Here is a 72,089-nt window from a genome sequence, read left to right as displayed (position 1 = left end):
TTTAGTTTGAGGGAACAAATTGAAAAAGTAGAATCAGTTATTGAATAGTTTTAAAGATCTTCAAATTATTTAATTACATCCTTTACTGAATTTATTTCTCTTTTTATTCTCCATTAAGAACAGAGTGGTTATTCCCAAAGCGCCATGTAGAAACAAGACTGCCATCTGCTCTAGCCACAAAGCCCTAGTTTGGATGGGTCCCTTGGGCTCCAGGACTCACGAGAGCCCAGGACAGCAGACATGATGCCCAGAAATCTGTCCATGTGCTCTCGAAATGCTCATTTGCATTTGGGGTTTTGCACAAGTATGTGAATTCAGACTTGTGAATAGCTATGGAAAAAATTAGTATTGATCAAAAATATTTTTATTTATTTTCAGGTAGACCAGGATTTGAAGAGTTCATGTGGGTTCTTGGTCATCTGTTTTTGCACTTTGCAACACATGATCACAGGCTGGATGTGCTGGTGTGACTTTCCTTCACTCTTCTTCAAAAGGATACATTTGCTTTCAGGAAGGGACATCCCTGAATATGCCTCATGTATAACACTTCTTTCTGATTATGAGCACTGTACAAGCAGTACCTGAAAGTCACTCATATCATGAGCTTGAATCCGACTGAAGGGAAACCTTTATTAATGCACAAAACAGAATTCTTTCAAATCCTAGACGAAAGACTATTTTGGGGTGTATTTTTGCAATGGATTTCAACTGTCGCTTTTCCTTTATTCCTATTATTTGCTTTTTTTCTCCTGTTTCAAAGTGTTAATCTGATGCATTGAGAAAATTTCCTTAAAATTTTTTTTGAGATACTCAGTATGAACTCACTGTAGGGAGTTCAAGGGAAAATCTCTAGGAGTCCTTGCAAGTTGCACAAGATGTGAAGAGCACTTTTGTGCCTGGCATAATATTAAATTTTGACTTTCAGAACATGAATAGAAACATAAAATTACAAATATGATAAGACCTAATACTGTTAAACTTCGATAGCTCAGTTGGTAAAGAATCCACCTGCAATGCAGGAGACCCCAGTTCAATTCCTGGGTCAGGAAGATCCACTGGAAAAGGAATAGGCTACTTACTCTAGCATTCTTGGGCTTCCCTGTGGCTCAGCTGGTAAAGAATCTGCCTGCAATGTGGGAGACCTGAGTTCAAACCCTGGATTGGGAAGATCCCCTGGAGAAGGGAACGGCTACCCACTGGCCTGGCTATTCTGGCCTGGAGAATTCCATGGAGAGTCGGACACAACCAAGTGACTTTTCACTTAACTTAATTTCTTTGTGTCAGATCTTGATTTAGATTCTTCAGATATATTAACTCATTTCCTCTTCACACCAACAACATGAGGTCATTACTTATTATCTCTGTGCTACAGATGAGATGTCTGAGACTAAGAGAAGTACAGCAAATTGCCCAAGGTCACACAGATAGGTAAGTAAAGAGGGCTATAAAAAAAATAATAAACAGAAACCTCTGTAAAATAGAGTTGAGAGACCAGAAGAGGGAGCTCCCACACGCTGTGAGGATAGCAGAGCCCAAGAGGAAGAAGAAAGACTTTTCTCTCCCGGCAACAACTCAGTGAATGAACAGCCATGGATTCTGTTTACTATATATAGCCCTCCCGACTTCTTTTTCCCCACTATAAAAACAGCTCTTTCCCTTACCCTGTGGGTACTTGGCTTGTGTCTTGCCATGCTTGCAGACCCTGAACTGCAATTCTCTGCTGATCTTGAATAAGCCCATCTTTGCTGGAAAAATATGTGACACTCTATTTCTTTCAGGTCAACAGGGCCAAGGTCTAAGCATAACAGGGACAAATGAACTCCCTAATGACCAATTAAAGAGTAAAAAGGGCTAACATTTGTTGAATTCTTATTTTGTGCTAGGCCACATTCTAAGCACTTTTTATGAATTATGACTTTTATTCTTTACAATTCTGTGAGATAGGCATGACTATTACCGCCCTCCCCTATTTTTTACAGAGAAGAAAGTTGAGCAAAGGGAGCATAAATAACTCATTTAGAGTCAAAAAGTAGTAAATGATGGGGCCAGGATTAGAAATGACTCCAGAACCCAGGTTTTTATTATTTGAATGAATATTTTTTTTTGAAACAGAACAAATTACAACACAGTAGATTCCCCCTAAGAAAATTTTCATATGAATCACACACATAAAAACATTAATTGTAGAAAATGTCTGACACCATTTTTAAGAAACAATAAAATGTGTTGTCTGTGGTCTCCATTATGAAATTCTCCAGTTGACACCTGGATTTTCCTGAGTTAGAATATTAAGGTACATCATTTCTTCTATAGCTTGTGTCTTTAAAATAAAGTTAATTCAGAAGGATTGAAGGCAAAAGGAGAAGAGGGTGGCAGAGGATGAGATGGTTGGATAGCATCACCAATTCAATAGATATGAACTTGGGCAAACTCCAGGAGATAGTGAAGGCCTGGTGTACTGCAGTCCATGAAGTTTCAAAGAGTCAGACACGATTCAGTGACTGAAAAATTCACATTATGGTTTGGTCTCTGGGGAAAACTGATTTTCACAATTTGAAAACCATCATCAAAAAAAGGAAAATCATCAGAAGGATAACTTCTAGATATTAAAAAAAGAAAATTCCTCCCTCTCAAAACAAAAATTCCTCAGCTCTAATCTTGCCTAAAGAATCCGGAACCAGAAATAAATGGAAACAGTTAAATGAAGAGAGACATGGCAAACATCGTAAAAACAACTCTGTATTGTCATGGACAACTCTGAGAGGGCACTCTCTGCCGCCCAACAGCTGTGTGATGTTCAGCAAAACCTGCCTCTCTGGATTTATGAGGTATAAAAAATGGCCATCATAATATCTGAAAATGATGAGACCAGTCCTGAAATGACCGTGTCAACACTTAGAAAGTGCTGTGGAAGGCAAATAAAAATGATTAAATTTTATGTGACAGAAGGAGCCGGCATGCAAAGCACCAACAGCTGTTTCCACAGAGAAGCATTTATCATAAATGGGCCATAGAGGGTGGCCAGGCAGGTGAGTGAAAGGCAGCCTTCTTGCCTTGGTGACAGCAGAAGAGAGGAGGGACGATTGTACTCTCACCGGAAGTCATGCTGGCTCTTTCCATGGATATCAGATCTTACAACTGCCTTCATTCCTGTCCCACCAGGCTGCAGCATCTCGCCCAGTTCCCCAAGGTCCTATATGGATGCTAATTACTCCTATCAGTGAGCTCCTACTGTGTTAAGAACAATTCTAATCATTCTCTATCTATCCCCTATTTAAACCTTAAGAACTCCACAAGTAGGTACTGTTACCAACTTCACTGTACACATGAAGAAACCAAGACAGGGAGGAATTAATAACTTAAGGTAAAACAGGTAAAATGAAAGAGTCTAGAATTCAAAGACAATCTAACGCCAGATTCCACCCTCTTAACATTCCATGCTAGGGGACAGAAAACAATAGCCTGCTGGCCAGATCAGCCCACAGCCTGTTATTTTAGTGGCCATGAGCTAAAAATAGTTTTTATGTTTTTAAATGTTTGGGGAAAAAAATCAAAAGTATAATGTTTTGTGACACATGAAATTCACATGTGAGTCACATGAGATTTCTTGTGATTATTCGTAAGCAAAATTTGATTGGAACACAGCCATGCATATTCACTTATATATTGCCTATGACTTTCATGCTATGACAGCACAAGTGAGTAGTTACAACAGAGGTTGCATAGCCTACAAAGCCAAAAACATCTATGTGATACGGAGCAAGGGGTTGGGGAGGAATCTCCAAATCTGCCATACCCAAGTGACAACCTGCTGTCCAAGCAAATCTTCCATGCCACCTACTGCCGTCTGTTTCATTCTCCAATCTTGCTCCTGTGTGTGAAGTTGACACAGGACCACATTTTTGACCTACCACCAATAGGTTCACTTATTCTGTCGTGAAAAAATGGTTAGAAACATAAGCATGGCACAATCAGCAAAGCTTGATGGGGGCATGGAACTAGAAACAAAATCAAGTTTCCAAAGCATAGTTACTGTGACTTTAAAACTGTTTGAACCAATGTTTAAGTGGGCTTCCCTATAGCTCCGCTGGCAAAGAATTTGCCTACAGTGCAGGACACCTGGGTTTGATCCCTGGGTTGGGAAGGTCCCTTGGAGAAGGAAATGGCGAACCACTCCAGTATTCTTGCCAGGGAAATCCCATGGACAGAGGAGCTGCAGTCCATGGGATCACAAAGAGTTGGGCACAACTGAGAGACTAACTCAAGTGGGAAGGGAAAGAAGCGTTTTTAAATATTTAAAATTAATTGTATGGCCCCCATCACTAGTGCAAAAAGAAAAAGAAAAAAAGATGGTCCCTTCTGCGGATCCAGTCACTCAGCTGCCTTTACTGTGGCTCAGTGGTTCTCGCCTGAGAATGAGAAAATGCAAGTGAGTCACTCGCTGCAAGCACTTGTGTGCATGAACTAGCAATCAAGGAGAAAAGGCAGATGTAATTGGGAAAGCAGTGCTTCAGCTTCTGGTTCACCAGATTTCAAATATTTTAATAAATAAATTAAAATCCATGTTTAATTTAAACATTAGTTTGATAAAAATTGCACCTGAATACTTCATGCCTGGCTTTTATCTCTCATAATCACTATAGCAACAGGACAGGAGCAGGATTTGGCATTTCCTTAACCACAGTGAAGGAGGTAACCTATAAAAGAGGTGAACTTTCAACAAAAGATCCCTAACATATACATTATTAGATCAGCAGAGCTCTGGTTTTCTCTTGTATTAATATGCATGCCACAAGAAGAGAAAGCAAAGAAAGTAAATATAATGATTATCACCAAAGAGGGGATATTACCCTCTACTCTCAAGGGGATTTATCTGCATGTGTATAGTGGGTTTACAGGTCCCCAAGAGCTTGAATCTTTGACATCATGTGGGTTTTTCTGCTCTGTTCCCTTATGCAGCTCTTAGCCTCTGCAGTCTCCGCTAACAAATGGCCTTGTGTGTGATGTACAAGAACCTAGACATGTTCCACGCTGAGGTAAGCCAGATAGAGGCAGCCTTGTAGGCTGCCAGTAAATGCAGTTTTACTGATGGGATAAAATATCAGGGGCACAAGCAGAGAGTCTCACTTCCCAGCCTGAGTCCAGAGGACAGCTTTATCTAACTGCAGAGAGAAAAGCTACTTTTTCCATTTTGGTTCCCTCCAGATGTCACGATAGGAGAGACGCTGTAATAAGACTCTGGGCTACCTGAACCTTAAACATCGTTTCTTTTGATTCTCAAGAAGAGTCTAAAATACCCTCAAAATCAAACATTTAAAATCAGAACATGTCAATTATTCCCACACCTTCATTTTACAGATGAGGAAACAGGCTCAGAGAATTGAAATAAACTGTCCAGGATCATCCAGCTGATTTATGAGACACTCCAGGCTTTCCTGGTGGCTCAGATGGTAAAGCGTCTGGCTACAGTGTGGGAGACCCGGGTTCATTCCCTGGGTTGGGAAGATCCCCTGCAGAAGGAAAGGGCAACCCACTCCAGTATTCTTGCCTGGAAAATCCCAATGGATGGAAGAGCCTGGTAGGCAACAGTCCATGGGGTCGCAAAGAGTCGGACACAACTGAGCGGGCTTTCTTTTCTTCTTTCTTTCCAGGCTTTCCTTTCCATTACGCACACACCTTGCCTCTGCTCCCCTGAGCATGAAACTAATTATTTTTAAAAATGACACTGGATCACTACATATTAAGCTGAACCTGGTTTGCCAGAAGCTAATGTTGCTTGTTGAAACAAGTTTTTAAAACCGTCTGTCTATGATGGGGAGAAAATAACTCCAGGGCTTGTTCTGCCCTGGAGAGGAGGCAAACACTTGCCCTAATCTAACTGAGACAAAACCAAGGAAAGTTGCTGCCTGTAGCATCTCCCACAGAAGGCAAAATATCAGTCAATTCAGGTTCTATCTTTGAGGTACATTAAGCCCCTAGGTAAGCCGATTCAGCCAGAATTTTTTAGGGATAGGCATAATATTGTAGAAATTTTCTTTTTCCAGCTGCATTAGTACTCAATTACACATACGCAATACAGCCTAGGAGAATACAACTATTTTGGCAAGGTTCAGCATGTCTTCAATTGTTAGGATGTTGTAGAAAAGAAAAAATAGAATGCTGATTCCCAAAGACATTCTTATTACTAGGAAACGTGGTAGCGAGTAAGGTAGAACAATCCATAGTTCTGTATACATGCTCCACCCTCCCACCCCTTCACTTTATTAGACACGTTCTTGCCTCAGCTGAAACCCTCTCTCTTCTTCCTGCTCTTGAGATTCAGGTCCAGGACTGACTCCTCCATGAACTTTCTTCATCTTCCAGGCCAAGCTGATGGCCACTTTTGTGTACAGCTGAGAAGCTCACTGTGTTTTTTCACATTTCTGTTGTTGAACTTACAAGGTCATATTGTAACTCGTAATTTGTTTTTGCTTGTCTCACCCATTGGACTATAAACCACTTGAGAACATGGGACCCTGTTTTCTTTATCTTTGCTCCCCACAATGCTTAGAATAAGGAGGTGCACAGTAAAGATTTAATTTCTGTGTTTTGTGCATATGATACTAACTGATTTTTTTGTAATCTGCACATCTTATTTTCTCTCCCTAAACGCTTGCCCTTGAAGACTGACATCTTACTCTTTTGCATACACTTACCTTCCTCTTTCATTCTTAAATTGACTAAATCATTTGGCTAAAACTCAGAAGTAACCTGAACATTAACACTGGCTGTGATTGCCAAGAGGCTGGAAGATCTACAAAGCTAGTGCCTTTGCCCAGGGATGCTAGGATGCTGGAGTTGCACATCTCTTCATCAGAGTGTCTTTCAAACTCTTGGCCCAGACTCACAGTAAGATGTGAATTTTACATTATCACCATGTACCTCATACCTTCTAGAGTCAAGCACAGCATGTGTGTGTAATAGAGTAGTGTCCACCATGGGACGACCTCAGAGAGAAACGTGGCACCTCCTGCTGTCCACTGACAACTTTCTATGTTTGGTACCTTCCCTGTATCCCAGCTTGTTGGTCAGGGGCCATTTATCCAATAGTTTATAGCTTTTTTTTTTTTTTCTCCTGGATCTGAATCCTGTTGAATTTCTCCTTGGTCTTATGAATTTATGCCATACCATTTTACATAGAATTAGTCACTTCTAACACTGTCCACCTTTTAAAATGCGTGCATAGCTCAATTATAGCAGCTGACGCACTGATGCTGGAAAAGACTGAAGGCAAAAAGAGAAGCGGGCAGCAGAGGATGAGATGGTTAGATAGCATCATCAACTCAATGGACATGAGTTTGAGCAAACTCCGGGAGATGGTGAAGGGCAGGGAAGCCTAGCATGCTACCGTCCGTGAGGTCACAAAGAGTCACACACGACTTAGTGACTCAACAGCAACAACAAACACACTGCATTATCGCTGGCAGTTTGCATGAGTCACCCCTACTAGCTGGGAGCTCCTCTGTGCTTTTCACATTCACATTTCTGTCCCTAGTGTCTGGCAGAGAGCCTGTCAAATAACTGGCACTCAGTAAGGGAACATTTAACAAGTGTGAACGGATGAACAGGTGAATGGACAAATGCACCTCTTCAGTGAAGGTGAGAAATCCCTCTGTAATGTTGCCTTTTAATTCATTCACCACACTTCTTTCCTGCCATCTTCTTTGAAAAGGATTTCCCAGAAGACTGGAAAGTTTAAGAAAAAATATAATAAAATACTTCAGAAAAGTCTCACCTTAGAGGAAATTGCTATGATGACTTCACAAACTGAAAATTTGTTCCACATTAATGCCTCTCTTAAAAAAAAAAAATCAGTTCCAGTATTGAGGTGGCCTTTGAGTCTCTAAGATGCTGTACTTTTGATTTTTGGCAGATCTCACTTATCTCCTTCACACAAACCCTTATTTCCTATCTCCATCACTCCCAACAAGCCCCACCACTTCTCCAGAGGTTGGGGCCACCTGTGGAAGTGTCAGGAAACATTTCCGCAGGGAGATGTTGTCCCTTCTGCACATCACTGGTCTCAGATGATTACATCAGTAACAACAAGTAGCTAGCTGCCACTGCAACCTAGTAATTAAGCGGCTAGATTTTATTCTTAACTACTTACTGTCTTCCTTTCTTGAGAAAAAATTATTATATATACAGTTTCAGTATTCCATGCCCTCCTTTGCATCTTAGCATACTGTGTAAAGCCAACAATCCTAACAACTAAAACAAATCATTTTTTTCAAGGTTCTTTATCACAGTCATTATAATTTCAAAAGCATCGGTAAGAATTTTGATTCTATAAATTCTCTCATTTGTTATAGACATAATTATGGTGATTGAGCAAATGCTTGCATTTTGTTAATTCATTAATAAAATTACAGAGTCATGAAAGCATTTAATATCGTATTTCACATTTACTCAGTTTTAGAAGAATAAAAGTAATACGGTACTAGGAGCCTCCATGGAAATATATCTTAGCCACTAAAAGACCCCATTTGATACAGTAAGACATATTTTATAACTTAGGAATTTTAAAGGTGGTGTGTCATGTTCTAGCAAATTTAATGAAACCAGTTTTATTTTCCATGAGCACACCGTGTTTATAGAATAATAAATATACTAACTTTCTAATACATGCCACGTACTGGACTGAGTGCTTGATATCTATTATGTCATTTATTCATCATATCTGTTGTATGAATTATATTTTAAGTCAATCATTTGGGAAAATTAATTCACTCATTTATATGCCAAATTTGTATTGTTCATGAACTGCCTTTTCTGTATAGTCTGTATGTGTTCTCTGCTGCATACTGAGGGACACAAATGCATAAAGCAGAGTTCACCCTAAATGTATACAGTTACTTTCTTGAAGCTTTAAATTTTTTATGGGTAGCCATTATGCAGGTTTGTATGAAAATAAAACATGCAAATTCACATGCAAATGATGTTATCATTTTGGAAGATATTTTGGTAATTTCTTAGAAATGTACACATCTATTACATTTATGTCCCAACAGTTTCACTCTTGGAATTTGGTAATTCTTATCCAAGAAAAATGACAAAATGTTTTCACAGACCTTGTATTTGCATGCTATTTAGAGAAGTTTTGCTCATAATTGTCAAAACTTGAAAACAACTGAAATATCCACAGGTGATTGGATAAAATATGATATATTCATATAGCCATACAATGGAATACTATAGCAATAAAAGGGAACAAACTACTGATTCATGCTACAAAATGGGTAAGTATAAAAAACATTACACTGATTTATGTGTATATAAGAGTACATACTGTATAATTCCACTTACATAAAGCTCTTCGAAAGTTAAATATAGTCTAGAAATAGAGAGCCGAGCAACATTTACCTGAACTCAGAATTATTCAGAGGATACAGAATTGAATGGGAAGGAACATAGGGAACATTTTGTGGTGATGATGTTTTCCGTATCTCAATTATGGTGGTTGCTACGAAGTTTTATGTATTTGCTATAATTCATAAAACTCTATAGCTGAAGTGAATTATTTTATGTAAATTGCATCTCAATAAAATTGATTTTTTAAATGGTATATACATAGCTGGGAAGCAGTATTATATGTCTGTATCTGTTTGTCTGACATAATAAATAAGAGCAGAAGAGGAACTGAAAGTCAAATACAAAGTTGACAGACTTAGTTAGCAAAAAAAAGAAAGCATTTTATTGGTAAAGTCTTACACAACTATTTATATAAGGATATAGACTTGGACTTGAAATTCCTAGCAGCCAGAGTAAGCCATATTCAGTTTACAAAATGGAATTTTATAAAAACTTAATTGCAATAACTTTTTTATATTATATGAACTTTTAAATTTATTTTTATTGAAGTATAGTTGATTTACAAGCTTAGAAGTTTTGATTAAAATCCTTACTCTTCAATCTTTTGTGTAGGCCATGATGCTTTGGAAAATTTTAGTAACTGATGTTAACTCTTTCTGAATACGTTTCACTCAACCAGGTAACAAATGGTAGACTGCAGACAGTAAGAAGCTATGTGTATGTATGTGTTTCTACTTTTTTAAAAAGAATATTTTTAGGTTGACTTCTACTGTACTTCATTTTTAAAGCAGGAGGATTCTTCACCGCTGAGCCAAAAAGGTTCAGCAAAAAAAAAAAAAAATACACATTGTTACTGTGCAACTTACTTTTGCCTTTCAGATTCTGTGCCTTTTTCAATGAGCACAAACACAACTCATAATCCCATTTCATAAAGTACTTTTCTTTGTTGATCAAAAGTTAACAGTCTTCTCTAGCTAATATATAAATTTCAGCCAAAATAATTTTTGACATCTTCTCTATCAAGTTTGCCAAATGCCTTCTTCTACTCCAGGCTCTGTGATAAAGCTTATTCCTGAATAGGAGAAATTTTGAAGGATGCTTAGCTCAATATCCAGATGACTCAGCATCAAATCCTGAGTTGACCTTTTTTGCTACTTCCTGAACCCAGATCTTCTACCCCAATCCCAGTGACCAGGTCTTTACGTCTGGGTCTCAGCTCGATAGCCTGCACCTCACTCTGCTCTTCTAAACCAAGCAACCTGCACGGTTATAGTTTCTCTCAGGAACCAGTCTAAGCCAGTGTTGTGTTGCCAGCGTTTTCTGATGTCGTCACCCTTTCCACAGCTTGGCGGGTTACCTGCATCTAGTGTACTTCACCTCCCTGGCACTCCCGCAGCTTGGATGCCCATGTACCCCTACCCCCTCCTCTCCAGAGACCAGCAGTTTTTCGGTGTAGTTCAGTGGCTCTTAATCATCACCATACATACCAAAGTTTAGGCTTCACTTCCTGCCTAATTAAATAAGAATATCTGGGAAAGGGACCTGAGTATCTATATTTTTTAAAACTCTCCAGATGATTCTGAAATTCAACCAGGGATGAATAGACAGAAGCAAGGGAGGGTACAAAGTTTCATGGGGCTCCAAAAAGACAACAATCAGGATATAGATTTAATGCAATGGTTTTTTAAAACTCAAAATGAATGCAAAATAATCCAGAGTAAACAAAAGATCAAAATTTTATGTAAAGAATCCATACTTGGAGCCTGAGGTGAAAGGGACAGTTAATAATAATGATGATTCTGTCTCTATTTAAAATGTTGATATTTTATTCATCATAGACTTTTTGTATAAACTTTAATTTTAAAAATATTACATTAAAGTATTAGTGATATTAATTAGTGAGGTTGTTGGCAACCCCTTAAATTTTACCCTCCCCTCATGCTGGCCAGGGTCCTGCAAACCATGGACCTAGCTGGATGCTCGGTAGTATCTCTGAACCCAGGGCCACTTGACCACAGTGAACACAGATATTCTCTTTCCCAACAATCCTGCATCTGCTGAACCAAGCTCCAGGTATGACGGTAGAGATGAGAGAGAATGATAGATGCAGAGGAGTAGAACAAGTCAGTTGCTTTTGTCCAGAACCCCAGTCTCTTTCTCAGGCCCTCATCCAATTTGAGGAAATATACCAAAACTCAAAATAATTAAGAGAGAGCTAAGCTGACATGTACATTTTAAAAACTCTCTCCGGGTGATTCAAATTCATCATTGTTCCCACCTCCCACAGGAGAATCACTGACTAGGTTGTACTGTGCAGTATTACTCGTGGTACACAGACAAGCAGCATCACCATCACTTGGAGTTTATAGTAAATGCATGTGCTCAGGTTCCACCCTCAAGCTACTGAAACAGCAACTTGGGGCTGGTGTTACCCAGATTTTAACACACTGCCCTGGAGATCCAGATGCATGCTAACATTTAAGAAATGTTGATGGCAGAACTAATCATCTTTCTACTAATGGGTTCATGACAACCAAAGGACAGTCACCTGCTGCCTAGACAACTGAGATCACTGTCAGAGGCCAGCGTAGGATTTTCCTAAACTCCTCTTGTGTAGAATTCTTGTAGAATTCCCCTTGTGTAGAACGAAGCATGTGTGGAAGCATGTCAGCCACTGTGTCCCAGGGACAGAGACTTGGCCAAGCAGATGGTTTCCTGGGGTAGCCAGGAGAGGGAATGCCAGACACTGAGAGCAAGCTGTCTGGTTGGGAATGCCAAGGGTGGGAAGCGGAAGTGCTAAATCTTTCCTCAAGCTCAAGGGTCAAGTCTGTGTCCAAGCACAAAAAAAAAAAAAAAAATGGCCTAGCTTGGAGTCCAAGGACATTCTTATAAAGGAACCTGTAAGTGTGATGCTCATTTTTACTGATGCTAGCCAAGTGAGTGAGAAGGCCTGCCTGGCTAAAGCTCAGAGAAACAGGGTAAACTGAAAGTGGATGATGAGGAGTGTGTGCACCAATCTACATGCCCATGACTTACCCTTGTTTCAAAACAGATGCAACTGGACAATTTTCAAAGGAAGCGTTTTTCTCCAGTCAGAATTACTCAAAAGACATGAATGTCAGACCTGGTTAGAATTTCAGCTACTATAGGGAAAATCTCAACCCAACTGTGTAGTCTAGCTGTACACTATTTTGTGCTATTCTTTACACATGGGAACATTTATTAGATATTATCTAACTGAGGTTTACAAATAAAAAACCTCCATTATAAAATCACAGACACTTTGAGAATACAGTTTTGCAAAGGGCATGAATTAGACTGAAAACAGACAGGACTGTAATGGACGGCAAGTCTGGGATGGAAAAGGCAGAAGTCTGGCCTCTGCAGAGGAGAAAGAGGTAGTTATGAGGGAGGGAAGGACGAGCTGAGGATGGTCCAAGTCAGAGGAGGTGGGAGCCTCCTTAGTACAAAAGCTGCCTGTTGGTCATCAGTGGTTGTCTCATACCAGCTCATACACCTCACAGCCAAAGCAGAATTATAAGGTTACTTTCCCACACCACCTCCCACACACACAATCCTTGCCATCTTACACAGCTGGGCCTTATATATTCTATCTCCTCCAGTCAGAATATCTTCACTTAGCCCACCTTTTGACAAAAAGCTGTACTTCTCTTTCAGACTGTGCCCAGATGTTACTTGGCCTCAGAAGCCGGCTCTGGCCCCTCAGCCCGTTGCCCCCACCATCTGTGAATGCTTTCCCTTCACAACCTAAACCCTCTTGACAGATCTGTGCATATCTGTAACTGTTCATGAGTCAGCTTCTCCCAGTAGACCACAACATATCTGAAGGTAAAACAAAATGTTATCTACTAGGTGCCTGGAGCATCAGTCAGTCAGTTCAGTCACTCAATCATGTCTGACTCTGCGACCCCATGGACTGCAGCACGCCAGGCCTCCCTGTCCAACACCACCTCCTGGGGTTTACTCAAACTCATGTGCAGTGAGTTGGTGATGCCATCCAACCATCTCATCCTCTGTTGTCCCCTTCTCCTGGTGGTAGTAAGTGCTTAACAATTAAGCTCTAAAAAATGAATAGAGACAAAATGGAGACTCAGAATGGCGTCCTTGCATAGAAATGCTGAAGAATGTGATCAGATTTACCAGGAGATGGCGTTGCCAAGGCAGATAGCTTGTAGATGGACATCCTCTCCCTTTGCCTTTACTACCCACATATAAGACTTGAAGTGAAGTTTCACACTTTTAAGGAGGCCTAAAAGCTGACTAAAATCTTGGGGACAGGAAGAGGGGAAGAAGTGTTTTATAAAGTGTGACTTTTCAAGAGGTCTTTCAGATTGGAGGTGGTGGGGTTGGGATGGGGTAGGGAGACAGTGCTTTCACCTTAGAAGGCACTTTTTTATTCCAAAATGGAGAGGACTCCACCAGGAGCCAGGTGGTCAGAGTAATCTCTGTCCCCGAGGGCAAGGAGGGAATTAAAGAGGGCGCCCTTTTTCCAGTCTGCTAAATCAGCTGGTCCAACAAACTAGAATGTGGACAGAAATCCTATCCCGAGTAAAGGAAGACTACAGAGGCCAGGTGTGTGTGATACTGAGTGAAGCTGGCATGTGACAGAAAAGAGGGAGGAAATTAGGAAAGGACACATCCTATACCTCACAAACTGCTCGCACATCCATACTCATGGTTATTATTTCTAGCAGGAATATGGACTCTTGGTTGCCAGATCTTTCCATGTTTATGAGAGGTAGAAATCTAGATTTAGTATGCAATATCTCCATTTCTTTATAGTCCAACTCTCACATCCATACAGAAGAATTGATGCTTTTGAACTGTGGTATTGGAGAAGACTCTTGAGAGTCCCTTGGACTACAAGGAGATCCAATCAGTCCATCCTAAAGGAGATCAGTCCTGGGTGTCCACTGGAAGGATTGATGCTGAAGCTGAAACGCCATTACTTTAGCCACCGATGCGAACAGCTGACTCATTTGAAAAGACCCTGATGCTGGGAGGGATTGGGGGCAGGAGGAGAAGGGGATGACAGAGGAGGAGAAGGGGACGACAGAGGATGAGATGGTTGGATGGCATCACCGACTCAATGGACATAGGTTTGGGTGGACTCGGAGTTGGTAATGGACAGGGAGGCCTGGCGTGCTGCGGTTAATGGGGTTGCAAAGAGTTGGACAGGACTGAGCGACTGAACTGAACTGGTCTCCATTTCAATATTGAGAAATTGTCTAAATAGTCTACCTTTGAGCCTACATTGTACAGGCCAAACCATATCTTTCTGAAACCTGAATCTGGGTCATGTGTCACTAATTTGTAACTGGATGATTTGGAAGGAGAAGTTAGATACTCAAGGAGCCCTCAATGGTTCCCAGGGTGGAATTCATGCAGCGTCATTCAAGTTTCACCTTCATCCCATTGTTACCTAGCCCCGAACATGGTTCTGATACCTCCATGGTCCTGCCTACTCCAAACCTGTCCTTCCATTGACATCTTCTAGAAAAAAGAATATCTACACTTCTCAAAATAGAGAATCAACCTGTTCTATATATGGGGAATTAAGTTAAGGGCTGTTTTTCGTTGTCAGTATGAAATAAAAGTGGACAGACATTAACATTTGGTGCATTCAGTTGCTTCTGAGAGAAGAAAGACATATTTTCTGAGATTCCATTAAAAAGTATAAAGATTTGCCCATGGGCTACTTTCCACTAAAAAGTATAAAGTTCATTTCAGCTGCTCAGTTGTCTCCGAGTCTTTGCAACCCCATGGACTGCAGCACAACAGGCCTCCTTGTCCATCACCAACTCCCAGAGTTTGCTCAAACTCATGCCCACTGAGTCGATGATGCCATCCACCCACTCATGCTCTGTTGTCCCCTTCTCCTCCTGCCCTCAATCTTTCCCAGCATCGGGGTCTTTTCAAATGAATCAGTTCTTCGCATCAGGTGGCCAAAGTGTTGGAATTTCAGCTTCAACATCAGTCCTTCCAATGAATATTCAGGACAGATTTCCTTTAGGATGGACTGGTTGGATCTCTTTGCTGTCCAAGGGACTCTCAAGAGTCTTCTCCAACACCACAGTTCAAAAGCATCAATTCTTTGGTGCTCAGCTTTCTTTATGGTCCAGTTCTCACATCCATACATGACTACTGGAAAAACCATAGCTTTGACTAGACGGACTTTTGTTGGAAAAGTAATGTCTCTACTTTTTAATAAGCTGTCTAGGTTGGTCATAACTTTTCTTCCAAGGAGCAAGTGTCTTTTAATTTCACGGCTGCAGTCACCATCTGCAGTGATTTTGGAGCCCAAAAAAATAGTCTGTCACTGTTTCCACTGTTTTCCGGGCTACTTTAGAGAAATAAAAATCAAGCTGAAGTGCACTTTTCTAAAAAAGATGGCTTATATAGTTCTGTTTCAGAGGTGTGTTATTAGAGTGGCCCCAGTTCAGATTTCCACTAGGTATGTTTTCTACCTAGAAATAAATTGACACAGAACCTTGCTGGATGGTACATGTGACTGGTAGTCCAGAGGGTGGGTAAAGAGGGAAGAGGTATCCAGAGCAGTTAGAAAGAGTCTAGTAAGTGATGCAAAAACAGAGTTGAAAAACAAAGTTCACAGATCATATGTAGGTTTAAATCAATGTTCTTATCTCAAATGGGTTAAAAAAAATAGTCTGTATAAGCCTCAGAAGATTGCAGCTGAAATGGTTTAAAATCAATTTTAACTCATTTTCCATTCATATACCGTGAGAGAAGGGAGCCGACTTCACTGGTTCGCCGGAGAAATAGTCCTCAGGTTTCCATCATAGAGAAAAAAGTGTGCTCTCAGTCCAGACAGATATTTCAGTCTTCCGGGGCTGTGTCTGGACTGAGATGGGTTCGCTCTCCCTAAGTCCTATCCCACAGGGGATGGGACTTTACCCAGGTGCCTGAGTTTCTCTAGAACTTAGACCATAAACAACTGTAAGACCAGCTGCTTCAAACTCCCTGGCTGGTGCCGTCAGCCTTCCAGATTACAACTATATCGTTAGCACATTTATAAGAAAATCCTCAGAGGGGAGATCATGAATCAGTGAGGACTGACTGGCATTTGTGAGTGTGAGTGTGGGGCGTGTGTGCTAGAGGGGAGGGGGAGACAGAGAGCCGAGCGTGTTCTCATTAGGGGACGATCTATGATTTGCCAGGCGCTCTGCTGCTGCTCCTGCTGCTGCTCCTGCTGCTGCTGCTGCTGCTGCGGCTGTATGGTCTGTCATCAGTTGGAAAGGCTGTGAGGGTTTAGAGGAACCGCAGTTCTGAAGACGGAGCCCTGCTAAGTGGTCTCCCTGCCAAACAAAGTGGACGAGGCTTTCCGCAAGGTTGGAAACTCGCGCTTATTACCGCTCCATCTACCTGGAAGAAGGGGCCGCGCTACGGAGGAAAAGGTAAGAGGAGAAATTGTTCTCTGTTGGGTCTGCAGGGCAGGGGGCCTGGGGAGGCTTGCTATTTTGTAGCAGAGGGATCTCACTCTTTGAGAGCCAAGGAGGCAGATGCTAATTTTCTGTCAAGCTTTTTGGCTCCCTGCCACCAACCCCCAGCCTCCCAGCCAGTATCTTTTTCTTCTTTATTTTACTTTCCCCAAGCATCTGAGAGATTTCTTTGTATTTATGTTTCAGGTGGCTGATATTGTTTCTTTTTTTCCCCCCCTTTGAGGATTCTTTCAAAACAGGGAGCATTTTCTGTGTCTCTTTTCTTGAGCATTTTTGTCCATTAAGAAAAAAAAAACAGCCCCTCTTATTGTAAAGTGGTCACAATTGTTACTCTATCCTGTACTGCTGCTGCTAAGTCACTTCAGTTGTGTCCGACTCTGTGCGACCCCATAGACGGCAGCCCACCAGGCTCCTCCGTCCATGGGATTTTCCAGGCAAGAATGCTGGAGTGGGGTGCCATTGCCTTCTCCACTATCCTATACTAGATTGCAATAAAAGGAGTTTTCAGGAGTATGAATGAGCCCTATTACTGCAGAGAAATGGGAGGTGAAATGAGAGAACATGAGAATACCTGTAAGTGACTGTGACGCTGTGAATGAATATGGACTATAACTCTTCACAGGGGGAGAGAACCAGTGTGATAAAGGCAGGGTACCGGAAGGAAGATGTGTTGAGAAGTGTTCCAGAGAAACCTCAAGCCACTAAAGATGGAAAACGAGACAGGAAGTGAACTGAACCAAACGCAGCTTCAGCCGCGAGCTGTGGTGGCCCTCGAATACCAAGTGGTCACCATCTTACTTGTGCTCATTATCTGTGGTCTGGGCATCGTGGGCAACATCATGGTAGTTCTGGTGGTCATGAGGACCAAGCACATGAGGACTCCCACAAACTGCTACCTGGTGAGTCTAGCAGTAGCTGATCTCATGGTCCTGGTGGCCGCAGGCCTCCCCAACATAACGGACAGCATCTACGGTTCCTGGGTCTATGGCTACGTTGGATGCCTCTGCATTACTTACCTCCAGTACTTGGGCATTAATGCATCCTCTTGCTCAATCACAGCCTTTACCATTGAGCGGTACATAGCAATCTGTCACCCCATCAAAGCCCAGTTTCTCTGCACATTTTCCAGAGCCAAAAAGATAATCATCTTTGTCTGGGCTTTCACATCCATTTACTGTATGCTCTGGTTCTTCCTGCTGGATCTCAATATTAGCACCTATAAAGATGCTATTGTAGTCTCCTGTGGCTACAAGATCTCCAGGAATTACTACTCACCTATTTACCTGATGGACTTTGGTGTCTTTTATGTTGTGCCAATGATCCTAGCCACTGTCCTCTATGGATTCATAGCTAGGATCCTCTTCTTAAATCCCATTCCTTCCGATCCTAAAGAAAACTCTAACACATGGAAAAATGACTCGACCCATCAGAATAAGAATTTGAATTCAAAGACCTCTAATAGATATTTCAACAGCACAGTATCTTCAAGGAAGCAGGTAAGCAAATCTGAGCCTCCGAGTTCACAGAGGAAATGTGGGAGACAGTTCCTTGTGAGATAGGATCAACTTTGCCCTACTTAGCTGACGGCAAAACTAAAACACAATCATACAAATGTTTCACTGGTGTAAGCCTCTGCTTTACATATTAAATCCATCTCTAAAACAACTGAGGATCTAAAAATAGATGGGAAGGGTTGACAGCACACCAGCGGGTACCAGTTTGTGTGCTATTAAAATATAAGGGAATATAAACTGAAACCCTAGAATTCTACCTTTAAAATGGTGTGCCTCTCTGAGAAATGTTATCAATATATTTAGGCCATTTCTGGCTTCTGTAGGCAGCAGCTGGATATTTTGAAGAACTCTATCATCTGAAAAATATTTGACAAGGTAGTTTGAGAAAAGATGAGTCAAAACAATACTGAAACTGAGAGGGGTTCCTGGACTTTGTTTTGTTTTCTTCTTCAAGCTTAGTGGAGAAAGATTCTGTCACTTTCTCCTTCAGCTCCCTACAAAATGTCTTGGCGTGTAGAGGCTCCCAGTGCACTCTGCTTAGGAAGTGTTCTGATAAAAAGGCTAACACCAGGCTTATTTGTGACAAAGAATGATTGCATTTTTCACACGTCTTTTTCCTATTTAGCATAGCTATGTTTCAGATCACCTGAATGGTCAGGTGGTTAAGGTTGAACAGTGGTTTTATATGAGTGAAGTGTAACTGTGTTTCAGTAGGTGTAGTTTGTAAGACAGTTGCAGGAATACTTTATATCATGTGCACACTTACCTATGGTTACACACCTAAGTCATCTAGGAACTTGGCTTTCAGATCCTTTTCTTCCTTTGTTAAACAGGAAAAAGAACAGGTGATCAGCAAGACTTGCTCATTCAAATAGGTTGAATTTTCTTTCTCTCTCTCTCTTTTTTTTTTTTGATCCTGTAGGAATTTAGTTCTTCCTATGTACATAAACAGAAACTGAGTGTACTTTTTAAAGTATGCAGATGAATCATTCATACTATCACTTCCTAATCTCTGGATTTGCTGAAATATGAAGAATTGTATTGAATGTTGGGCACATAGTGAAGTAAGTTACTAATAAATAGTGATGTTTTAGGCATGCATGAAATGAATAATGAACTATCACTAAAAAGAAATATATACAACATTTTAAATGATATTATGACATTTGATTTATATAACATTTATTATTAAAGGTGCCTAGATGATAAAAGGGAAGACTTGAGAAACTGTTGCCAGCTCTTAGATTTCTGTTGCTTTGGATCTAGCAGTGCTACCTAATACAAGGCATATTTGGCCATCTATTACCCAAAACTTGATTAAGGGAAACTTAGAGAGATCTGTTGGCCATCTGCCAAGGCAAACATTAACAAATACAATAAGAGAGTAAAGAATATGTATGTACATCTCAATTAGAGACTAAACATGGGTTAATGTCTGTAGCAAAGAAGGTCAGGAAGTAAATTCATTCATTGGACTCATTTATATTCTTGTTATAAATTCTAAAAAATTGTTTGTCTGGTCTAATATCTTCCCTTTCAATTACAGTCATTAGTACCTATCAGCATTAATAATGTGCTTTAAATTGCTAATTGTGTTACATGTTCACACTCATATTTCAAAGCTGTTAACAGATAGGCTGTCCTCATAGAGGCTGAGTGGTAAAACAAAAAGCCAAAGGCTCCAAAAAACCCTGGGCTTTAAAATTTTAGGGTTCTAATAATCTTGGATGTATGACCCTGGGTAAGCAAACTCTCTGAGCCTCAGTTTCCTCATCTTTAAGCACGAGGATAAATAGCAACCAGGATTGGTGTGAGGGTTCAATGAAATACCTGATGAAGGACACCTAAAGTTGGTTCATCTGAGTATTTAATTAGCCTCATTCTGGGTCTGTTAATATGTTGGCAGCTGTAAGGGAAATAGATTTATTCTTTAAACTATACATGCACCATTTAAACACAGATCACTGGTTGAACAGGTGTGTATAGGATTTGGCAATTTCTCGAACTTTTAATAATTAGGGCATTTAGAATTGTGTTCAGAGCATTTAGGGTTGTCATGAGGATATGGCTGGAAAGAGAATGGTACGGATTTGGAGAGGGGACCAGGACAGGGTACTACTGGGGAATTTTAATAGTGTGTAGTGATTTGGTTCCCTGGTGGCTCAAATGGTAAAGAATCTGCCTATAATGCGGGAGTCCTGAGTTTAATCCCTGGATTGGGAAGATCCCCTGGAGGAGGGCACGGCAACCCACTCCAGTTCTTGCCTGGAGAATCCCCATGGACAGAGGAGCCTGGCAGTTTACAGTCCATAGGGCTACAAAGAGTCAGACATGACTGAGCAACTAAGCACGCTCAGCAGTGATTTGGTTGATTAAAATGAAGTCTTTGAAGGAACAGCAGAAAGTAAGATTGGATTGCTAGTGTATATGTGTATCTGCGAGAGAGAAAGAGAGAGAGAAGAATGAGAAGAAAGGGTTGTGGAGGATCCCAAATATCAGGCAAAGGAAGAACTTCGAACTTAGTGCAAGAGCAACCAAGAGTGTGAGTGGTGAGCAGGAAGCAGTGGTGAGGAAAGTGGTGTTTGGGGACAATAAATCTGACAGCTGGGGACGAGGCAGGGTTGGAGGCTGAGACTCTGCCTCTACTTTTGAAGAAGGACCACTCTTGAAGCTGTTGGTAGTAATTTAGGCATGAAGTATTGTAGCAAGATTCTCTATCAGGAGAATTTAAAGGTGTAAACCAGAGAGGAGTTTCAAAGAAAGAGGAGGTGAGATGTGAACGTGTCAGATACAAAGGATGAAGAGGGGACAATTCGGCGGTTCTGAGTCTGGAAGAACAGAGGCGTCTCCTGAAGAATGGAATGAGAGCCATGAAGGGCAGTCAGTTTTGCCCAAAATCAATGACCCTTTGGTCTGGCTTTTTCCTCTTCTGCAGTGGTTCTTTTCTTAAATCTTGACAAGATTCTAACCTCCACCTCCTCTAGCCCCAGGATTTGATTCTACTATTTTCTCTGCATGTTTTTTCTTTTGGGCAAGTTTAATTTACATTTTAATAAATATTCTGTCTGGACCAGGTCTTTCTAACCAAGTAATTAAAGTGTGTAGAGCTTAGGAGAACTACATTTTAGAGGAAATATAAAGAATATTTATATGTGAGGGACAAATGTGAGGTTTGTGTTTGCTGATTTGTTTACTTTTAACTTATATTTCGGATGCAGAAAACTCAGGCCAGAATCTTTCTTTCTGTTATTCAGATTCACCTAAATATTTGGTCATGTCAATAAAACAAATTAAATAATAGCTTGGAATTCTGTAGACAAAAGAATTATCTGGTTGACTAAATCTTTTGTTTTACAATTGGTTGTTTTGACGCTGGAGCCATAGTTTAAAGGATCACATTTGTTACATTTCAGCTCCATCCACACAATACCAAAAGATCTCTCTCTGTTCAGTCAACTCAAGTGTTCAACATTGTATAGATACAATGTCTTTATCATTGGCTGAAGAATTGATTGGATCTTTTGGCATTGTGGAGACACAGCAGTATCTTGCTAAAGGACAACACTGTGAATAAACACATTCAATTCAAATATTTGCTTTCCATAGGACACAGGGATATGTAGACTATTTTATAGATCAGGCTACCTGTTTCATTTTCAGTTGAGTCACTCTAATGTACTTTTTTTAAAAAACAGTATAGCTAGTGGGGAACTGTGTAACATAGTCTGAATAGAAACTCCAAGAGTTTGTGACAAATTTTTCGTTATGGGTTTTGTTTGACTGGACAAGTTTTAAAAAGGCCAAATGGTCTTTGTTTCTATAAATTTCTTAACAGCCTCCTACCTTCCCAAGAGGAGTGTTGGTAACCCAAGAGACAAAAGCAGTCTTCCTTTTAAAGAAATACATGCCCTTTATTTGTTGCTGTTGTTGCTATTATTATTGCTGATGATAGAAAAGCAATCATGTATTATGGAAAACAGAACACAGGGCATAAGAAAAAAAGCATCCTGTATCCTACCTCTCAAAACCATAGTATATTAGCATTTAGTAATATTTTTCTCATGTTTTTGCTTGATTTTCTTTTATATCATTATAGTCTATATAGCTGATATACTGCTGATTCCCTGATAGCTCAGTTGGTAAAAAATCTGCCTGCAATGCAGGAGACCTGGGTTCAATTTCTGGGCAGGGAAGACTCCCTGGAGAAGGGATAGGCTACCCACTCCAGTATTCTTGGGCTTCCCTTGTGGTTCAGCTGGTAAAGAATCCTCCTGTGGAAGTGGTGGTGGGTGGTTTAGTCGCTAAGTCGTGTCTGACTCTTGGCGATCCCATGGGCTGTAGCCCGCCAAGCTCCTCTGTCCATGGGATTCTCCAGGCAAGAATACTGGAGTGGGTTGCCATTTCCTTCTCCAGGAGATCTTCCCGACCCAGGGATCGAACCCAGGTCTCCTGCACTGCAGGCAGACTGAAGACCCGGGTTCAATCCCTGGATTGGGAAGAGCCCCTGAAGAAGAAAATGGCAACCCACGCCAATATTCTTGCCTGGAAAATCCCATGGATAGAGGAGCCTGGTAGGCTACAGTCCATGGGGTCGTGAAAAGCTGGGCACGACTGAGCAACTTCACTTCGCTTCACTTCGTAGATATATAACCTTACATGCTGCTTTTACACAAAATGTTGAAATTAATATTCCCAAGGATAGCACAGAGTAAAAGAAAATGGATAAGACTGTGAGTCAGTTTTTCTCAGCCTCAGTTTTCTCATTAATAAAATGAAACTAACAATGCCTCATGGAGTGACCTGAATCAAATGAGAGGCATCAGACAAAATCCATGGTTTTGTCTCTCCTCACCTGTACCACCAGCTGTCCTTCCCGCAGCCCTGTCCTTCTCAGTGACCTCCACACCCCCGGCAGCCCCCTGACTCCGACTCTGACTGAGCAATCTGAGTAGGATGTGCTCGTGGAAAATAATGAACTTGGATAGAAAAGGGGCTTAAATGTGTCTCTTCTCCCCTGCTTCCCTCCAACTCTTACCTTTTTAAAGAAGAAACCCTGAACAAGAAAAACAGAACACAAAGGAAAAGAGGCGTAATAGTGGCAATAGGGCTGACATTTGCAAACATGAAATCACTGAAGTTGTGTGGGTAGCCTCATCAATGATTAAGCTCCAAAGGCAAATTAATCATACCAAACTCTTCAGCATTAGGCCTAAATCAGAGGTTTCTCAAGTTTACTGGGCCTGTTTTCATACTATTCTCATAGGTCCATCTTTCATTTTTGATTGTCTTATTTGCTCTATTTGTCTGGGCCCAACTACATTCTTAATAATATAAAGATTTCTAAGATGGGAGGGTGCAATTTTTGCCACTTAGCACACAGATATCTAGTGTGCAATCTTATTTTTTAATTATTAAAGAAAAGTGTTCCATTTTCTAATTCACATCCTTTTTTTAAAATTTTATTTATTTATTTATTTATTTTTATTTTCCTTTGGGAAAACTCCATCTGCCATAAATTGCCTCAGTGAAAGTGCCCTACAGTTTCATGTTTTGTGCCCTTTGGTTAGATGAACACACATTGTTTATTCCCAATTGTATACTTGCAGCTTTGAGTTATAATTTCACTGGTAGAGAAAAATAAATTTGTCTATATGCCTACAAAAAAGAAAAACCTGCAGTCCTACAGAATTCTCAATTTGACCATATACCAAAAAGCCCCTTAAAATCAGCTAACCTTGAAAATAAAAAATTATATTTATTTATGCATTCTCTTGTGAATTCTTCAAGTTGCAGACAGTCCAAGTTCCAGACAGATGAAGGCTGGGCTGTAACCAAGTTCTTAGTCTCCTTTACTTTGGTTATGAGTTAGGGGAAGGTGAAAGGTGAAAAGTTAAAGCTAGGTCAACATTAAGCTGAATTTTATGGTAGATCATTTTATATTCAAAGAAAAGTGAAAACAGTGAAAGTGTTAGTCACTCAATCATGTCTGACTCTGAAACCCTATGTACTGTAGCCCACCAGGCTCCTCTGTCCATGGAATTCTCCAGGCAAGAATACTGGAGTGAGTTGCCATTCCCTTCTCCAGGGGGTCTTCCCCACCCAGGGATTGGACCTGGGTCTCCTGCATATCAGGCAGATTCTTTATCATCTGAGCCACCAGGGAAGTCCAGTATTGGGGAAGATTCAATATCCTCCGCAGTTTAATGAAATATTCATTCATAACCCCAAAAGCACCTAACACTCCTAGATATAGAGGCCACCAGGACATTTAAAAGCAAACTCTTCCCCTTCGAGGAGCTCACTATCGGCCGTGTGCACAAATAATCCTGAGTAGACTTCTAATGCTTTTCAATAGAGGACACAGCATCCATGAGGAGAAAAGCTGGGGAAGAGTGGAGGAAGGCTCGGTGGAGTACACGGAATTGATCTAGGCCTGTGAAGATGGGTGGGATGTCTCAAAGCAGCAATAAGGAGAACAGAGAAGAAAGGAAGAAAGTTCAACTGTGAGAGGAGTGAATAGGGAAAGACTGGGCACGTTCAGGGAGAGAATAGTCTAGTATCATTGAAGTGGGACAGTGGAAGTGCATTGTCTATGGAGGGAAGCCTGAACTGGACTGTGGTTGCTCTTTCCCAGCCCTGACCTTTGTCACTCCACCTACTTACATCCACACCCAAGGTTACAACTCCCGCCTATGAGAGCCCAGGACACAGCTCTTGCAAAGACATCTGACCCATACACCTAACTGGTTTTTGGACATCATGTAAGTACATCAAATCCAATATGACTAAATCTAAATCCATTCATTTCCTTCATAAATCCATATCACTTTTCTTCTTTCCTATTTTAGATTCCCAGACCACAAATCTAGGAGGCCTTATAGTGCTTTTCTGTCCTATCGACCCACCCCAAGTGATAACCAGATGCTAGTGATTCTAGCTCCTAAACGCTCATGTTTGACCTACTCCATCACATGACCATTGCCCTAGTTTGCCATTTCTCATCTGCCTCATTTCAGGACACACTTCACCAAGCCTCTCCCATTCCACCATCTCCTAGGTTATCCTACACTGCTCACCAGGAGGTTTCTCTAATACACAAATATGTTATCAAAATGCTTTTTGTAGTTCCCTGAAGCCTAGAGTTTAAACCTCTTAGCATAACAAACGTGATCTTGACTCCTTTATATGTTTTTAACTTCATCACTTATGGCTCACCTAATGTATACTTTATACCCCAGCAGTACTGAATTATTTGTAGTTCTCTGAACTTGCTACTTTCTCTCAGCTGGAAAACATTTCATATGGCAAGCTCCCAACTATCTTCCAAGTCTCAGATCAAATGGCAGCCCCCCCCATGCACCCCATCAAGCCTTCCCTGCATTTCTCAGGCAGATCTATATAACTGAAAGCCTAGCTATAATCATTATGTTAGGTATTCTACTTGTTTCCACAGTACTTTGTATTTACTTCTGGTTTAGTAATTCTCATGTATCATAATTGTTACCTGTTGGTTTTCCCATTGCCACTAACGTCTGTAAGGGTGGGGCCCTTATTCCCAGTGCCCTCAGCACTGAACTTCGTATGCAGCAGCTCCCCAAAGAATATATGGCAAGTCATGTGTTGCAGCCAGGGAATACAGGCTTTGCAAGAGTGGGTGGCTAGCATTTCTTCGCAAATCTACGTTCAGTGACCTCATACTGGTTGCTTAAAATTGGTCATGACTGGAGTACTAATATTGTAGAAATCAGCAAATATGACATTTCAGGGTCCCTCCCTTTTTTGTGGAGAGCCAATTGTTAAATATTGATCAATACACTTCTGTGTATGTGTGTGCATGCGTGTCATACATAATAAATGAATTGTAAAAGAGTGCATGACGTGCTCTGCATAGAAGTTAAATAAGCCGTGTGACAACATACAGCCTTGAGGTAATCCTTTTCCTATTTGGAACCAGTCTGTTGTTCCATGTCCAGTTCTAACTGTTGCTTCCTGACCTGCATATAAGTTTCTCAAGAGGCAGGTCAGGTGGTCTGGTATTCCCATCTCTTTCAGAATTTTCCACAATTGATTGTGATCCACACAGTCAAAGGCTTTGGCATAGTCAATAAAGCAGAAATAGATGTTTTTCTGGAACTGTCTTGCTTTTTCCATGATCCAGCGGATGTTGGCAATTTGATCTCTGGTTCCTCTGCCTTTTCTAAAACCAGCTTGAACATCTGTAAGTTCATGGTTCACGTATTGCTGAAGCCTGCCTTGGAGAATTTTGAACATTACTTTACTAGCGTGTGAGATGAGTGCAATTGTGCGGTAGTTTGAGCATTCTTTGGCATTGCCTTTCTTTGGGATTGGAATAAAAACGGACCTTTTCCAGTCCTGTGGCCACTGCTGAGTTTTCCAAATTTGCTGGCATATTGAGTGCAGCACTTTCACAGCATCATCTTTGAGGATTTGAAACAGCTCCACTGGAATTCCATCACCTCCACTAGCTTTGTTCATAGTGATGCTTTCCAAGGCCCACTTGACTTCACATTCCAGGATGTCTGGCTCTAGGTGAGTGATCACACCATCATGATTATCTTGGTCGTGAAGATCTTTTTTGTACAGTTCTTCTGTGTATTCTTGCCACCTCCTCTTAATATCTTCTGCTTCTGTTAGGTCCATACCATTTCTGCCCTTTATCGAGCCCATCTTTGCATGAAATGTTCCCCTGGTATCTCTAATTTTCTTGAAGAGATCTCTAGTCTTTCCCATTCTGTTGTTTTCGGACACGACTGAGTGACTGAAATGAACTGAACTGAACTGAGAAGAGTATATACATGCATAGTTGAGACTAAGTCAAGTCCAGCACTCTATTTTGCTCCCTGAAAAAGTATTGCTTGCCATTCCATATCCTTCTCTGGTTTTAATTAAAATTTATTTTCTTTTATTCCATTCCATATCCTTCTCTGGTTTTAATTAAAATTTATTTTCTTTTATTGACTGTCTTTGCATTATAAAATAGCAAAACTAGCAACCAGCTAGTATAATAGTGAGTTTGTTGCTAGATAAGAATTTGAGGACGATTTCCCCACTTTCAGACAGAACAGGCTGACTTAGAAACATGGCATACTCAAATCATAATTTACTTTTTATACAAAATCCTGTTGGCTTTCCAACGAGCCTTTCAGATATCCTTCCCAATAAGCGAACTACAGTGGACAGAATATGCAGAGATGCAGAGGGATGGCAACTTAGGGAAGGAAACAATGTGAGCACAAGTACTAAGATGAGAATAAATCTATCTGAGTGCTCCTCTATGACTAATTTTCCAAAAACAATTTGCACACATCATCTTATTCCAAAGAGAAATGCCCCCAATTTCCCCTGACTGGCTTTCAAAATCTGACCTTTTCATCTTTTTTCTTGCTTTGTTCAGCCATTATTTCTTTATTCAATGAACAATTACTGAGCACCAATCTCATGCCAGGCATTACTCTGGAGAACAAATAATAGTCACTGTCTTGTGGAACTTTCTGTATCACAATTCAAAAGCAGTTTGAGTGGTATTTTTGATTTTTCAGAGATATAACCAGGAGTGGATCATATAATACCTCTATTTTTAGTTTATTGAGAAACTTCCATACTGTTTTCCACTGTGGCTGTGCCAACATGCATTCCCACCAACAGTGCACAGGGGTTTCCTTTTCTTTCCATCCTTGCCAACATTTGTTATTTGTGGTCTTTTTGATGATAGCCATTCTGACAGGTGTGAAAAAATAAAAACACTAATTTGAAAATATGCACGTACCCTAATGTTCATAGAAGCATTATTTACAATTGCTAATATATGGAAGCAACCTAAGCATCTATCAGCAGTTGAATAGATAAAGAGGATATGGTACATCTATACAACGGACTACTGCTCAGCCATGAAAAAGAATGAAATTTTGCAGTTTGCAACAACATGGATAGACTTGGAGAATATTATGCTAAGTAGATAAGTCAGAGAAAGACAGATACTGTATGATACCACTTATATGTGGAATCTAAAAAATAAAACAAACTAGTGAATATAGCAAAAAAAGAAACAGATACAGAGAACAAACTAGCAGTTACCAGTGGTGGGGGGAAAGGAGGGGGGACAGTTAGGATCAGGGGATTAAGAGGCACAGACTACTGTGTATAAAATAATCTACAAAGCTATTGTATAGCACAGGAATATAGATGATACTTTATAATAATTGTTGTTGTTGTTCAGTCGCTTAGTTGTGTCCAACTCTATGTGACCCCATGGACTGCAGCACACCAGGCTTCCCTGTCCTTCACCATCTCCCAGAGTTTGCTCAAACTCATGTCCACTGAGTCGATGATTCCAACCAACCATCTCATCCTCTGTTGCCCCCTCCTCTTCTTGCCTTCAATCTTTCCCAGTGTCAGGGTATTTTCCAATGAGTCAGCTCTTCACATCAGATGGCCGAAGTACTAGAGCTTCAGCTTCAGCATCAATCCTCCCTGTGAATATTCAGGATTGATTTACTTTAGGATTGATTGGTTTGATCTCCGAGCTGTCCAAGGGACTCTCAAGAGTCTTCTCCAGGACCACAGTTCAAAAGTTCTTCAGTGCTCAGCCTTCTTTATGGTCCAACTTTCACATCTGTACATGACTACCGGAAAAACCATAGCTTTGATTTGCAGACCTTTGTTGGCAAAGTGATGTCTCTGTTACCTTTAAAATTGTGAATCACTATATGGTACTCCTGTAGCTTATATAATATTATACATCAACTATAACTTTTTAAAAAGTTGAACAAAACAGTAGGAAAATACAATGTTAGGCTGTACAATGTGCAGAAGAGACACAAGGAGTGGTGAACACCACACATGATGCTGGAGAACAGCACCCCCAACAGAGAAGAGTCACTGCACTTTGGAAAAACAAGTAGGCAGTCACCAGGCTGCCATGAAACCAGCAGGATTAGTCATTTACGTAGTCAAACAGAGTCCAGGGTAAGACTTTGGAAGGCCCTGTGTGTCATTGAAAATATCTAAATTTGGTTCTAAGGAACCAGGGAACCACTGAAGGACTCTGACAAGGACAGTGGCAAACTGGATTTGACTTTTGGAAACTTCACTCATGAAATTTTACAATGAATCCACCCCATAACCTGGGAAACAAAAATGACACTTTTGTAATCCAAGCAAGAAAGCAAAGACTTGCACTAAGATGTAAATAGTAGAGAAGGCTAAGATGGATGTATAAGAGCAAAATCAGTGGGATTTAACTACTAATTTATCAAATGACAAAGGGAGAAGTTCCTAAATCGAGTCCCAGATTTTCAGCTGGAAAGAGTGGACAGGCAGTGGTGTTAGGAGGCATGGCACAGAATACAAGAGGAAGAATGGCCTTTACCTATATTTATTCCTTCTTCAGAGCTGCAAGTGAGTCCACTAGATTCTCCCATGTATACCAAGCTCATTTAACTTTGCAACCTTGCTGGTGTAATTTTTCCCACCTGTAAAACCCTCCCCACTCTCAATACCTCCCACCTCTCTGAAAAGCTCAAGGTCCCAGTTCAGGCTGCAGTTAGAGCAAGGAATCCCATAGGTTGAACATCTACCCAAAGGCAGAGTCCAGCATGACCTCTGGAGTCAGAAAAATGTAAGTTCAATTCTACTTCCTGTCTCTCTAACTTTGGATAAGTTATTTTACTTCATAATACTTGTTTGTCCAAGGGTAACATGGGATACTAATGATACCCACTCATAGGGTTGCTGTGAGGAAATACCTAGTACATACTAAGCATTCCATAATTCTTATTTACTATACTTAAATTCTATGTCATAATTAGAATATTGTTTATCCCCACCTTATTCATGAAATAGCAAAAATTTTAGACTAGTAATTCATTCCTGAAGAAGACAAAGTTTAGAGGTTATAGTAGATGGATCTTCCAGGCTGACCTAACAGCATATTCATAAGATCAAATTAGTAAGTGTTTCTCAGTCTTCTGCTCTATGCCCAGAGAGAAATACAGTAAGCACATTAAGTTTATAGGTACTAATTCAATATATCATCACCAGAATCCTGAGTAGGAACTAACTGTAAAAGAGGATTTGGAGGCATAGGAATTCAAAGTGATGTGCCCATTGTGTCAAAGCCAAGATTTTAACCCAGCTCACCTGCTCCATTTCAACCATAGAGTAAGAGAAAAATCAAAGGAGAGATCAGTATGGGTTTCCTGGAGCTGGAGGTTTGGGCCACATTAAAGAGACTGAGCAGAAAGAGGTCATTCCAGATAAAGGAGGGAGATGAGAAGGTTCTGATGGTATTATCAATGGGAGAATAAGCCCAGAATTGTGTTATAAAGCATGCTCTGTCTGAGGAGTAGTAATGCAATTAGCTAGATGTGTGCCAAAAGTTTATGGGAAATAAATGTGGAGGACCTGCAGGCTGGGGCTGGCTCAGTGAGGCCAGAAAGCCAAGCACAGGGCCCCCACTGCCACCTGCCTTCCCAAGTTCCCCATCAGGCTGGTGAACAGCACCAAGGAAGTCACATTCCACAGGGTGCAGCTTTGGAGTTTCCCTTCCAATGGGCCCTCGTTAACTGCTGCCTATCCATGTCCCTGACAGCTCAGTTGGTAAGGAATCTGCCTGCAGTGCAGGAGACCCAGTTCAATTCCTGGATCTGGAAGATCCCCTGGAGAAGGGATGGGCTACCCACTCCGGTATTCGGTTCAGCTGGTAAAGACTCTGCCTGCAATGCGGGAGACCTGGGCTCTATCCCTGGGTTGGGAAGATCCCCTGGAGACGGGAAAGTTTACCCACTCCAGTATTCTGGCCTGGAGAATTCCATGAACAGTATAGTCCATGCGGTCGCAGAGCTGGACACAACAAAGCGACTTTCACTTTCATCCATGTACAGGGCCATCACCAATTCCCTTCTTCTGGGCCGTAAATGCCCTCCTCTTGCATAAATTTCCACAAGTCTGCTCTCCTCAAGTCATCACACCTGGAATTTTTTTCCTCTGAAATCCCCCCAGCACCCACCTTCTTCTCTAATGCTGTTTCCCTAATTCCAGCCTCATCATGTCCTCTCTGCACTGGAGACCAGGAGGCCAGTCCCTCTGCCTGGCCAAACCATTGCATAAGCTTCCTTCCTAACCACTCCCCTGCCTCTTGGTTGCCCTTTTGCAATTCAGCCCCCAGGGTGCTACTAGAATGAGCTGAAACACACACTAGGTATCATCACTATACCCTCATTCCCTATAGGTTTACATCCAAGGTGTTATCACAGCACACTGGGGCAGCTAAATTCTGCCGCCTGCTTACTTCCTCAAGCTCCTCCCCTTTCTGTCCCCAGGATACCCTTTCACAAGCAGTCTCCTTTATCTGGTCACACTCTCTCCTGCCCTCAAGCCGGTGTGCATACTCTCCCTGCAGAAAGCATTCCAAACAGGTGCAAGAACAGAGTGCTACAGACAAAGGGACAAGCACCAATCCCTGCCCCTGGAGGGAAGGAAAGCCTGCTCTGAAAGCTGATCTGTGAGAGGGTGAATTGGAAGTAACAGGTCTGATGAGGCCCTGCATGCACCAATTTGCTGGAGTCATTGTTCACATGCCTTTCCCACCAGATTGTGTGCTTTGATGAAAGAAATCTTAAAGGACAGATGTTAAAAAACATTGTCAGAAATATTTAGCTTACAATAAAGATATGGAAATTTTAGAGTTTAAGTATTTAGGATTTGGAAAAAGTTATACTCTAAGTGAGTAGTCAGGAACAGATATGTGCATTTACCAACCAGTAGAATAATAGAAAGAAAGTATGACTAGGATTGAATTTATTTGTATATTTGCCTAGTGGCTCAGACGGTAAAGTGTCTGCCTACAATGCAGGAGACCCAGGTTCAATCCCTGGGTTGGGCAGATCTCCTGGAGAAGGAAATGGCAACCTACTCCAGTATCCTTGCCTTGAAAATCCCATGGACGGAGGAACCTGGTAGGCTACACTCCATGGGTTCGCAGAGTCAGACATGACTGAGCAACTTCACTTTCTTTCTTTCTATTCTTTTTATTGAACTACAGTTAACATATTCATTTCAAGTGTACAACATAAGTGATTCCACATTTATATACATTGAGAATTGATCACCACTACAAGTCTAGTAACTTCTGTCACCATACAAAGTTATTATTGTAATTATCTCCATGACATTTATTTTTATAACTAGAAATTTATACTTCTTAATCCTCTTATTTCAGCCAACACCCTATCACCCTATCCCTTGCTAACCACCAGTTTGTTCTCTGTTATCTATGAGTCTGTTTTTATTTCATTTATTGTCTGGTTTTTTTAGATTTCACATTCAAAACAGTTCATTTTATCCCAATTCATAGGTATTGCAGTTTTTGCAAATTGAAATTTTGTGGCAACCCTGTGTTGTTGGATGATAGCATTTTTTAGCAATAAAGAATTAATTAAGGTATGTATATTGGTTTCTTTTAGACAAAATGCTTTTATGCATTTAATAGACCACAGTATAGTGTAAACATAACCTTTATATGCCCTGGGAAACCAAAACATACATGTAACTCACTTTATTGTGATATTCCCTTTATTGCCATGGTCTAGAACCAAGCTCACAATTACTCTGAGGTGTGCCTGTGTAAGTGAAATCATACAGTATTTGTCTCTCTGTCCCACTTACTTCACTTAGCATATATTTACCCTCTGGTCCATCCACATATTACAAATGGCAAGGTATCATTCTTTTTTAAGGCTGAGTAATAGTTAGTGGGGACAAGAGCCACTTTGGAGGGGCCAAATGGGACAGGTGGGTTGAGTGAGATGGGTCCCAGGGAACACCAGGATAAGGTACACAGCTTTAGCTCAGTTGATGGAGTGGGACAGACATTGTGTGTGCCAGCCCTGAGCCAGCTAGGTGAAAGAGAGTGAAAGAAATTTGGGACCCACCATTGCTTTCATCTCCAGAGAAAGTGCCAGCAGAACCCTGTGCCTCTGGCACCTGTCTTTATGTCAGTGATCTCCTCTGTGTATGGCCCAGGTTCTTTTCAAGCTGCTACCTGTGTGCTGGGACTCAGAGGGAATGGGTTTATGTGCAAGCCCTGCAAGAGAGAAATCTGTTTCCCCACAGCCCTCCAGCTCTCCTGGACATAAGCCCCTCTGGGTTTCAAAGTTAGATGTTATGGGGGGAATCATCTTCCCAGTGCAGGACCCCTGGGGCTGGGGAGTCCAAGGAAAAGCTCAGACCCATCTCTCCTCAGGGTTGGGGAGGGGGTTCTCCATGAACGTGATATCTCTCCCACTTCTGGATCACTGCCCTGAGGGTGGGGGTTCTGACTAGACCGCATCTCGGCCCCTCCTACCCATCTCAGCGTGGCCCTTTCCTTATGTCCTGAGCTGCAGAGAAGCTTTTCTGCTCGGCTTCAGGTTGTCTTCAGAGACGGTTGCTGTGTGTGTAGTTGTGGAGCATCCCTGGGAGGGGGTGAGCTCAGAATCTGCATACTCCACCACCTTGATTCTGACTCTGACTAGAGGTGAATGTTTTTAAAGGGAAGGACAGATGGACAAAATCCAAGTTCTGGAACAATGACTGCATTTAAGAGGCTAGAAGAGGGGTGGGTTCTTTGCTAGAGATTAAAAAAATACACAATTCCCCCCGCTTGGAACAGCTAGAGGGCCCAAGGCATATTTGTAGCAGGTGATTCCAGTTACAAGGGAAAGTAAAGAAAGACAAACGAGCCAGGGAGAGTGAGAAGTTTCAGTTAAATTAATCAGTGGATTTACCTAAATCTGGGAAGTCATGGCCTTGATGATAGAGTCAGACACAGCTCTCCAGAGCTGCATGGGAGGCACCTAAAAAGAACTTGAATAAACTAAAAATTAAATTAGCTCTGAAGATTAAACAAAGCTAAATACATGTGCTCATGGAATAGGATGAATAATGTAAAGCACCTGACATCCATATTTAGTTGCAATAAAAATAGATAATGTTATTTTGGAAAAGAAAATAGTACAACCTTTTATAAACAACACAGATGACTTTTAGCCAAAATCTATATCCCTTGGATAGATTGCCTGAGCATAATTATAAATTAGCTGCAAGTAAGTAAAGCATCCTATGCCTTTCCATTCTGTGCCTTTGTTGTTTGAGTTTTATGGGGATTTATGACTATGGGAGAATTCAGCATCCTTTCTGCAGGCAGCAGCTCTTAGCTGGGAAAACAAGGAGAGTGGTGGCACCACTGGGAGAGTGAGAAAGGAAAAAGGCAGAGTAAATGGAGAGCACCCCATAGATCTTTAAAGATCATTTCTAGAGTCAAGTGACTAAAGCCCCCATGTGCAGGACTGACATCCTGCCACGGTTCCTCTGGTGAGAGTTCAGCTCTGTGACTGATTCTGCCTGACAAACATTTGCAATACTATGCATGTAGAAAAATCTGAGGGAAGAGTAAGAGAAGAGTGCACGGAGGCAGTTTTGTTCTACGGGAAAAGATAGAAAGGGACTCGAATTCAGGATGAATTTACAGAAGAAATATTTAACTAGATATTATAAAGTGCTAGAATGGACCACCAGGAGTTTTTTACAAATCCATTAGGCATGTCTCTGAAGAAATTAAGAGCAATCGAGTCAATACTTTTGTATAAACCAACTGTGCAGTACACAGTGGAGATATTATCCTGGAATTAAGGATGGCTTTGTTCAATTTTTATAATCCCTTCAAGTTCATTATTATATGGAATGGGAAAACAGTGGGATTAAGGTTCAGTCCCTGGGTCAGGAAGATCCCCTGGAGAAGGAAATGGCAATCCACTCCGGTTTTCTTGCCTGGAAAATCCCACAGACAGAGGAACCTGGTGGACTACAGTCCATGGGGTCACAAGGAGTCAGACATGACTAAGTGACTAACCCAAGAACAGATTTGCATCTGCTCATTTATGATTCAGTTGAAAACCTACTGTATGTCAGGCACTGAGTTAGGCACTGGGATATAAAAAGGAACAGGAGTTCCCACTCACAAAAATATCATAGTCTAATAGGAAAACTATGAAAGTAAACCAATCACTAACGCCATAAAGGAACAAGTGTTACCATGAGGGAAAGCACAGATTAGTGTTACCTGATCCAGATAGTTCTGGGGAAAGGTGAGCATCAAAAAGGCTTTCTGGAAAAGAAAATTCCTAAACTGAATGGATGATGGAAATTAATGGAAGCTGTCTAGGTGAACAAGGGAAAGAAGGTGACTTATGCAAAGGTAACCATAGAGGTGAAGGCCAGGAGTCCAGAAAGAACAGGATTGGTCCAAAGAACTGAAGTAGCTCATTAAGGCAGAGCAACAAAAGTGAAGACAACCAGGAACGAAGTCTTAGCCTAGGATACTGAGAAGGTTTCCCTGGTGGCTCAGATTGTAAAGAATCTGCCTGCAATGCAGGACACCCAGGTTCTATCTCTGGGTCAGGAAGATCCTCTGGAGAAGGGAATGGCAACCCACTCCAGTATTCTTGCCTGGACAATTCCATGGACAGAGAAGCCTGGCAGGCTGCAGTCCATGGGATCGCAAAGAGCCAGACACAAGATTGAGTGGCTAACACTTTCACAGGATACTGAGAATTTGGACAGTATTCTAAAGGCTATGAAAAGTCACTGGAAGACTGCAAGGCAAGGTGTATTATAGTTAGATTTATGCTTGAGGATGATCACTGTTTTCAGTTGGCAAAAGATTAGACCAAAGTCAAAGACATTAGTTAGGAGAGTGCTGAATGATATGAGTGAGATAATCTGAGTAATAGTGCAATGGCCTAATACACTGAGGGAAATAGCAGTAAAAATAGAAAGAGATATATTTGAAATAGAATCCATAGACTTGATAGATCTAGGTATGTAGAAACGGGGAGAGAAATGACTCCAACACTTGAACCACTGAGTTAAAAAGTGGTATGACGGTTGAGAGTCTGCATTCTGGATCTCATGCCTATGTGACTGCCTGGGCCATGAAAACAATAAGCGTTATTATTAATCGAATAGTGTAATTTGTCTAAATGAAGACAATTAGTGGAGGAACATATTTCAAGGAGGGTGAGTGTATTAAATTCAGTTCTGCCTTCATTGTGTTTGAAGTGCCGATAGAATACACAGGCACAGTCAGAAACACAGAATTAGAGCTAGAATAAACATCTGACCCGAAGATATAGATTTGAGAACAAATCAGGTTTTTGAAGACTCTGGAGTAAGTGTAATTATAGGAGGAAATTTTGTGGAATTGAAAGGAAACCCTGGAGTAGCTTGAATTATAGGGCGACTAGGATGAACAGTCTATGAAATTAACAGAAGAAATTTCCAAAGAGGAAGAAGGAAGAAGAGGAGAAATAGAGTCACAGAAGCCAATAGTGGATGAATAAAAGAGGCAAAGATAAGAACTGAATAAACACCCAAAATAGGTGTTGGTAATCTTTGTGAGAAGCATTTCCACAAAAGCGTAGGGAAGAAGAATAAATCAGATCTCATGCAGTTGGTGAATGAATTGATGCGATGAAGAAAACTGGAAAGAGAGAATAAGCAGCTTTCCTAAGCTTGACTGCGACAGACAACAATAATGACGGTGAGGAACGAGACAGGGTATTTTTATAATTGTTTCACTTGTATTTTATTTCTTGAGATGAAGAAATCACAATGGGAAAGAGGTAGTTGAATGGGAGGATTTATGTGTAGATACACAAGCCAGACCAAGTATTGGTAGAGCCCAGTTTCTGAGGATGCAAGAAAGGAAACCATAGAGTGTAGGCAAAGCTCTCAGACAGGAAAGGGGGCATCCTTGTTTCCCTTGTCAGCGGGGTTTGTGTCTAATTCACTGACCCATTTACAGCACCTAGCACTATGTCTGGCACATAAAAGTATCCAATAGGTGTTCATTAAATAAACAAATGGATGAATGAATGAGTGAAGGAAGGAATGGATAAGATACAAAAAAAAAAAGAGAGAGAGAGAGAGATGAGGATGACTATGTTGCATTAGTTTTAAGTGCTGGGGCAGGAAGTGGTGAGTTCTTACAAGCTGGTCTCTGTTTTCTCAGTAATGGGATGGACAGTATCAACTGAGAATGAAGAAGCAATCCAGAAAGAGGGAACATGGGAAAGTTCCCACGAAGTTCATTGTGGAAAATGGGAAAGGCCAGTGGCAGGGAGAACGGGAACAGGATTCAGTCCCATTCTTGTTTATAAAAGGTGAACTAGAGCACTAGTAAGTTGTTCCTGCCATTTAGTCACTAAGTTGTGTCCAGCTCTTTTGAGACCCCATGGGCTGTAGCCCACCAGGCTCGTCTGTCCCTGGAATTTCCCAGGTAGAGTGGGTTGCCATTTCCTTCTCCAAGGGATCCACCTGACCCAGGGACCGAACCCGTGTCTGCTGCATTGGCAGGATGATTCTTTACCACTGAGCCACAGGGAAGCCCAATAGTAAATTACAGGTGGTTTGATTTCTTCATGACATCTGAATACTTGCAGTGGACCTCTTCTAAGACTTATTCCCAATAAACATCTCCAGCAAATTAGGAAAACCCATCCCTTTGTTTGGACAAGCAGAGGTCTTTACTCATGGTGTCCTGTTTAGAAGAGCCGTTTCTTTGTCCTCAAGGTTTGTTTCCTCTTCAGTTGCAGCAAGTGACACACCCACAACCAGAACAAGTCCACATCTAGCACTTCATTCCCTTTCACTGAGGCAAAGATCTTAAGACAAAGGGTCAGATCAGACCAAACGTGATGCGTTGCCGCAGGGCAGGGATTTTCACATTTACCAAAATTGCCATGGGAAGCTCTGCCTCCAGATTCATAGGAGCCAGGTGCCTCGCTAAACCCCTTCAACCGAAACGTTGTGACAGGATGAGTTCACGGGCAGTAACTCCTTCCTCACCTTTCCTTCATCAGCATCCTCAGCTGACGTTCCTAGTGTTCAGTCTGTTTTTCTCTCCCCTCAAACATCTTGGCTCTTTCCACTGTGGATACTTCCGAGTTGTTATTGAAGTATAGTTGATTTACAACACTGTGTTAGTATCAGGTGTGCAAAAAAGTGAATCAGTTAAACATATGCACATGCCCACCCTTTTTCTTGGATTATTTTCTTATAGAAATCATTAAAGAGGACAAAGTAGAGTTCCCTGTGCCACACAAAAGTTCTTATTAGTTATCTGTTTTATATATAGTAATGTCTATGGACTTCCCAGGTGAGGCTAGTGGTAAAGAATCTGCCTGCCAGTGCAGGAAACATAAGAAATGCAGGTTCCATCCCTGGGTCCAGAAGATCCCCTGGAGAAGGGAATGGCAACCCACCCCAGTATTCTTTCCTGGGAAATCCCATGGACAGAGGAGCCTGGCAGGCTACAGCCCACGGGGTCACAGAATTGAACACGGCTGAGTCCTTGGTGTGTATATGTCAATCACAATCTCCCAAATTCTAACTGCCCCCTACCCCCTGGTAACCATAAGTTTGTTTTTAACAAGTGTGACTTCTGTTTTGTAAATACGTTCATTTGTACCTTTTTTTTTTTTTAGATCCCATATATAAGCAATATCACATGGCATTTGTCCACTTTATCTTTGGAGGATTTTGGAAACATACTTAAAGGTGATTAGCCTTGGGACAAAACCAACACACTCCATTTTGCACATAGTCCTTGACTTTAACTTGGCTATTGACTTTATCTCAAAGAAAGAGGGTATAATGAGGTACAGACACCCTTAATAAACAGGGATCCACATGATCAAGGGTGCTTGACCCTTCTTGTTCAAATGCAAGTATACTGGGTTCTTGTGCCTCACTGAGACCCTTGAGATGCTAAAGGCAAAACCAGAGAGGCTTCACATAAGGACACTTTTTTCTATCAGTGCTACACTTCACACTTTAGCATCACGCAGAAAGTTTGTTTATTTCTCAGAGGAGCTCTCCCATCTCAAAAAGCCTGTGCCAGCCACTCAAAATCCAATGCAGACCCAAATTCAGACAGGTGAGAACTGCTGTTATTCACCACGGCTTTTAAGCTAATGAATAAAAGCTTCTGTTGCTGGCTCCTCCCCAACTCCACCCAAATCCTCAGAAAAATTAATTAAAAGAGGTTGTTAAATCACATCAGACTTATGGTACCCTTCTAAACATGCTTTAAAATAGATAATTATCCATGCATAAACCACAAATAGAAAAAGCACTCTGGAAATTTTTTTAAAATCATGAAGACTAAGGCATACACAAAGAGAAAAATCTCACAATCCTATTAAACTCATTCAAAAGAGAGACATTTCTAGGCTGAGATGGTATGAATTATCTTCTCAAATAATTTTTAATGGCCATTAAGAAACTCTTGGTGGCCCTTTAAGTTTTGCAAATGTAGACTCACTTGCAGATGCTGCTACTATCTTTTTTTAAAGAGTTACAGAGTAAAGCTATTAGGATTCTATTCAATACAGCCACCTTCCTGCCTTAGCTAAACTGACCCAATACAATCCCATTATTAAGGATAGTTGTTGTTATTTAGTCTCTAAATCATCTCTGACTGTTTTGCAACCCCGTGGGCTGTAGCCTGTCAGGTTTCTCTGTCCATGGGATTTCCCAGGCAAGAATACTGGAGTGGGTTGCCATTTCCTTCTCCAGGGGATCTTCCTGACCCAGGGATTGAGCCTATGTCTCCTGCTTTGGCAGGTGGATTCTTTACAGCTGAGACACCAGGGAAGCCCCAAATATTAGGGATACAGTAAAGTTATTTAGTAACATGGAGAAATATAAAGGATTCTTTCAAAAAACACTAGTAATTTTATCATGAAAATGAATCATGGTGATTAGCAAGGCTAAAATTCACAAAACCATTTTCCCTAAAGAGAAATAGAAGTTTCTGCTTTTAGAAGTAAAACATCTTGTTACACAGTTATGTCGTAGTGCCAGGGGAAGTAGTGTGCACATAAGCCTCTGTAATAAGGAGTGATTACCCTGTGTACTAACTAGGCTATATTTCACATATGTTCCATGTTTACCATCATCATCATAAAGATTTCAACATATTATATTTTAATGCGTGTGCTCATTCACTTCCGTTCTGTCCAACTCTTTGCAACCCAATGGACTGTAGCCCACCAGGCTCCACTGTTCATGGGATTTTCCAGGCAAAAATACTGGAATGGGTTGCCATACCCTCCTCCAGGGGATCTTCCCAACCCAGGGATCGAACCCATGTCTCCTATGTCTCCTACAATGCCAGGCAGACTTTTTTTTTTTTTTTTTACCATTGAGCCACCAGAAAAGCCAGGATATCTTAATAATGTATTGCAAATTTATCAACCTTTTTTCTACTCCAAGTCTGTAGCCAAAATTCAGCCTGTACCAATTTGAGTCTCAGAGACAGACTTTTGGGTAAGGTGATGCTAATGGTAAAGAACTTGCCTGCTTATGCAGGATGTAAGAGAAGCAGGTTTACTCCCTGGGTTGGGAAGATCCCCTAGAAAAGGGAATGGCAACCCACTCCAGTATTCTTGCTTGGAGAATCCCATGGACAGAGGAGCCTCATGGGCTCTGGTCTATAGGGCTGCAAAGAGTCGGATACAACTGAAGCAGCTTCACACACAGAAAAAAATAGCTTTATTTTTGGGGGGTTCCAACTGGTCGGCGGTCTGTGTGCTTGTGGGCAGCATACAGTTAACTTCTTTCACCTGGTAGGAGTTTTAATATCTTCAAAACAGCTCAAAGATATTGTTATGTGTATCCCTTGATGCGGAACCAAGACCCTGCCCCAAGGCTGCACTACTGTTTCTTATGTGCTCCTGTCTGTCTCTGCATCACCTTCCTTCCCTGATTAGCACCTGTTTGAACCTGCCTGTAGGAACTCAAGGAAGATCACGGAGGCTAGATGAAACCTTTTTCCTGAAAACGAGAAGTAGGGACCCAGAAAGACTTTTGTGCCCAGGAGCCTCCTAGTGTCCTGCTGGGTTTCAAAACCCCTAAAAAGCAGGACATTTTCCCTTCAATAGCAGAAGCACATCCCAACACAAATTCTAACGGGAAGGCAACTTTACCAGCTCTCCAGGAGCCTGGAGGGCTCTAAAAATTCCATGAGATTCTTACAACCCTCCTCAGAGCCTCCCCACTTAAGGTCCAGAGTCACTGTATATAACGCTACCTTCAGTTCGGGTTCAGTTCAGTCACTTAGTCATGTCTGACTCTTTGCGACCACATGGACTGCAGCACTCCAGGCCTCCCTGTCCATCACCAACTCCCAGGGTTTACCCAGACTCATGTCCATTGAGTCAGTGATGCCATCCAGCCATCTCATCCTCTGTCGTCTCCTTCTCCTCCCGCCCTCAGTGCTACCTTAGATTCTTCGATTAGCATCATGCCCCCAGGCCACTTGTCCTATCTTCCTCCCATCAATGTAACCAGGCAAGTAGTCTGTCCCACTTGCCTAGGTAGTGGTTTATTAACCTTTCTGATAAGTAATATTATTGATAGGTAAAATTTGTTGAATACCTGATTGAGCGTTCTAGACACTGTTTAGACCTTCAGAATCAAGGTGAAAAAACCTTGAGAAATGTGATGAGTAAATAAGACAACTAATTTACTAAGGTCAAAGACTTCTCTTTTACAGCAGACCCATAGACCTTACACCTAGGGAGTGGAGTTAGAATCAGGGAATAAATACACTTAGTATATAAATAGGGCTTCCCTGGTGTCTCAGATGGTAAAATGTCTGCCAGCAATGCAGGAGACCCAGGTTCAATCCCTGGGTTGGGAATATCCCCTGGAAAAGGAAAGGGCAACCCACTCCAGTACTCTTGCCTGGAAAATTCCATGGACGGAGGAGCCTGGTAGGTGACAGTCCATGGGAATGCAAAGAGTCGGACACGACTGAGCGACTTCACTTACTTACTTAGTATATAAATAAAAGCACATAGTATATCGGATTGTGATATATCAGAATGTAGAGAAAAATTAAGCAGATAAGGAGAATATGAAATGCTGAAATAGGAGGGGTATGATTTTAAATAGGACAATCAGAGGAATCAAATAAATAGACCATTTTTAGAGTGTAGTGTTGTTTTGATTCTATATGCAGGCATTAGTCAATGTCATTTGTAAATCAATGCCTGAAACACCAGGGTTTTTTCCCAGCGATAAAATGTTCAAACAAGCTGGCCTACATTAGTCATTTGGCTTTTAAGCACAGGAAGTATAGCATTAGTGATACTATTTAATTATATTTCATAAACTTGTAAAACACTTATTCCAAAAGGAAATGTATTCTATGTTCTAATTCAGAATTGAAATATTTCTCAATGGTGGAAATAAAGACCTCTAGGTAGGTCACTGATTGAGGGAGGTTTGTAATAAATATTTCTGTGTCCAAATAGTGTTGCTAAGTCGCTTCAGTCGTGTCCAACTCTGTGCGACCCCATAGATGGCAGCCCACCAGGCTCCACCGTCCCTGGGATTCTCCAAGCAAGAACACTGGAGTGGGTTGCCATTTCCTTCTCCACTGAATGAAAGTGAAAAGTGAAAGTGAAGTCACTGAGTCGTGTCCAACTCTGAGCAAGCCCTTGGACTGCAGCCTACCAGGCTCCTCCGTCCATGGGATTTTCCAGGCAAGAGTACTGGAGTAGGGTGCCGTTGCCTTCTCCAAATAGTGTTAGCCCTCTTCATTTTTTTAAAAGAAAGTATAACAATCTCTACTTGTCCTTCTCAACTGGGCAAGAAGAAACAGTTGCCTTTTTTAGGGACAGAATAAGAGACTTCCATCTTTTTGGTGGCAGCCAGAGTGGTTAAAAGGAAGATTGGGACAAACTGCCTGAATCAAATCCCAGGTTTCCACTGGTAAGTGGTATATGAGAGAAAGAAAATGTTAGTTGCTCAGTCATATCCAACTCTTTGTGATCCCATGGTCTGTAGCCACCAGGCTCCTCTGTCCATGGGATTCTCCAGGCAAGAATACTGGAGTGGGGCGCCATTCCCTTCCCCAGGGAATCTTCCAGATATAGGGATCAAAACCAGGTCTCCCACATTGTAGGCAGATTCTTTATCTTCTGAGCCACAAGGGAGATGAGAGTACCTTCCTCATAATAGTATTGTCAAGATCAAAAGAACTAATATGTAAGTGAAGCACTTAGAACAGTGTTGAGGTCCTTTAATGGACCAGAACCTGGTGGTCCGGAGTCCATGATAAAAAAGTAAAGGAGAGAGAAAGAGGTTGATATTCCTTGGTTTACGCAGAAAACCAATAAAGTCCCTGACATGAGGCTTGCTCTGTTCACAAAGGCCTCAGGCGCCCTCTTTAGGGGGTGAAGGCGTGCCTCCACCAGAGGGTCTTAGAAGCCCGGGCAACTCTGCACTCCAAAGAAGTAGCCTGAGAGAGAGAGAGAGAAAGAGAAAGAAAGAAAGCAAGACAAGGAGACCAAAGCTCTGATGGAGCAAAGGTGTTTTAATCAACATGGTGTGGGCATATATATTGTCTTACAAGGTAGTTATTCTCAGTAAAGATAAAGATTAAAATTCCAGACTTACAAAATATAGGTGATCCATATTAAAGAGAGAGAGAGTTGTAAACAATCACTTTTACCGTATGGTTCATAAGAAGGAAGAGGGTACTTAGCACCGTATTGAAAAACTAACGAAGGAAATGCCTGGATTCCTCAGCCCCAGGAGAGGCTTGCCTCTCCTCTTAATTCTGAAATATTCAGGAATTAATAAGGAACAGAGGATTCCTGACAGATCCAAAATAGCACACACGAAGCCTCCTGTTAAATGCTTCCTGACAGAATAGGACTTGATGTTTTCTGTATTAGTTTTTAAAACAGACTTTGCTTTTCTAGCATTTGCTATGTCCCAGTCACTAGCATTAGCACTTGATATACATTGTCTCATATATTCACACAAAAACCCTGGGAGTTAGGTAAAATTTTTTTCATCATCTCACTGAAGAGAAAACTGAGACTCATAGTGTCAATAGGGCCCAATGTCTAACAGTTGGTAAGTGAAGGGGCCAAGACACCAACACAGAGAAACTTCTGTAAAAGAAGAGTCTTTGGCATTAGTAAATTAGGAGTTTTGTATAAAAACCAAAGGACTGGCTTGCTCAGGGACAGGAGGGCCAACTACTAATCAATGTGTGGATTCACCTTCTCCAGCTGGCTCCTGTGATGGTTTCTACCGTACTACTGACTTAATCACCCATGAGAGTGCATATCTTCTGGAAAAGTAACTCCCAGGATTATTGAAAGTACAATGTTGTTTTTTGGGGGGGGAGAGTTAATGCTTACTTTTATTTATTTATTTGGCTGCACCAGGTCTTAGCTGCAGCAAGTAGGATCTTCTAACTTCCTTAAGGCATGTGGGATCTAGTTCCCTGAGCAGGGAACAAACCAGGAACCCCTGTATTGGGAGCGTGGAGTCTTAGCCACTGGACCAAGAGGGAAGTCCCCAAAATACAGTGTTAACATTACATTTTCTAGGTGATATTTTTTTAGAGAGGTAATGGTAACCATGATTCTATTGTTGTTGTCCTGTTGCTAAGTCCTGTATTACTCTTTAAGACTCCATGAACAGTAGCACACCACGCCTCCCTGTCCTTCACCACCTCCTCAAGTTAGCTCAGACTCATGTCCATTGAATCACTGATGCCATCCAACCATCTCATTCTCTGTCACCCCCTTCTCCTCCTGCCCTCAGTGTTCCCCAGCATCAGGGTCTTTTCAGTGAGTTATCTCTTCACATCAGGTGGCTAAAGTATTGGAGCTTTAGCTTCAGCATCAGTCTTGCCAATGAATATTCAGGGTTGATTTCCTCCAGGATTGATTGGTTGGATCTCCTTGCAGTCCAAGGGACTCTCAAGAGTCTTCTCCAACCACAATTCAAAAACATCAATTCTTTGGCACTCAACCTTCTTCATGGTCCAACTCTCACATCCATACATGACTATTGGAAAAATCATAGCTTTGACTATATGGACCTTTGTCATAAGAGACATCAAATATTCAATTAAATCTTTGGTTCATGAGCTGAGAGCCAGCATTATTTGGTTAATATTTCTTATAAGCTCATCAATAATTAGATGAAGAGCTTTTAAAAATTAGTCATAAATTACAACAATAATTTGAAATAGGCCATATGCCATTTGTTGTTTTATTTCAAGCGTTCAACTTTCCAGTTGCTAGGCAAACTACAGTCAAGTGCCAAATCTAGTTCTGCTGCTTGATTCTCTAAATAAAGTTTTAATGAAACACAGCAGTGCTGGTCATTTAGGTGCTGTTTATGGCTCCTTTTGTGTTACAATAGTAAGGTTAAGCAGCTGAGACAGAGAGTATATGGCCCCAAAAGGCTAAAATGCTTACTCTCTTGCCCTTTATAGTAAAAGATTTCTGACCCCTAAACTATTCCTATTTAAAAGTTTATCTTTAAAACTATAATATACTTAGTAAGCATGCTAAGTGATGTCAATCATGTCTGACTCTTTGTGACTCTATGGACTGTAGCCCGCCAGGCTCTTCTGTCTATGGGATTCTCCAGGCAAGAATACCGGAATGGGTTGCCATGCCCTCCTCCAGGGGATCTTCCCAACCCAGGGATCGAACCTGTGTGTCCTGCATCTCCTGCGTTGCAGGTGGATTCTTTTCCACCAAGCCACCGGGAAAGCCCCTGGATACCTATATAGGCACTGGTAAATGGCAGATGTTGAAAAATAAGTGATAGATACTTAGTACATAAGTATGTTTGAATTCCACAAAATTATTCAAAGCTGAAAAAGTTCAAGCTTATCACAGACAGGCTAAGTTAACAGTTAGCATATTTCCTCCTTCATCTTGACTCTGTATCCCCTTAAAGAACTTGCTGAGCCTGTTCCATGGGAGAATCTTTGATTTCAGTAGGCTCTAAACATGCAAAGTTAAGATGCAGAATGACAGCTAAAGAAACAGTTTTCTACAGTTTCATAAGTGACAGAGAAACCACAGATGACTAACTTTTTGACAGCAGGAGGTAAGACAGAACAAGAATGGCTGTCAAAATGAGATTTATCTCTTTTGGAGGCACCCTTCACCTTACTTTGGTGCACATTAGCAGAGTATCAATCAACATCCACCAATGGGAAATGAACTCAGCATGAGTCGTACTGAGTTAGCATCTCTTTAGCTCTTTACATTTCCTAAGTTCTTCATAACCACATATCCAACATTTCTTTAATTCTACAGACTATTCCCCAGAAATTTTTCTTCAGCATAATTTCAGTCTGATCTATCATCAATCTCTTGGACACTGAATCTTTACATACTGATTTTAGTTTTTAATTTCAAGCATTTTTTTGATGCCAAACCTTGCCTGAGGAGCTAGAGATAAAAATATGTACTCAAATTATTCCCACCATCAAGACCTTGTGGACCAGGAAAGAAAAAAGTCCAAAATAAGAATGACATTTGCGATTAGGGCTAGAAGTATCAACCAACCATGTGGAACTCCATGAATTCCATGTGGAATAGCTTTAGTGATTTTTTTCTTTATTTATATAGTTGTTTATTTCCTGAACATTTATTGTGCTTACCAGGTGGAGACCTTCGTGTTGTTCTTTGCATGTAGGGTAGAACAGCAATGCTCAAGGAGCCATCATCATTCTAAGGAAGTTTGTTATTTGTTTAGTTTATAATAAACAACCAAAAGAAGCAAAAGAATCCTTTCAGAATGTGATTATTAGTACAGAGGAAATAGACAAGCAGAGATGGAAGTGACTTAGGGAAGGGTTAGTACTAACCACTCTCTCTAAAAATATTAACTTGTCTGGATCTCTGTCTCTTCACCTATAAAGAGAATACCTACCTCATAAATACTATAAAATAACTCAATAAAGCCCCCTACATTATGCTTAAGACATGGGAAATTTCACCACTCTAATTGTAAAATTAGTCATTGTTTATTGAGGACTGCTGGTCCTTTATGTAAATTATTTCATTCATTCTTTATACTTACTTCCATTTCACAGTTGAATAAACTGAGGCTTAGAAGCCTGGGATGTCTTGCTTGGTGCCCCACAGTTAGAAAGAGGCAGAACTAGAATCAGAATCCAGCTATATCTGGCTTCATAACCTGTTCTCTTAACCACTATACCAGCACTTCCTGGGCAATATCATTGAAAAAGGACTCTAAAGATGTAATAATCTGTGGCAAAAGCATGGGCTTCATAGCACAGAGCCAGTATGCCATGGTTTGCCTCATAGACTTTGTAGATTCATTTGGGTTTCTAGTCAAATAGACAAAAAGCAGATAAATGTAAAGTGGCTCCATTCAGTTAGGTTAACTGCTGTTATTGTTAAGTTGCTAAGTCATGTCCAACTCTTTGTGACCCCATGGATTATAGCCTGCCAGGCTCCTCTGTCCACGAGATTCTTCAAGCAAGAATACTGCAGTGGGTTGCCATTTCCTCCTCCAGGGGATCTTCCTGACCCAGGGATCAAATCTGGGTCTCTTGCTTGGCAGGCAAGTTCTTTACCACTTGGCCACCTGGGAAGGTCAAGTTAGGTTAATACTTGATGATAGAACAAGCAACCCTCACCAAGGATGCAGATTTCAAGTTAGGATAAGGAATACAACATTCCCTTATGTTAGGAAGGTATAGTATATGTTACAACATGTTTCCATGATCTCCTTGCAATAAATCTTGAAACATACATTTTCCTATATGACATGCTCAGAAAGCTTTGAATGGTGATGACTAGTGAAGCTAAAATTTCAAACCATATCTTCTGATTCTCACTCTAAGTTCCATGTTTAACATATCAGAAAGTTAGAGTCAATGAAAATGCTGAATTTATTGCTCTACCTCCCCTATTTTGTCTGTCACTGTGGGCTCTTCCGGGATGGCTAGGTAAGTAACTCTGTAACTCCGGAGAGGCCCAAGCCTGGTGCAGGCTGTCTCTCCAGGGAGAAAAACAGGTAGAGAAGGAGTTGGCTGCCTTTCAGATGCCATCCGCCCTGTAATCAGGGACTTTGTCCAAGACCTTTAGAACAAGACAACGAAATGCCCACTCAAAGTTTGGCAGCCCTGAGAGCTTTGTTGCTCTTTAGAGACCACCTCTCTTCCCCTCCACCACTCACACTTTACATTTTAAGACATTCCCACTGATTTCCCATCCCTGCCGGGTGAGCAGCCGAGGGATCACTTGTCTGTATTACAGTCTACAGTGTCACCCATATGGGGCCAGAGAAGCATGAGGGAAATAAGATTGGGAATCTCTTCTTCATAAAGGATCGATATCTTCATAGAAGTGAGATAGCCCGTAACTGGATTTCCAGCTCAGACCCAGCCAAGATGCCTCATGCAGAATTTCTAAGGTCTCATAAACACACCCTTGGCACAAGGAAAGGAAACCAAAGTAAGACTTATTAAGATAAGCTCTTCCACATGCTTAGCCATTCACCAGTAATTTACCTGGAAGAGAAAACACTCAGAAAAGACCAAATAGGACACTCAACCCATGGCAGATGAACTGGTGCATTGTTCAAGCATGGCTCATAAAAGAATTCACTGACATTTTATTTTCTAAATTGAGATGTCATTATAATTTGAATCCCAATTGTGCCAGCTGAGTTTTTCCCTTCCCAGCATGTTTCCAAATACCCACCTCCTGTGAGCAAGAAAACATCCAAGCAACAGGAGGGAAGCCTGCTTTTTCTCATGTACAGTTATCAATACCCAAACCTCCCCCTACAATAGTTGCTAGTACTGTGGCAAGCTTTGCAGCTTTGCAAAGGTTACCTAGCACACAGCTGCTTTCTACTCTTAGCAGAAGAGCCTGAAATCAGAAACATTCCAAAAACATGTTCCATCAGGACTTGGTATCACAGTATGAATAGGAATATCTTTGTTAAGTGCTGATAAACCCTGGATAGCATTAAGAATTAGTTTTAGGGGGTTTTGTGTGTTTTTTTTTTAACCTTATCTGGGCTCTTTTTTTAAATTGAAGTATAGCTGACTAACAATACTAACAATTGAAGTATAGCTGACTAACTATAGCTAACTAACAGTGTTGTGTTAGTTTCTGGTGTACAGCAAAGTGATTCTGATATATAAAAAATATATATTTAAGAACATATACATTCTTTTTCATATTCTATTCTGCTATGGCTCATTATCAGATATAGAATATAGTTCTCTGTGCTGTACAGTAGGATCTTGCTGTTTATTTTATATATAACAGTTTATATCTGCTAATCCCAAACTACTAATTTATTCCTCCCCAACACTTTGGTAACTGTAAATTTGTTCTTTATGTCTGTGAGTCTATTTCTATTTCATAAATAAGTTCATTTGTATCATATTTTAGATTCTACATAATATAGAAGTGATATAATATGGCATTTGTCTTTCTCTATTTGGCTTACTTTACTTAGTATGATAACCTCCAAGTCCATCCATGTTGCTGCAAATGGCATTATTTCATTCTTTTTCATGGCTGGGTCATATTCCATTGTGTATTATATACCACATTTTCTTTATCCATTCACCTGTTATTGGACACTTAGTTTGCTTCCATGTCTTGGCTATTGTAAATAGTGCAAGAGTGGAGGGCATGTATCTTTTGGAAATGGAGTTTTCATCTTTTCTGGATATATGCCCCCAAATTGCTGGGACTGCCGGATCATATGGTAACTATTTTTAGTTTTGGGGGGAACTGCCATTCTGTTTTCCACAGTGGCTACACCAGTTTGCAACCCTGCCAACAGTGAAGGAGGGTTCCCTTAAGAATTAGTTTTTCATTCTCCCTACTCTTCTGCACATAGAGCCTCCATCAGTTCCAACCTTTAAGCACATGTTTTGGGGTTTTTGTTTGTTTGTTTGCTTTTTTAATTTGGCTTCCCTTATAGCTCAGTTGGTAAAGAATCTGCCTTCAATGCAGGAGATCCTGGTTCAATTCCTGGATTGGGCGGATCTGCTGGAGAAGGGATAGGCTACCCACTCCAGTATTCTGGGGCTTCCCTTGTGGCTCAGCTGTTAAAGAAGCCACCTACAATGTTAGAGACCTGGCTTCAATCCCTGGGTTGGGAAGATCCCCTGGAGAAGGGAAAGCCTGCCCACTCCAGTATTCTGGACTGGAGAATTCCATGGACTATACAGTCCATGGGGTCTCAAAGAGTCGGACATGACTGAGCGACTTTCATTCATTCATTCATTTGGAATTTTTTTTTTTTTTTGCAAACATTAGGGAAAAATATTTCTTCTCCAAGTTCTGGGCATTATATTGAAGAGGATAAGGAGATTTTCAAGTCAAACATACATCTCCTTAAAGTGTGGCTTTATTCTTTAGTGTATGACTTTTCTCAGCATCAGTCTTGTCCTTTGTAAAATGCAGATAAAGTAAGGCAGTTGTAAAAAAAGTGCCAAGCACATTGCCTGCTACAGAGTAGGCATCTCATATATCTTCATTCTCTTCCTCTCTTTCATCTGCCAATTCCTTTTGCTAGATTGGAATACCTTTCATTTTCATCCAGTTTTCTGCATTCCAGATTGAAACATGTGAAGAAATACTGCACAGTCCCCTCGTCACACAGCCTCTCAGAGATTCTCAGAAAGTGAGGCTTACAACCACTCAGGTCTCTCTCACCCTGAGAGGCATTGGTATAGTTTTGCCCTGAGCCCTGGCTCTACTAACTGGAACAGCTCAACCTTCCACCTTTTTTTCCCACTCTTCCTGTGTCCGTGCCTCTCCCTATCTTTGCTCTTGAGAGAAAGGACAAGTTTTGAGGGTTCATCCCACATCAAAGCTGGGTGCAGAGTGTTAAGTATTCTCCACAAGAGGTGACTCACACTTGGGATTTGGTGATGCTCAGTGATTATCCTGGAGAACTTGAGGAGTCACAGCAGAAAGGCCACATCGTGTTACACAGAGGTGTGCCACCCCATGACACCAACTGTCACCGCTGCTCTCGAATCTCCTCCACAGAGGGCCAACTCCAGGCTCTGCCAGCACACGCAGCACCCCTGGGATGCAGACTCTGGTTTTCTGTCCCCACAATCATCTCACTCAGGAAACAGCTCTGCTTAAAAGAGCTGAGGAAGTCCTCAACACCCATAGAACACTGAAGAAAAAAACTTTTCTTCAGTTTCACTGGATATACCACACTTACAGATTTACACTTGGAAAGTCTTGTATCACCATCTTTTTTTCACTTAATTTCTCCTTCTCCACCCTCAGCCATCACCAAAGATAACCACAGTGTCTCTACTGGGAACCCCTGCTAATACTTTCATGGATCTTTAAAATCAGAGTAGAGCCCCAAAACCCTTCAAAATTCTTACCAGAATGACTATTCTGAGTGGAACATTTAGATACAGTACTTGACAGGTGGAGTCAAGAAGCCTATGCCTTAGCATCCCTGTGTGGCTTCTTGTCAAGAAATCTGCAAGTAATCCACAACACAGGTTATGGCCGTCCACAACCTCTCCACCATGAAGCACCACTCAGACTTGATTCACTTTTATTATACTTTTGCTGACTTAGAGTTGATTCCAACCCCTTCTCTGGCCCCATCATTCAATTTTTAAATCCCATCAATGATCTCACTCCAAGATATGAAACATCCACATTGAGGATAACTGTCTTTTTCAAACTGTCTGTGAAGACAGTAAGTCAAAACAGAGCAAAACAGGCTGAAAGTGGAAAATTCCAGGGGCCCCCAAGCAGTGTTGAGGCTTGGCTAAATTCAGATTTGCATAATTGTCTAGTCAAGTTTTTCCTTCCATTGTGCCAATTAATGTCACTAAATGCAAAGGGTCATCAATCACATTAATCACAGGTCATCTGGGAGGAAACATATTCCCAGTAACAGAACATTTTGTTAATATGCAGCTATACAGGAGAATGTGGATAAGTTCCAAACACAGAATGTATTGTTACCCTTCAAAGAATGGCATTAGAAGATTAAAGGCTAACTTTTATATCCATTAACCAACAAATGTGTCCAGAGGAAGTACACTTCTGAAAATAAGAGTATTCCAGCCAGAAGTGCAAGAACTAGAGCACTTTGCTAATTTAAAGAGCCCTACCCCCAATATCTTTGGAAGGACTGATGCTAAAGCTGAAACTCCAGTACTTTGGCCACCTGATGTGAAGAGTTGACTCAATGGAAAAGACTCTGATGCTGGGAGGGATTGGGGGCAGGAGGAGAAGGGGACGACAGAGGATGAGATAGCTGGATGGCATCACTGACTCGATGGATGTGAGTTTGACTGAACTCCAGGAGTTGGTGATGGACAGGGAGACCTGGTGTGCTGCAATTCATGGGGTTGCAAAGAGTCAGACACAACTGAGCGACTGAACTGACTGACTGACCCCCACACAGACTTCCACAATTATATTTTAACACTTGCAAAACATATTTACTCAGTAATCATTCAGCTGTGCATGAACACATTACATCACAGGCATGTGTTCGCCCAACCTGTTGTACAATCCGACGGAAGTTAGTTGTTGATTTACTTTGTTCATGAAGCCTAAAACAGAACTTTAGCATTATAGAATGTGAGATCCAACCTGATAAAGAGCTTATTTAAAAGTTAAAGTTACCTGTTATGACGCTTTTGATAATCATTCATTATAAAAGAAAAGTGGTAAATATTCTTCAAATACATTTGCTGATGTGGTTGTCATCTCCTGTTATATGACTTTGCCTTTTCAGTTCTAAGAAAGATTTTTCAAATTGCCCTGCAATTTAGATAGTCTGCCACTAAATGACAGCTAAGTGTTTAAGTGGGCCTTTTATTAAGTAATTTTTGTCTAACCATTCTTTTTAAAACTTCTATAGATTCCGTTTTTAACTTAGCAGTACTTCTGAAAAAGGATTCAATTATTTGCTTTCTTCTCCAAGTGACACCTGTATATCTTTCTATAATGCCATGTCTTCAACAATATTTCAGTTATAATGAACTTTCGAAGAGAAACAACAGTAGGTCCAGAAGCCAGGGTCCCGAGTCTAGAGAAGCACTGTGTTCTTAGTTAGCTACAGGATATTAAAATAAATTCTAGTTATTTCTTCAACACTTCAAGAAACTGTATCACCTCTCTGAATGCAGCAATTAAGATGATTATCAACAATCACTGTGGTTAGGAACTGAATGGAGGGATGCATATACCCCAGGGGCTGTTTCCCTTTGCCTGGCCGCATAACCCCCAATAACAAAACCCAATCATGTGAAAATATTCACAAACATGTCTGAATATTGTCTCCTCATTAGTAGCATATAAGTTAGATTTGTGTGGAATGTTCAAATTGGAGAGATTTGGAGAGAAAGCCAGATTGTCTATTTACTGGCTCAGAATGTGAGGTTCAGACGTGTCACGTGACCTGTCCAGTCTCCTCAGAGCTCAGAGGTGGACTGTGAAGCCAAGATGCCGGATGTCCACTGTACTTTGTCCCTCACCCACATGCAGAAGGACCGTGTCACAGCCTTTATCTCCCAGGAGGGAATGTCTGGATAATAGCAAGAGCCATGACCAAGCACAGGATTTTTTTCTGAACCATACACAGAATCAAAAATCGGAAAAAAAATTTTTCTTTATCAGTACAAGAGTTTCAACTAAATCTCCCAGAGTACTCTGAGATATTGATGAATTGCCCATGACTTCCTAGATGGACTACTAAACTAATCTTTGATGAATCAAAATTTCCTCAGATTTTACATAACCAGATCCTCATAAGTGATATAGTGTTAATTGGGCTATAACCCCAAAAGACAGAAGTTTCTATTCTACTTTTTACGTAATTTTATTACTTTTGCATCTTAAATTTTCTTGTTTGTTTTTTCCCTAGGAAATACATTAGTATGAAGGATTCTTGTCTGCCTTGTTATGACAATTTTTCCCTAATCAGTACTTCCTAAATGTAACACTCCAATTTGGGGCAAAAATCATATGTAATTTCAGGGCTACCACTGATTCCTGCTGACATTCTTGTCCAGTAGCTGAGTTGTATCCAACTCTTTGTGACCCCATGGACTGCAGCACAGCAAGCTTCCCTGTCCTTCACAATATTATCATTTCAAATACTTCATAAACATTATTTACAGCAATTAGAAGGCTTCAGCTTACCATATATGTTGATTTTTGTAATTATCTGGGAGAAAGTGAGACTTAGTCACTTTCAACAGATCTTAGTTTAATAACTAGTTTTGCTTTTATATGTGAGCTGTATGACCTTATTACTTTGCTTCTCTGAGCTCAGTTGCCATCCATCAGTGAAATGGGAATAGTAACACCTGTTCCACAGATCTCACTGGAACATGAACATAAAATGGTTTAAGGGCAATGAAAGTATTTTGTTAATTTCAAGAAATTAAGCAATTAACTGCTATCAGGACTCCACTCAGGATTCAGGGTGTTGACAAGAAAGTGGCATTTTTCCCCTGGAAGATCTTGATCATTTAGATCAAGTACAGCAAAGAACAACAACAACAACAAAAAACAGATATTGAAAAAGTAATTTTGTGTCTACACTTGAGACGAGGCCAACACACCACTTCTGCACTGGACTCTTGTTCCCTATTCAAGAACATAGCTCTTCCAATTGTCTTCTTTCTCCATCTGGATCATAAAAGTTCACCTTTCCATAAGGATTGTTCCCTAAGCAAACAAAGATGCTGTAACGTCTCTCATCTTTAAAAAAAAAAAAATTGATTCTTCCTCCCCCTCTGATAGCCCTTCTGCTTTTCTATTCCTTTTCCCAGAAAAACTCTCAAAAGGTATGCTTATAACCTCTATCCATTTTTTCCATCTTCCTTTGAACCCACTCCAAACAGGCTTGCCTAATAAATGAAAGATTTTATTTGCATAAATAAATAATGCTTTTCTCCAAAAATACTTATTTCCTCTTACTCATGCTTTTCTGTCTTGTAGTTGGTCTCCAAGTTTACAAAAATAGTCTAAGAGGGTTGTTTTAACTGTGTATATTTTGTCTTTGCTCTTTCACTGTCTTGAGTCCTGATCTGTAAAATCAGTTAGTACTTTTTACTAGGCATTAAAGAAGGCAATGGCACCCCACTCCAATACTCTTGCCTGGAAAATCGCATGGACGGAGGAGCCTGGTGGGCTGCAGTCCATGAAGTCTCGAAGAGTCAGACAGGACTAAGCAACTTCACTTTCACTTTTCACTTTCATGCATTGGAGAAGGAGATGGCAACCCACTCCAGTGTTCTTGCCTGGAGAATCCCAGGGATGGGGGAGCCTGGTGGGCTGCCATCTGTGGGGTCACACAGAGTCGGACACGACTGAAGTGACTTAGCAGTGCCTGGGAAGGATGGGGAAAGGTAGAGAGTGACTGCTAATAGGTATAGAGTTTCTTTTGGGGATGATAAAAATGTCCTTAAATTAGATTGTGATAATGTTTGCAAAACCCTTGAATTGTACACTTTAAGTGGGTGAACTTAATTATATGTAAATTATATCTCTATAAAGTAATGTACAATTTAATGTCATCAGTCACAAGTCCAGTTGGTAGCCTGTTCCTCTGGTATGTTGTGTCAAGAATGGCAGTTAACCTCTGTGGCCTTCCTCTAAAAACTCCATAACTTTTCAACCATGAGGAAAACATCATCCAAACTCAAGCTGGAGGATATTCTATAAAATGCCTCACCAGTAATGCTCCTCAAAACTATCAAGAACATCAAATGAAGGAAAATTAGAGAAATGGTCACAGCCCAGAGGAACCTGAGGAGACGTAATGACTAAAAATACTGTGTGGGATCCCGGAACAGAAAAAAGGGCATGAAATCTGTATCAAGTATGGAGTTGGCTAATTCTGTGTAAGGATTGTCATTAATTGTGACAAAGTAAATGCACCATACTAGTGTAAGGTCTTAGTAATAGTGAAAATTTGATGTCGAATATTTGGACACTCTGTGACAATTCTATAAATCTAACAGTGTTTTCTTAAAGGCAAGATACGAATGTTAGCTAATAGCTTTAGAACTTGTAGGAAGAGTCATAGAGATGGTAGTTAGGAAAACAAGTCTCTTCAGCAGCCTAGAATAGAGAACGTAGTTAGCCTCTGGCTTTTCACAGGCAGCACACATGTGCAAAGTTGAACTTGAATCCATTCAAGGAGCTGTACTCTCAACCTGAACAATAAGATAGACACCTATCCAGTTTACATCTTTGTTTAAAAAAATTTTTAAGGAAGAAAAGAAATACTTTTTAAAAGTATTTATTTAAAGTATTTATTTCCTTTTTTAAAGGCAAAAAAGAAATATTTTTATTTAGAGATTTTATAAAGATAACAAATGAGGTTTTGAGAATTGAGTTAAAACTTCCTTGTGAGAACTCTATACCACTTATTCCATATAATTAAATACTGAAAGAGTAAAACATCTATTGGGTTAATGGGGGAGGTTTCATGCATATGTGCTTAGTTGCTCAGGCATGTCTGACTCTTTGTGACCCCATGGACTGTAGCCCACCAGGTTCCTCTATCCATAGGATTCTCCAGGCAAGAATACTAGAATGGGTAGTCTTTCCCTTCTCCAGGGAATCTTCCTGACCCAGGGATCAAACCCCTGTCTCCGGCATTGTCAGATGGATTCTTTGCCATCTGAGCCACCAGGGAAGCCCAAAATATCTATAGCCAGGGCTTGATTTTAAAGTTTCACGCTGGTCCACATGAAAAAAACAGCGCTTCACCATGGTGGCCAAGGACAGAGGCCTGCCCAGCTTAGACCCTCCTGTTCCCACCCCCCTCTCCTCAACCATCTCTGTAGGCAGCTTCTCAAGCTAAACACTATGTTTTACTTAACTGATTCTTATGACCTCTTTTCCTGGTCCTCAATATACTCTGCAAAAATAGCTGCCTGTTTCTTCATTGACTTCTTAGCTCCATGAAGCTGATGTTTTTAGGACTCAACACTGCATCTCCTTTGGCAGCTGTCCTAACAGAGGGAATACCAAGTACCCCACAGAAAATGATGGCTTTTGTAATGGTTTCCACAAGCTTCCTAGAGAAAGAGGTCACTCTACTTCTTTCCATGGTCTGCAGCTGAAACTTGCACACTAAATTACTTCTGGTCCTCATGTCATGCCTCACTATCTCATGCCTCCAGCTTGTCACACACACCCGATCTCTGCAGTAACACTTGTCCAGTCTCTCTTTACCTTCAGATTTTGGCTTAACTATCACTGACACCAAACCCTCACTCACCAATCCTCAACCCCAAATCCAGATCAGGGGCTCTCATAGAACCAAAACTTTCTTCTCTCTTAGCATTGATTGCATTGTATCAGACTGTAAAATACATGAAGCCACTGGCAATGTGTTTCTGGGTTACTGTCAAATCCTTAAGAGCTAGAAGATTAACTGGTACCCAGTAGGAATGCAAATGAATCTACTGAAATAAATGGATAAATAAATTCCAAACCAATCAAAAATATATGATGAGATCATTTCCCCCTGAAAACTGTTTCATGCTGTTTCTCAAAGACCAGTAGGTCCTGGGAAAGAGGCTTCTATAAAGAAATAATCTTTCAACTCATAGCATATCTGATGCACTTCCCCAGCAAAATGTCAGTGCTTAAAAACAATGGCCCACTACAATATTGTAAAGTAATAAGCCTCCAATTAAAATAAATAAATTAATTTAAAATTAAAAAATAAAATCACACACACACATACACACAAAAAAAAAACAATGGCCCAAAGATATTTTCAAATTTGCATTTTTGTCACTTATTTGGAATCACAACAGAAGTAAAACTTCAACAACCAACAGCGAAATTAATTGGGTATAAAAGACAGTCTCCAGGACATTTCCTTTCTAGGTGTTTGCTCCTATATTAAGAAACTGTTAAAAATCCAAGCTATGGCTACACTAAACACTTGTAAACATTTTAGAAAGTGATTAAATGCAACTAGAGATATTTGGAATTGACTAAAATAGTTCTGAGTGAAATTAAATGTATTCTTTATCAGCCCACTGGGGACAATGTATTCTCTATCAGCCCACTGGGGACATTTTTTCCTCTGGGTCAGTCATAGAAACATCGTTGTATTTGTTTCATTCCACATGCCTTAAAATTTTTAAAAATATATTTCAAACAAAAAGCTGAAATGTATTAAGGATTCATTTTACTAATTAATCTCTATTTAAAAGGGATTTTTAATGTTAAAAAAATTAAATGTTTACAAAAATTCTCTACCAATACTTTGGAGTGTTAAAACACAGAAAAGGATCATGTTTACATATTTTAAAATAATTATTTCTATATCTGAATTTACTCAGCATTTATTGAGGGCTGTCTTATGTCACGTGTGTATGCTCAGTTCGTGTCCGACTATTTGCGATCCTATGGACTGTAGCCCACCAGGCTCTTCTGTCCTTGGGATTTCCGAGGCAAGAATATTGGAGTATTCTTGGAGTGTTCTGGAGTTGTCATTTCCTTCTCCAGTGGATCTTCCTGACCCAGGGATTGAACCCACATGTGCTGGCATCTCCTGTGTTGCAGGTGGATTCTTTACCTACTGAGCCACCTAAGTAGCCCTCTCTTATGTCACATACTGAATTAAATCCCCAAGGAAAGAGAAATGAACAGACTTCACTCATGTCCTGAAGAAAGTTCACCATCTATTGGACAGGTGGACAAATATAACTCATTGAAATAAGAAGTGTGGGGAGTGATGCCAAAGTATACATGGGGGGCACGTGGCAGAGGTGCTAACCTAAAAACTGACTGCTTTCCTCTAAGACAATGGAAGTTGCTCCTGCACTCGCATTAAGTAAAAACATGTTGGTAGATATTAAATGTGGATTTAATGTTTTACCTGAAAATTTTGTAGGGAAAAACTAAACAGATAAAATTCAATCTTAAAGTTCAGAAATTTGGCAGCAATAAGTAAGTTGGAATTATACTTAGAAGAAGTTGAATGTTTTTGGCACCATATGGGGATAACATAGTAGAAATCTCATTAATGAAAATGAGTCTCACAGTGAGAGCAAACTATAAAGAAAAGAGCATGGGCTTTGGCTTAAGCAGACTTAGCTTGAATCATGGCTGTTCTTTACTAGCTATGTGTCTTTAGACAATCACATAGATTCTCTAAACCTCAGTTTCTTCATATGCAAAATACTAGCTTACACATTAATAAGTATTAAATAAGATCATGTTTACATATCTTTATGACAGACCATTATAAAGACTCAAATGTAATGCTGGCATTCCAACTGTAAATTAAGCCAGGGGCTCGAATATAGGATGCTCAGTCCTTGGCACGGAGTGGAAGGATGTTGGCAAATGTGAAGCAGTGGCCTGATGTCAGAGAACCTGAAGTACCAGGCGGTGGACAAAGCAGAGATGTGAGTGATGACGATGATGACAAAGATGATAATTACCATGGTTCCTTCCAAAGCTCAGAATACTTATCACTGAATTAAGCTTTTAATTTCCTAGGATCAATTAAAGTATTGACTCCTAATCTTCAATGTCAGCTTAAGAAAAAGCAGGCTTCCATTAACCTCTTGTCTGAATAGATCCTCCTTGAAAGAAGGCAGGATCTCTGAAATGTTTTACTAGGTATTATATTAGTCAATGGGAATATCACTTTCTACTGAACAACTTCTGTGCCCCAGTAAGCCAAATATAAAATATAATTATCCTACCTGCACCGAGTCAGTAAAACAGTGAACAGTGATCAGCCAGGGCATGAGGTAGAGCGGGAGGGCTTGGGGGACATTCTTCAAGGGCAGAGAGAGCTTCCAGAAAGTGATCAAATGGGCCTGGAAGCCATGGAAACACAGTAACTTGAGACTGGGTGGATAGATAGTACTTAGGTTCCATTGCGGAGAAGTTGTAGGAGCTATTTAAAAAAAAAAAGATATTAGTGGTTCAAAAAGCTATGAAGGCTATGCTGTCCATAAGTGGGCTTCCCTGGTGGTTCAGATGGTAAAGAATCTGCCTGCAATGCGGGAAACCTGGGTTCGATCCCTGGGTTGGGAAGATCCCTCGGAGAGTGGAACAGCTACCCTCTCTAGTACACTGGCCTGGAGAATTCCATGGACAGAGGAGCCTGACAGGCCACAGTCGATGGGGTTACACAGAGTCAGATAAAAATTAGAAGTTTTACAGCAAATGGTATTTGGGAAGCTCAGAAAGGAGACAACTGCTATAGAATAACAGCAAGAGGACAGCATTGCCCCCACAATGCAGGATTTGTGGGAGTGCCTGGGGTGGACAAGATACGGTTAAAGGGTAAGACAGAGTCCCAGAATCAGAAGGAGTATTAGTGGGGAAAAAGAAGGTATTCTAACAGAGAAGAGTAAGATGGATCCTGTCATCAGTACTAAGTCCAAGGAGCTGAATTTATAGTGGCTACTAATAACGGAGTAAATATCTAGCTGTGGAATCCTTATTTCTACACAGTGGGATCTCTCTTGATGCCAGAACAAGCTAGAGGCTGGCAGTGGGGGCTTCAGAAAAGCAGCTGGGAGGTTAAAGGAGGACCCATCAGTCCCTCCTATTTCAAGTATTTTCAAGTTCAGAACATCTAGAAAGTCTGGGCTGAGCAAGCTGAACTTTTTCAAACACTGCAAGGGACTAAAGATAACTGAAAACTGATTTTAAAATATGTAAAGTGTTGCTCTTGAAGAAAAGGTGAGTAAAGATGGGATTGGATCCAAGGTCTCCTACTGCTTACCGCAGACACTTCTCATGCCTCGGGTCATATTCTCAGATTGCGATTTCAGCTGTGACTTCATGGCTATCGTGGGTGGTCCCTGCTCTCAGAGAACATTGCACTTTATCCACGATCTTCTGACTGTCTCTCCTCTTCTCCGCCTCAAGATTCTCTCTGAAGCCCCCGGAAGTTTCCAGACAGGAGAATCCTGGAGGTACAGGGCAATTTAAATAAGGCACCTCTCAACAAAGGGCAGTTGGTGAATAAATGCCTCCCAAGCTGGACAAGTGATCCAAATATATCACTTGACCCAAAATTTTCCAGAGTGGGAGCTGTCAAAAATACATCTTGTTTTGGCTTTTTCTCCTCTGTCCACTCTGTCCTCTGTGCCTTTAATCCTGTTCCCTGGGTTCATCTCCCAAATAAACTGCCCTCACCCAAGTCCTTGCCTTGGGACTAAAGTTTGGAAGAAGGCAGAGAGGGAGTCGTCTTATTTTCATACTTTGGTCCAGTTTTGTTTTAATTTGTGTTTGCACTGCTTTTCTGTTTCTCCATAGGTCACCAAGATGCTGGCAGTGGTTGTCATCCTGTTTGCCCTTTTATGGATGCCCTACAGAACCCTTGTGGTTGTCAACTCATTTCTCTCCAGCCCTTTCCAAGAAAATTGGTTCTTGCTCTTTTGCAGAATTTGCATTTATCTCAACAGTGCCATCAACCCAGTGATTTACAATCTCATGTCTCAGAAATTTCGTGCGGCCTTCAGAAAGCTCTGCAACTGTAAGCAGAAGCCAGTGGAGAAACCGGCTAACTACAGCGTGGCCCTAAATTACAGCGTCATCAAGGAGTCTGACCATTTCAGCACAGAGCTGGATGACATTACCGTCACTGACACTTACTTGTCTGCCACAAAGGTGTCTTTTGATGACACCTGCTTGGCTTCTGAAGTAACCTTCAGCCAAAGTTGATTGATGGAGTAGAGAAAATGGATGATAAAGAAAATGGGAATCTGTGCAGTTATCAACCCAAGAGAGGAAACAGCCAATTACTTGTATGTGACGACAGAGCAGACAAATTCTTTGCTGACGCTCTAATAAATCCTGGCCCAAGGTACTCTATCCCATGAGAATGATTCTGTTTCATTCTCATATCAAAAAAATTCATCATAAAAAAAATTGAGCAGATCTGTGAAAGATCCAGATGGTGGAAACTTTCATTTAGAGACGTTTCACTGTATATTCTGGGGCTGTGAATTTTAGATAAAATCAAGGCATCGATTTACCTATTCAGTATAACTTTATCAAATGTTTTTTCTCACCCCTTCCAGATTATTTATACATTTGAGAATTTGGCAACATAAAAAATTTTAATGTTTTCATTTAGCATTTCACTTTAATAATGTACAGTGCTGTCTTCATGAATATCTGAAACTACAGTGAAATATAGAAAAAGACACTTTATTTGTTGAGTAAAAATGAGATTTCAGACGAATATATTCACTGCTTTAAAAATGTCATAATGCCTATAAAATTATGAGTTGTTTTTTATATTTTACAAAGTAGATGGTCATCATTCAGCTTTAGTGTAAATAACCAAAACCTCAACATAACCAAAATTACTAATTGAAAAGACATGTAGATTTGATATTTAAATAAGTCCAGTTCTACACTCTTCAAGCCTTCGAAATGATGGGTAAGACCAGAGAAATAACTAGATGAAATAACTGTGAAGATACAGACACATAATTAATATTGAAAAGTATAACCAAGACAAGAGCAAGGTTTTACTTTTTCCTCTGAAACTTTTAAGGAAGAAAATCCTATTTTTGAGCATTCCCATGTATAAACTACTGAGCCATGTCAAGCAAATCCTTCTAGTTGAATCTAGCTTAAAAGTCTGAAACATTCTCAAAAGCTTAGTTGCTATTCTAAGTGACCAAAGGCTGACTATTACACTTCCAGATGAAGACCCCACTGAGCATTGTAGTCACTGGATTTTAACTTGTCTGCAAGTGTCTTTCCTGCCTTCCTACTTGTCTTTTGTAGGTTCTTCTTTTCTTTTTTTTCCCAAATGCTTGTGATTGTGATATTTTGTTTACAGATTCTAAATCAAAGCAATGAAAAATCTTGTCAGCATTATGTTCAATAGAGCTAAAATTGATTTCATCTCACTGTTAATATATCTTCACAGTTACAACTTAGGCCTGCTCTTCTATTCCAGTAATTATTAGAAAGATGTAAATGTGAATCTCTCAGGTCCTGCTTTAATCCCTTTTGGTTGACTCATCTACTAAGATCTGGCTAATCAGTATCTCTGTGTCAAAATGGCCCTCGGTGTTGATTCAGAAATAGCTGAATTTTAATGATTGGGTTGAAAAGTACTGGGTACTTTTAAGTGCTTGCAAAGACTGGCATTTTCCCTCTCCAGGGTATATCCCTACCTTGTGACTTTTTTCTGAAACCTATTGCTAATGATCATTACACACAAATATCTTGTTTATGAGGAATGTGTTACTCAGTTTTGGAAACTTCAGCTTTTAAATGCCACTTCATGGAGACTCTGCCATCTAAAACAATCCCAAATATGCTTTGGTGAAAATTGGCCTCATCTACTCCATGAAAACATTCTTATCCTGTCACTGTGGCAGTAAAAAAAAATGCAAGCAAACATTTATAGGAAATGCCCTAAAAGTCTGTATGCATGACATGAAGAAATCTATTTTAAGTGACTTTTCATCCTGGATTAAAGATTGAATTTGGAATCATAGAGCACTAGAGCGACCCAACCCCAAATCACACATGCATGTGTCCAGATGCATACAAACGCATGTTTCTAGTTCCGTAAGTTACTCAACAAGGGAGATTGGAATATGCTAGATTTTTCTGATAACAGGAAAGAACTGCTGTCTTTGAACATCTACTATGTCTCAGGCATGCTCAGTTCAGTTCAGTTCAGTCACTCAGTCGTGTCCGACTCTTTGTGACCCCATGAATCGCAGCACGCCAGGCCTCCCTGTCCATCACCAACTCCCAGAGTTCACTCAGACTCACGTCCATCGAGTCAGGGATGCCATCCAGCCATCTCATCCTCTGTCGTCCCCTTCTCCTCCCGCCCTCAATCCCTCCCAGCATCAAAGTCTATTCCAACGAGTCAACTCTGCATGAGGTGGCCAAAGTACTGGAGTTTCAGCTTTAGCATCATTCCTTCCAAAGAAATCCCAGGGCTGATCTCCTTCAGAATGGACTGGATGGATCTCCTTGCAGTCCAAGGGACTCTCAAGAGTCTTCTCCAACACCACAGTTCAAAAGCATCAATTCTTCGGCGCTCAGCCTTCTTCACAGTCCAACTCTCACATCCATACATGACTACTGGAAAAACCAGTCCAACTCTCACATCCATACATTACTGCTGGAAAAAAACCATACCCTTGACTAGACGGACCTTAGTCGGCAAAGTAATGTCTCTGCTTTTGAATATGCTATGTAGGTTGGTCATAACTTTTCTTCCAAGGAGTAAGCGTCTTTTAATTTCATGGCTGCAATCACCATCTGCAGTGATTTTGGAGCCCCCAAAAATAAAGTCTGACACTATTTCCACTGTTTCTCCATCTATTTCCCATGAAGTGATGGGACCGGATGCCATGATCTTCATTTTCTGAACGTTGAGCTTTAAGCCAACTTTTTCACTCTCCTCTTTCACTTTCATCAAGAGGCTTTTTAGTTCCTCTTCACTTTCTGCCATAAGGGTGGTGTCATCTGCATATCTGAGGCATGCTAGTAGATATTTAATCAACATTGTCTTCATCACAGTCTCACTACAGCTGTGATTTTCTTATGATAAGGCCAGGGATCAGGGATCAATTCCCTAAACTGTGTAGATGTTAGGCAGAGAAAATGAAGAAATGTCTTTCTTTTTTCTTTTCCTTTTTTTTCAAGCTAGCATGCTGATTAACATTCTTGTGACCTGATGGCATAAGTAATATATATATACTTTGCAGAATGATAATAATTAGATATTGAAAATATTATGATTAGTTTTATATGTTAGTCACAGAATATAATATACTCTTCCTATCTTTGGAGCTTAATATATGGCCTCAGTGTTTGTTTTAATGCTTAAAAAGTTATTTGCTAATAATCTGTTAGTTTTAGACCACATGGGAAATTCAAAAGAACACAGTTCATAGTGTTTCCACTCTAAAGCAAATGCCATTATGAAGTTAAAAATTCCCATGCAATATCCAATAAACATTTGGGTTTACACAGCACCAATCTAACTTTTTAAGATATTCTTTATTACACTGTACTAAATCAAAAATATTGCCTTAAATAATGAAAAGTTAACAAATGATCAAATGAAAAATAAAAAGCTACATTAAAGATTGTTGAAGGAGTGAATTAATGTTATTAAGGCCTCACCTAATAAAATTCCTTGAGTTATTTTATTACTTCCAATTTCATTAATTGCTGAGTGTCTTTGGTTAGATCTTGCACCTAACGTAATTAGGTAAAGAGCGCAGATAATTAATAAAACAAGCAGACATAAATTTCCACTTCAGAATTCTCCATCAGTATCATGAGTATATTTCTAGACGTTCTCTCCAATATAAATATTCTAAATGATGAGAAATGAGAAAAGTGTAAACTCTACAATTATTCTTAAACAACCCAAATGCATAAAACAATGTAACTTAACAATAAACCAAAATAAAAGGCTGCTTTGAGCTAAACAATTAGTTAAATCAAAGGAAGCTACAGTCATAAAACTTAAGTGGATACTTCAATTGTTTCTTTTTTATAATGAAATAACAATGAAAACATATCTTAGTAATGCTGAATTCACATGGTTTTGAACTACTCAAAGAATCAGAGTTATATCACTGTTGTTATTATTGTTCAGCTTCTGTCATGTCTGGCTCTTTGTGACTCCATGGACTGTAGCACACCAGGCTCCTCTGTCCACTATCTCCTGGAGTTTGCTCAAATGCATGTCCATTGAGTCAGTAATGCTGTCTCATCCTCTACTGCCCCCTTCTCCTCCTGCCTTCAATCTTTCCCAGCTTCAGGGTCTTTTCCAATCAGTCAGTTCTTTGCATCAGGTGGCCCAAGTATTGGAGCTTCAGCTTTAGCATCAGTCCCTCCAATGAATATTCAGGGTTGATTTCCTTTAGGATGGACTGGTTGGATCTCCTTGCAGTCCAAGGGACTCTCAAGAGTCTTCTCCAACACCACAGTTCAAAAGCATCAGTTCTTCAGCACTCATCCTTCTTTATGGTCCAACTCTCACATCGGTACATGACAACTGGAAAAGCCATAGCTTTGACTACATGGACCGTCACCAGCAAAGTGATGTCTCTGCTTTATTGATATACTGTCTGGGTTTGTCATAGCTTTCTTTCCAAGGAGCAAGTGTCTTTTAATTTCATGGCTGCAGTCACTATTCATGGTAATTTTGGAGACCAAGAAAATTAAATCTATCACTGCTTCCACTTTTTCTCCTTCTATTTGCCATGAGATGATGGGACCAGATGCCATGATATTAGGTTTTTTTGATTTTGAGTTTCAAGCCAACTTTTTCACTCTCATCAAGAGGCTCTTTAGTTTCTCTTCACTTTCTGCCATTAGAGTGGTATCATCTGCATATATGAGTTTGCTGATATTTCTCCCAGCAATCTTGATTCCAGCCTGGGATTCATCCAGCCTGGCATTTCAAATGATGTACTCTGCATAGAAGTTAAATAGAAGGGTGACAATATACAGCCTTGATGTACTCCTTTCACAGTTTTGAAGCAGTCCATTGTCCGGTTCTAACTGACGTGCATACAAGTTTCTCAAGAGGCAGATAAGGTGCTCTGATATTCCCATCTCTTGAAGAATTTTCCACAGTTTGTTGTGATCCACATAGTCAAAGGCTTTAGCATAGTCAGTGAAGCAGAAGTAGCTGTTTCTCTGGAACTCCCTTGCTTTCTCCATGATCCAACAAATGTTGAGAGTTTGATCTCTGGTTCCTATGCCTTTTCAAAACCCAGCTTGTATATCTGGAAGTTCGCAGTTCACACACTGCTGAAACCTAGCAGGAAGGATTTTGAAGATAACCTTGCTAGCAGGTAGAATGAGCACAATTATGAGGTATTTTAAACATTCATTGGCATTACCCTTCTTTGGGATTTGAATGAAAGCTGAACTTTTCCAGTCCTGTGGCCACTGCTGAGTTTTCCAAATTTGCTGACATAGTGAGTGCAGCACTCTAACAGCATCAACTTTTAGGATTTCAAATAGATCTGCTGGAACTCTGTCACCTCCGCTAGTTTTGCTCATAGTAATGCTTCCTAAAGCCCTCACCCTCCAGAATGTCTGACTCTAGGTAAGTGACCACACCATCATGGTTATTCAGGTCATTAAGACCTTTTTTGTATACTTCTCCTGTGTATTCTTGCCACTTCTTCTTACTGTCTTCTGCTTCTGTTAAGTCCTTATCATTTCTGTCCTTTATTGTGTCCATCCTTAAATGAAATGTTCCCATGATATCTCCAATATTCTTGAAAAGATCTCTAGTCTTTCCCATTCTAATTTGTCCTCTATTTCTTTGCATTGTTCATTTAAGAAGGCCTTCTTAATAACCTCCTTGCTATTCTCTGGAACTCTGCACTCAATTGGGTATATCTTTCCCTTTCTTCATTGCCTTTCACTTTTCTTCTTTCCTCAGCCATTTATAAAGTCTCTTCAGACAACCACACTTCCTTCTTGAATTTCTTTTTCTCTGGAATGGTTTTGGTTACTGCCTCCTGCACAGTGTTATTAAGCTCTTGTCCATAGTTCTTCAGACACTCTGTCTACCAGATCTAATCCTTTGAATCTATGCATCACCTCCACTGTATAATTGTAAGAACTTAGGTCATACCTGAATGGCCTAGTAGTTTTTCTTACTTTCTTCAACTTAAGCCTGAATTTTGCAGTATGGACCTCATGATTTGAGCCATAGTCAGCTCCTACTCTTGTTTTTGCTGACTGTATAGACCTTCTCCATCTGTGGCTACAAAGAACATAATCAGTCTGATTTCAGTATTGACCATCTGGTGATGTCCATATGTAGAGTCATCCCTTGGGTTGTTGGAAGAGGGTGTTTGCTATGACCAGTGTGTTGTGTGTTCTCTTGACAAAACTCTGTTCACCTTTGTTCTGCTTCATTTTGCATTCCAAATCCAAATTTTCCTGTTATTAGGATTATATCTTGACTTCCTGCTTTTGTATTCCAATCCCCTAAGATGAAAAGGACATATTTTTTTGTTGTTCATCCTAGAAGGGGTTGTAGGTCTTCATGGAACCATTCAACTTCAGCTTCTTTGCATCAGTGATTGGGGCATAGACTTGGATTACTGTGATGTTTAACGATTTGCCTTGTAAATGAACTGAAATAACTCTGTCAATTTTGAGATTGCACTTAAGCACTGCATTTCAGACTCTTTTGTTGACTATGAGGGCTACTCCCTTTCTTCTAAGGGATTCTTGCCCACAGTTGTAGCTATAATGGTCATCTGAAGCAAATTTGTCCATTCCTGTCTATTTTAGTTGTTGTCAGGGTTCAGTCTTACCATTTCCTGCCTGACCACACCTAACTGACCTTGATTCATGGACCTAACGTTCCAGGTTCCTATGCAATATTGTTCTTTACAGCATTGGACTTTACTTTTACCACCAGACCCATCCACAACTGAGCATCGTTTTCACTTTGGCCCAGCCATTTCATTCTTTCTGGAGCTATTTGTATTAATAATTGGCCTCTGCTCATTCCCAGTAGCATATTGGACACCTTCTGATCTTGTGGCAGGAGGTGGGGGCTCATCTTCAAGTATCATATCTTTTTGTTTGCTCATGGTGTCATGTGGTTCTTGTGGCAAGAATACTGGAGTGAGTTGCCATTTCCTCCTCCAATAGATCATATTTTGTCAGAGCTCTTCACTCCAACTCATCCATCTTGGGTGGCCCTGCATGACATGGCTCATAGTTTCATTGAGCTACACGTGGCCCTTCGCCACAACAAGGCTGTGGTCCATGAAGAGATACATCAGTCTAAACTGTGCTAAATATACAGACATGAAAGAAGAGGGAAAAGATTAATTTTTGGAGAAAAAAAGAAATTTTAAATAGTTTGCCCATGGCTCTGTGAATTCTGTAAATAATATATTCAACATTATTTACATCTCTCAACCACAACTCGCAACAGAGTTGGAATGTTTTTTCATGGATTAAGATGACTGGGTGTAAGTTATGCAGTCACTGCAGGCAATCAGTCCACCCAGGTTCTAAGAACATTTATTTCTAATGTTTGAATTACTTGTTCTCCTTGGAAGAAGCAGAGGATGAACATCTTTAGCAATTTGTTTTCTGTTTATCTGTAGTTGTCCATAGTAAATGACCATCAGAGCCAAGATTCGGCCAAGTGAGTATGTCTTTAGTGTAATACACATGAAGAAGTCTTACTGTACTCTGTAGTAATAAATATATTCTTCTCTCTTTCTCCACCTCCCATATCAAACTCTTCTCTTTCCACAAATAATGGTTTTCCTCAGAGCAGTCAGTTATATCTGACTTCACTGAAGCCTAAACCTGGATATGAACTGTCTTAAGTAAAAGTGTATCAAAGATATATATTCAAATCTTTCAAATATATGTATGTGTATATAAATATATATCTTATTGCTCTGAATACGTCTATGTTTCATAAAGTCATGTTCAAACTGTGGAAAAACGGATGCTTCTAAAGTTTCTATTTAAGTTATGTCCTCATTTTCATGGTGGGGAGCCATGTACAGAGTTGAGCTGTTTGATACAGAATTTTCCCTCACAGATTAAAGTATAAGTCAGGCATTTCAGGGCTTCATTGAGAAACAAAAGAAAACTCCACATGTGATGAACTGCCACAGAAATTTAAGAAAATTAAAGGCTTTTCCCATTTCTAAGAATTTCACAGCCCAATGAGGAAACTATATTGACTTCCATGACAAAGCAATATGATATTATCTCAAGATAAAACGGTTTGGCAATATTTAGAATATGAATTAGAGACATCAGAGTGTTTTAAAGAAGCAATTAGGGTCATTTACGTTGTGATTCTATTTTATGAACTATAACTGGAAGTATTGATTAATGTAGTTCTTAACTTCATTGATCACAAGGGGGAAAAGGTTAGATATGGCCCTGTAATATCTTTGTTTTTATGTTTGGTCTATAATCTCAAATTATTCAGCAGAAAAGGTCATTTACAAGAAGGCCCATTGGAGAATAGTTTTGTTATGGAGATGATTACAGCCAAATGGACTATTCTAATATAGACTGAATCATATGGTTCTGATGTTAATATTCAAGCAATCTCTGAAAAGAGTTGCCAAGAATGTTTGTAGACAATGTTTTCAGACCTGTTTACATTCTTCTACACCGAGCACATTTATGGCAAACCCAATATGAGGTGACTGATTTATATTTTAGAAATTACATCTGGAAAAATTAAAAATCTGGATGAAATGGCTCACCTGGGACAACACATTGTGAGCGCTGTCAAATCTGGATCCTGCAAGAAAACATAAAACGGTTTTATGGCCAATAAACAGCAAATCCCCAGCAAAATCGCCTATATATCCTTGTGGAGGAGCATCTGTGTTAAGTCCATACCACACGTTCTCAGCTGATATAATGGAAATAGAAGCGCTTGGAAAATCATACAAGTTAAATGAATGGGATAAGCAATTCAGTTGGCTAAAGCTCCTGCAACTTACTTGAGCCCTGAAGCCACACCCACGTGTGATTATTTCATTCCTCACAGAACAATGGCCTTGGTGTTTGTGCATGTGGCTATTCTCTGACTTGCAAAAAAGAGCATATGAACTTTCTCAACAATGTTACGGACTGATATTGATAAAGATGGAGACTCTCCAGAAGAAAAAAAATATACAGCGTGGCAGTAGAGTAACGTTCTATTTAACCACAGCTCTTAATTCAGAGGCTAGTAAGAACATCTGTATTCCTGAGATGCCACAAAATGCCCTAATAAGAAGGCTAAATGTTTATTCCTTAGCCAAGAATAAGAAACCACTCCCACTTTAATATACATAAGAATTATCTGAAAGCTTATCTTAAAATGTGCTTTATTTGACTTTGCCCCCAAATTCTTATTTATTAGGTAATTTTGAAGCCTGTGGTCCTCTGACCACACCTGAAAACATTAAAAATAATAATAATAAAATACACTTAAAAAAAAGAAAGCCATTGAGTCATGTCCCCAGTGGAGATCTTCAAGGCTCTTATTTATCATAATTCTTAAAAAACAAACTATATGAAAAACTCTTTGAGAATACGTCTATCATTGTTGTATTCCACGAAACATCTAAACTTGGATAATGTCCCTAAGTGTTAAATATAGGAATGAACCAATGAATTCCAAGCTATGCGATACATTTTAAAATTTTCTGCTGATGTCCAATTTGCCTCTAGATTTGTTTACACAATAAGAGAACTAGTTCTATCTGGTTTTTATTTTTTAAACAGCTCTTGGGGCTTCCCAGGAGGTGCCAGTGGTAAAGAATCTGCCTGCAATGCAGGAGATACGGGAGAGATAGGTTTGAACCCTGGGTCAGGAAAATTCCCTGGAGTAGGAAATGGCAAACCACTCCAGTATTCTGGCCTGGAAAATCCTATGGACAGAGAAAACTGATGTGCTATAGTCCATGGGGTCACAAAGAGTGGGACATGACTGAGTACCCAGGCCATCCATCCATCGCCCAGCTCAGTGAAAGGTACTACATTAAGTGTACTAGATGAGAGTCGAACAATTTCTCACATATGCATAGTCCTTGGCAATTTCAGTGGCACTTCCACATCCTAATTTAATAATTCAAGACTGACACATTGCCTCGGCCCTCAAGAAGATTACAGTCTGGTGATGACATATTAACATGGAAATATAAGAAATATAGAATAAATATTTGGAAGCCAAATTGTGTGATTTCAGATTACAAACAATTGAACTCTTCAGAGGAAAAGTGGCATCTTTGGCACTTGGGGTCATTAAGGAGGACTGTGCAGAGAACACAGGACTT

The 72,089-nt window shown here is 40.4% G+C and overlaps 1 protein-coding gene and 1 long non-coding RNA gene across 2 annotated transcripts; both read left to right on the top strand.

Moving 5' to 3' along the window:
* Positions 1 to 17,539: 17,539 nt before the first annotated feature.
* LOC120879077 (thyrotropin-releasing hormone receptor) lies at positions 17,540 to 61,965 on the top strand. The gene is made up of 2 exons (XM_040262135.1): positions 17,540 to 18,328; positions 61,558 to 61,965. The coding sequence occupies exons 1-2, from the start codon at positions 17,540 to 17,542 to the stop codon at positions 61,963 to 61,965; spliced, it is 1,197 nt and encodes a 398-aa protein (XP_040118069.1).
* LOC120879078 lies at positions 32,827 to 49,887 on the top strand. The gene is made up of 3 exons (XR_005724701.1): positions 32,827 to 32,926; positions 36,727 to 36,732; positions 49,877 to 49,887. It is a non-coding gene; the product is annotated as an uncharacterized LOC120879078 (long non-coding RNA).
* Positions 61,966 to 72,089: the final 10,124 nt, after the last annotated feature.

Source organism: Oryx dammah, unplaced genomic scaffold, assembly GCF_014754425.2.
Source record: "Oryx dammah isolate SB20612 unplaced genomic scaffold, SCBI_Odam_1.1 HiC_scaffold_19, whole genome shotgun sequence".
NCBI classification, from domain to species: domain Eukaryota; kingdom Metazoa; phylum Chordata; class Mammalia; order Artiodactyla; family Bovidae; genus Oryx; species Oryx dammah.
This window is presented reverse-complemented; position numbering and strand designations above follow the sequence as displayed.

What these genes read in the sequence shown, in the direction of transcription:
- LOC120879077 (XM_040262135.1), top strand. Translation starts at nt 17,540, where the DNA reads ATGGAAAACGAGACAGGAAGTGAACTGAACCAAACGCAGCTTCAGCCG. An exon ending in CAGTATCTTCAAGGAAGCAG is followed by an intron (nt 18,329 to 61,557) that starts GTAAGCAAATCT and finishes GTTTCTCCATAG; the next exon opens with GTCACCAAGATGCTGGCAGT.